The 60,948-nt window shown below is 38.9% G+C and overlaps 5 protein-coding genes across 10 annotated transcripts in view; all 5 read right to left on the bottom strand.

Annotated features, from left to right (window-relative positions):
- Window positions 1-12,469: 12,469 nt before the first annotated feature.
- On the bottom strand, window positions 12,470-15,347 carry LOC104421705 (UDP-glycosyltransferase 76B1). Its single transcript, XM_010033763.3, has 2 exons — window positions 14,552-15,347; window positions 12,470-13,504 (listed from the first exon to the last, which is right to left on the bottom strand). Exons 1-2 carry the CDS (start codon window positions 15,048-15,050, stop codon window positions 12,624-12,626), a joined length of 1,380 nt encoding a protein of 459 aa, XP_010032065.2. The 5' UTR covers window positions 15,051-15,347; the 3' UTR covers window positions 12,470-12,623.
- Window positions 15,348-22,361: 7,014 nt separating this feature from the next.
- LOC104423515 (UDP-glycosyltransferase 76B1-like) lies at window positions 22,362-23,681 on the bottom strand. Its single transcript, XM_039302803.1, has 2 exons — window positions 23,513-23,681; window positions 22,362-22,909 (listed from the first exon to the last, which is right to left on the bottom strand). The coding sequence occupies exons 1-2, from the start codon at window positions 23,679-23,681 to the stop codon at window positions 22,362-22,364; spliced, it is 717 nt and encodes a 238-aa protein (XP_039158737.1).
- A 4,267-nt stretch (window positions 23,682-27,948) lies between these two features.
- Window positions 27,949-30,186, bottom strand: LOC104423514 (UDP-glycosyltransferase 76B1). Its single transcript, XM_010035998.3, has 2 exons — window positions 29,669-30,186; window positions 27,949-28,860 (listed from the first exon to the last, which is right to left on the bottom strand). Exons 1-2 carry the CDS (start codon window positions 30,177-30,179, stop codon window positions 27,983-27,985), a joined length of 1,389 nt encoding a protein of 462 aa, XP_010034300.1. The 5' UTR covers window positions 30,180-30,186; the 3' UTR covers window positions 27,949-27,982.
- A 9,151-nt stretch (window positions 30,187-39,337) lies between these two features.
- LOC104421704 lies at window positions 39,338-41,941 on the bottom strand. The gene is made up of 5 exons (XM_010033761.3): window positions 41,362-41,941; window positions 40,802-41,125; window positions 40,368-40,698; window positions 40,137-40,256; window positions 39,338-40,035 (listed from the first exon to the last, which is right to left on the bottom strand). Exons 1-5 carry the CDS (start codon window positions 41,722-41,724, stop codon window positions 39,947-39,949), a joined length of 1,227 nt encoding a protein of 408 aa, XP_010032063.1. The 5' UTR covers window positions 41,725-41,941; the 3' UTR covers window positions 39,338-39,946.
- Window positions 41,942-55,953: 14,012 nt separating this feature from the next.
- LOC104421703 (guanylyl cyclase 1) overlaps window positions 55,954-60,948 on the bottom strand; it is an 8,185-nt gene continuing 3,190 nt past the window's right edge. The window contains exons 3-12 of one of the 6 annotated variants that reach the window (XM_039303867.1): window positions 60,811-60,886; window positions 60,576-60,698; window positions 60,359-60,483; window positions 60,162-60,273; window positions 59,632-59,706; window positions 59,407-59,495; window positions 59,097-59,158; window positions 58,476-58,548; window positions 57,550-57,625; window positions 55,954-56,272 (exon numbers count right to left, since the gene is read on the bottom strand). In XM_039303867.1, the coding sequence (XP_039159801.1) occupies window positions 56,258-56,272; window positions 57,550-57,625; window positions 58,476-58,548; window positions 59,097-59,158; window positions 59,407-59,495; window positions 59,632-59,706; window positions 60,162-60,273; window positions 60,359-60,429 (573 nt within the window). In that variant the 5' untranslated portion in view covers window positions 60,430-60,483; window positions 60,576-60,698; window positions 60,811-60,886 and the 3' untranslated portion in view covers window positions 55,954-56,257. Of the gene's footprint in view, window positions 56,273-57,549; window positions 57,626-58,475; window positions 58,549-59,096; window positions 59,159-59,406; window positions 59,496-59,631; window positions 59,707-60,161; window positions 60,274-60,358; window positions 60,499-60,575; window positions 60,887-60,948 lie in introns of all 6 variants that reach the window. The other 5 variants (XM_039303868.1, XM_018864467.2, XM_018864464.2 and 2 more) reach the window with 5 other exon arrangements.

The raw sequence follows: 60,948 nt of genomic DNA, 5'->3' as shown, positions 1-60,948 counted from the left end.
GAGCTTGAGAGCAAAAGGAATGAGCTCCACGAAAGCCTCCAGCCGTGAGAACTTCATGATAGAGGAAATCACTAAATGCAAAGGCGAGCTTCAAAGAGAGAGGCAACGCGCCTAAGTAGACATAGAGAGAGGGTTACTCCTCTGAGTGTGAGAGACAAACAGAATAGTTGAGAGTGTGCCTATGCATAAGTATTGCTTTGAGTATTTTGAGTGTGGCATGAAAAATATATTGTAATAACTATGTGAGATGATTTTTTTAATGTTATACTTATATCACAGTTTGGTATAGCAAGTGTGTCTTAAGTTATTTATTACAATTCTCGTGTTGTCACTGCAACCCTTCCACATACCTTACAAATAGCATTAAAATGATGTATCTAAATATCCTATAATTGGTATTAGAGCAAGGTCGTGCACTCTATATTCTCAAAGTCGGCTTGAGAGACGTGTTTGAGGTAACATTATTTTCAGAGATGTATGCTCTATGTGAGTAAAGCATCGAGTTTGATATAACAGGTTGGTTTGAGTCCTCGAAAAAGTTTGATTTTAAAGCCACCAGAAAGTTCATTTGCCATATAAAAAGAAAGACGACTTCAAGAAAAAACATTTGCAATCGTATAGTTACCAGCAATATGATATATATTTAAGGTCTGAAAAATTTCTAAATAAATGATAATAAGGACATTACAATTAGAATAACTTTCATATGGTACTCACTTGATTGTCATAATTTTATAATTAATCACTTGAGTTTTGTTTGCTTGAATATCACAAATTTTCAATCAATCACATGGGTATCATAACTTTCGAAAAAGGTTCAACACAAGTGCTTGCACCTGTGATGCACTTGTGGTGAATTTTCGTATAAGTTATTGCACTCATATTATCAATTTAAAGGTCATGGCACTCAAGTAATTCATTGGAAAAATTATGGCACTTACTAGCACCAATAATATCAATTTGACTTTGAATTTGGTGGCTTTTCTATATAAAATAGGCGAACCTCACTGGTTGGAAACTGTTATATTTGTTTCTTATTTATGAGATGGACACAAAATATTTGTTTCCAATAGATTAAGTATATGCCGCAAAAGATCCTTAATACATGCGGTTGCTTTTGTCAAATAAAATGACGTGTAGATGGTTACAAGTGATTCAAAACAGTCAGATAGAGACGAAAAATTTGTACCTAAATATTATTATGAGAGAGACTACACGAAAGTGGGGTTTTACCCAAACAGTGGACGATCTTTCACCAGAGATTGATTTTTGATTTTTTTTTTTAAATAAAAGTGAGTTTTAAATAGGAATCTACTTGGTTGATAACGAAGATGAACAGTGAACTTAATAATAAAATACTAAAGACGATGATCAAAAATGAAAAGACAACTAATAAACTGAGAAAAGTATATGAGACTGCGTGTTTGGGATCCCCTTCTATGATTGCATACCTCATTTATACAACCCACGAATACAACCGTTCACTAGCAACTATTATTTTAAGTAGGGTTACAACTGTTCTCCCGAGAATCTACATTTCCTCGACCGTTAGGCTAATCAACCATCGCTTGGCACCCTTATATTTTAATCGATATTTCTCTTCTCATTTTCTCCTCTTGGTCCCAACACGGCCAAATTTTAAGATGGCTAACCCCTTGCCTGTGCCGTCAATGAGTCTTGTCAATGTCAAATCCATGTAGCCATAGATAAGTCTTCTTTACAGACGCCATATAGTTGTTGTTCAATGGCTAAAGTCGCTCTCATCAACCAATCTTCCTTGATAAGTCGCTCTCATCTACCAATCTTCCTTGATCAATCGCACTCCATCATTCAGCAGTAATTGTACCGTATACTTATGGATAACCATGCATCATACTCATCCCATGAATTAGCTTTGCAATTGTCTATTCTATAGTTGTTAACCATGCTAATCGCATTAATCAAACTCAATTAATCGACTGAACCCACTGCTTATCAACTAAAAAGAGTTGGTTTTTTTTTTTTCTTGTAAACAAGAACGGATAAAACATAAAGTGGGATATATATATGTATGTATGTATGTCTTTAAAAGCTTGATGTGTTGCCGCCATCCCTCAAATCCAGCGACGAGCTCCATAAGACCATCGTTTGAAGTTTACAGACTTTAATTAGTTTGTCTAGGGTACGAAATGTGTCTACGATCTTAATGTCTCGGTGACATTAAGGCATGCATGCAACTATGTTGGTTTTTTTTTGGGGGGGAGGACGTGGCAGTAAATTAGAATTTTCTTTGATCTCGAATATACCAAGTTCAGGAGCCCTTAATATCGTGTAAGTTTCACGTGAGACCTCTATCGAAATTAGGAACTTTGGTGCACTCGATGTGCTTATAAACCCAACCCACCATATGGGTCTCCAAAACTCAACTCATATCTCTAGCCAAACCCAGCCCAATTAGTTCAACCCAATGCCGAGCATAGCCCATCTTCATTTTCTTTCTCTATATGACTCATGTTGCAACATGAGGGGTGGACAAAATAAAAACAAAGAGGAGAGGAGAGGGGGGGGAGGAGGAGCCCGTGGAAGAGAAAGGCAAAAACAGAAAAGGGAAAAATTTTGGCACGCTCACGATTTAGATGACTCGTCAAGCCGAATCAACACCATTTTGCAATGCTAGTATGTGACTAAAGTCTTTTGTCAAGCCGAATCAACACCATTTTGCAACGCCAGTATGTGACTAAAGTTTTTAATCGTCTATTCAAAGGATTCATCAAAATTAGGGCTTAAAATTTGAATTCAGGTAAATTCTGACTTGCTGCATTTGATTTGAAGTTTTCAAGGGCATATATGTGTGTGCGCGCGCGCTCTCGTGCGCGTGCGTGCGTGTGTGTATGTGTATATGTACATATAAATGATAGTTCAGGACTTTGTCAAGCTATAGCATTTTACGAATCTGAATTTGAGCCTATAGTTTATTCGGTACAAAATTTTCAATTTCGTCACGCATGCTAGTCAAGTTCTGAATACTAAAATTTAAGCTGAATTTCAACTGTTTCTGGCAAGGTTTTCGGGGTGCCTGAGTTCTGGTTCTTGTAGTATATCAAAAGGGCTTTCTATGGACTATACGCTTACTTGAAACGGACTTATGTGGAGAAAGTTATGGCGAAAAGAAATTTAGCACGCAAGCTGCGCATAATGGACATTATTAGGTTTCCGCTATGGTCGAGCTTTTTGTTAGTGCGTAAGCATCATTTTATCAATGAATGGGCATAATGTGGTCAAGTCATTTATTAAAATATTTTTTTACTTGGTTTTTTTTTATATTTCATTATTATTTGTTAGAATTTTGAGTGCATGGGCTTGAGTAAGCATCGCAAATTGGTTTTTGGCTTTCCTGGATGAGTGATACTATTTCTTATAAAAATTTGTAAAGTCATGTCTTCAAAATGATAACGATTTCATATTTTATGAATTATGAATAAGCAAGTTTGTTGCATAAAATTTGAATCAACCTTTACTATGTTTTGATATTTATAAATGGTGTGAGATGTTTGGTGAAAATATATATTCTATTTGATGAACGTAGTTAAGAAATATTATATATATATAATATATACCGATTTGTGAAATGTTGCATAACATGCATTTGATTTGATTCGATAAACTGGTTTATGAGACAAGTCTTGAAATGATTTGAGAATGTTTTATGAAAAGTAGTTCTGGTGATGAGTTGAAGTGCGAAAGCTATTGGTGATTGATTTGTGAAGTGTATTTTGAAATGTGAGATTATTTATAGATTAAATTTCTAGTATTGGTGGATGAGGTTGGGTGCTCAATATTTCTATGAGCCTAATAAGGGGTTTGTGGATAGACGCATACTAGTCTAAGATATTATTGTAAGCCGAGCCACGAGCTAATAATAAGTGAAGACCTAACCAAAGGAGGAATCTTGGTTGCATTGTCACTAGATATTGTGTCATGACTATAGTTTGATATTAAGCAAAAGATTGGTCGATAGATGGACCATCGACCTGTAGTTTTATATGAGATAAATCAATGGGATAGATCATTAATATGTGACGTGAGATTAACCAAATGAATAGATCATTGATGTGTGTTTTTATGAAATTGATCAATGGAATGAACCATTTATGTGTATTTTTATGAGATTGACCAATGAACTAGACCATTGGTATTTGCTTGTTATTATGATATTTGCCTATTATTATCTTGAATATTTCTACTTTGAATGTATTATGTGAAAGAAAGAAATATTGCATTTTGGTCTTGAAGGTTTTTTAAATTTCTAGAAATATGTAAGTGAATTATATTTGTGTTTTAAATGTACATAGTGATTGCTCGATTCACTTAGAAAAACTGTATTATTCACTCGGTCGTGATAAGTCATTCATTTCTTATTATCATGTTTTTCAAATTCCTCGGTTAGCAACTGATAGAGCAAGAGTATTATCATGGGGATTATTAGGAGCTAGATATTTGGGGTATAATTTAAGGTTGTGCTCTTTGAAAAAAAAAAAACGACCGTATTACTCCTTCATCCATATGGGATTTGGGGTATCATATATTCATTGAGAAATATCCAGCGGAAAAGGAGATAAAGGTGTGATTGATGAATGGTCACCTAATCCATTATATTAAATGGAAGGATTTTCTCAATTTTGATAATTAAAATTGAGTTTCTAATAAGGAAAGGCAAAGTGACATCTGTCTTGGAACTCGAAGAAAACAATTTTAGACTTTAGTAAGTTAAAACATTTAACAAGATTGCACTATATTTTCCTTCCAATAAAAGGTTAAAACGGTTAAACTATTCTTTCGGCCAATCCAATCCACGAAGCTCTTGGAGACCCTAGCAATCTAGATCCAAAGCGCACGACAATGCAATCCACGAAGAAATGGAAGGTCAACTTCACAAAGCACTTGAAGAAATGCTAAAGTAAGGGGTCTTATCGCAATGACTCCAGAAAATTATCCAAATTTTTTTAAATTTATTACATTTTTATCAATTTAGTTTGAAACTCTTTACATTTTATCAATTGAGTTCATTCGCCTAATTTTAACTGGAGATCGTTAATGTAAATACCAATCGTCCGATGTGACATAACTGGCACTAATATTGATAATTTTTAATTATATTTTTTATTCTTTATTCTTTATTATTTTCCTTTCTTTTCTTTTCTTTTTGCAACTAGCGATTGGGCTGGGCAAGGCCTAAGGCCCGATTCCAGGCGAGAATGGTGACGAATGAACTCAACTGACATATACCTCTGTTGTTAAAACTTGTGTCGTTAAAACTCCAAGTGGGATCAAGTCATAGTTATACCCAGTGTCTTGACATTCTCGAGTGTTGGACAGGAACTGGCCTTTAGCGTAACGGTTGAAGGGAAGTTGGACAGCTTCATGCTTTCTGCCTTTGTAACATAGGTTGATGTGGGTACATCAAGTAAGAAGCCCCATCGTCACATTCCTAGTCGCATAGTTGCGTTGTCATTTTGAACTTTGTAATCTAATTGTGATTGAGCATTCGATGTTGAGGCAATAATACATGATCAGTGATAGTACGGCTGCGCATGCTATGGATTTTGATGACTTGTTGACAGGTTAATCCTGTGCTTCGGTAAAAATGTGATGGGCAAACTTCTTGTCAAGGCCTCACCCTGCATACTCTGTTAGGAGCGGGGATCGACCACGAGCCGTGGTCAATTAGCATTAGTGGTTTGATGTTCTTGTCTTACTATTAGATCCACCTAATCCCGAGACAGGTTTAGACCGAAAAAACTGAAAAATAATGAAAAACGTGTTATAAACTTGGATGTAAGCAACGGATACTACCTCTCCTCTGGCAACCAATTGCTATTCTTGCTGCTGTCCCGTCCTTCGCAATGCTCTTTCTCGCTAATACAGTGTGAAAATTTGTGCTACCCGATATTGCAGTGAAGTCGAGCTTCATGAATCTTTTCTAGGTGATTTCACCAAGAGATCATTTCCAGTGGCCTTAATTGCTTGCACTGAGCTGGCTTGAAGGACACGCTGAAGAAAACAACATTTTCTGTTGAACAAAGACAGTACTATATATGCAATTGAAAGTTCAGAGCACATAACTATAAGAAGTGGGTTCCAGGAATGGAGAAGTCCGATTCCTATAGCTAACAGAAAGTTATAATTGAACGCATAGATTCACTATATTAAAAGTTAGTGATAATCACTAGGTAAAGGATTGATTTAGCAGCTAAATCTTTTGGTCGTGCGCTTACATAAAATGATGTAACTCTAAAAGTTATATTAATCTTCAAGATTCAAAGTTTCCCAACAATATGAAGGTACTAAAAATCACGAAACGAACAGACGCAGGGCAGGAATTGAAAGACAATTCCTAGTAGGAGTTTAACCTTTAAGCAGAGTCCTACAATGATGATAGGTAACCAGTAAAGCTGTCAAGAGACTTATATGCGGAACCCCCTTCCTTAAAACACTGATGTAACTTGTCCTACAAACGCACTGTGAAGAACAATGGATTAAACAGAATATGAAGATGAAGGAGAAGAACATTGATGAACAAAGAGTAATACATTCATCTGAGAGCTTAACCTCTCGGTTTCTCTTACTTCCAGTATATATACACCATGATCGAAAAACTGAAAGAAGAAGAAGATGAAAAACAGACTTAACAGAATCTGTTAATCTTGCAAAACTGAATAACTATTCCTCAGTAATAAAGCACGTGGACGCGTGGAGTTCTTAGTTGTGCTACTGATGAAGGCTAGAGTCGAGCTCCCGATTTTGTTTTCTCTATTCTTCTTGATGACTTCATATGCACATGTAGCTGTAGTTGTTGACACACTTGCAGCAGCATATTCTTCATCCTTCTTTACTTTCACCAACTCTATTTTCTTATACTTCTTATCCTTAACATCCCCCCGCAAATTGGGAAGGGGTAGATGACCCAAGCCCAATTTGGTGCGAAGAGTAAAATGTGCTAAACGAGTTAAGGATTTTGTAAAGATATCAACAAGTTGATGAGTACTTGGAACATAACAAACAGATAAAGATCCTGAGGAAACCTTTTCGCGAACAAAATGAAAGTCCACTTCAATATGCTTGGTGCAAGCATGTAGAATAGGATTAAGAGTAAGAGAAATAGCGGACTTGTTGTCACAAAATAGAGTTGTTGGTGTAGACAAGCAGATGCCAATGTCACGAAGAACAAAACTAACCCACGTAAGATCAGCATTAGTTGAAGCCAGAGCTCGATATTCAGCTTCTGTTGATGAACGAGATACTGTAGATTTGTCGTTTTGCTGACCAGGAAATAAGATTGGAACCAAGATATGTACAAAAGCCAGTGGTCCATCGCCTGGTGGTAATACATCCAGCCCAATCAGCATCAAAAAAACCATATAGGTTCATGGAGCTATTGGAGTGTATAAAGAGACCAAGATTAACAGTGCCCTTCACATATCGAAGGGTCCTTTTTAGCTTGTGAAAATCTCCTAGTGTTGGCTGCTGCATTTTCTAACATAGGAGATTTGTGGCATAAGCAATATGTGGACGAGTCATAGTGAGATATTGAAGTCCACCAACTAGACTGCGATACTCAAGTGGATTGGTCAAGAGAATGTTGTCAGTTTCAATGATGGCTGCTCTCAACGACAAGGGAGTGGAAATAGGTTTGCAGTCTCTCATATTAGCTCGAGTTAGTAGATCAAGAGCATACTTTGTTTGAGAAAGAAATAGAGCTTGTGAAGTCTATTTGGCCTTAATTCCTAGAAAGTAATGAAGATAGCCAAGATCTTTCATATAAAATTGAAGACTCAGAGACTGGATCAAATTGGAAAGCAACTGTGCTAAGCTACCAGTGAGCACAATATCATCTACATAGAGCAGCAAGAGTATTGTTTATGAGCCATGATGAAACACAAATAATGGGTGATCAATGGTGCTGCAAGAAAACCCATTTTCAAGCGAAAAATTACTAAATTTATCAAACCAAGCTCGTGGTGCTTGGCGAAGGCCATATAAGGATTTCTTTAGAAGACACACATGTTGAAATTTCTACGGATTTGTGAAACCTAGTGGCTGCTCCATATACACTATCTCATTCAATGTTCCATGTAAGAAGGCATTTTTAACATCAAGCTGATGAATCGGCCAATGCTTCATCATTGCCACAGAGAGAACAATGCGAATAGTAGCATATTTAATGACAAGGCTGAATGTTTCTGTGAAGTCAACTCCTTCTTCTTGATGAAACCCCTTAGCTACTAACCAAGCTTTGAGTCTGTCAAGACTCCCATCTGCTGCAAGTTTAGTTTTAAACACCCATTTACACCCTATGACATGCATATGATCAGTTCAAGGTACTAATTCCCAAGTCTGGATCTTATATAAAGTATCCATTTCATCCTGCATTGCTTGATACCAGCCTTTATCTACTAATGCTGACTTAACTGACTTTGGTTCAATAGGAACTGTATATTCAGCCAAACATGCATACTTAGGATTTGGCTTGACAATTCCAGACTTTAGTCTTGTTTGCATAGGATGAATAGATAGTGTACCTTGTGTATTGGATGGAGGATTGATCTATACTTGATCTGTAGTGGTCTATGTTGGTGGGTCAGCTACTTGAGTAGGATATTCTTGTTCTTTAGAGACTGAATGCAATTGTGGTTGTAAGAAGGATAAATTTTGTGATATTGCAGCAGGATTTGATGTATCAATGTGGGTACTTTTGCAACATTCCATTATCTTGCAAATGCCCTATATGTTCATTTGAGTTATGGTTGACTTGTTCTGTATTGGTGGGATCTAGAAAAGTAACTCCATTGATCCACTGTTTGTACAAGTCAATACCTTGATTGTACTGAGTTGTTAATTGACTGGTGAAAGGAAAGACTGTTTCATCAAACACCACATGACGATTGATATAGATATGCCCATTAGTAGGCAAAAGGCAACGATATCCTTTGTGTCTTCACTGTATCCCAAAAATATACATGTGAGAGATCATGGATCAAGTTTATGTTGTGTGTATGGTCTAAGGTAAGGATAATAGGCACATCCAAAGACTCTTAAATGTGCATAGCTTGGCTTCTGTTGGTAGAGTTTACTGTAGGGTGAGGCCATATGTAACTTTGGTGTGGGAAGTAGATTGATAATGTAATTGGCTGTCATGAAAGCATCGACCCAATACTTTAATTGAACTTTAGCATGATAAAGCATTGTTATTCCTAACTCAACCACATGTTGATGTTTTCTTTCAAAGATCCCATTATGGTCTAGTGTATAGGGACAAGAGATATTTTGTTTAATGCCATACTGTTGTAGATAATTCTGAAACTTGTTGCTAGTAAATTCACCTCCTCCATCACACTGAAAGACTTTGATTTTACGATCAAACTTATTCTCTACTTGTTTCATATTCTTATCCTAAACCTTCGAGAACACCAAACATCTTGGTTATCTCATCAACTGGTTTCCCTATTGCATTAAGTTGATCACAAATGGATTTAAACTCCCTAAGGTAAACAGGCAATGTTCTATCTCTTTTCTGGCAAGCTTGTAACTTTCCCCTTAACTCAAACTCCTTGGCTACTGATTTTTGTGTAAAGCGATTAAGAAGTGTTTGCCATACCTCATAATATTCTCAGATACTGCTCCACTAATCCAAGATGATACTAGTTGATCAGTTTTTACCCAATCTATATGATCAAGATTCACTATTTCAATTTCATTACCTCCAACCTCAACCTGCAACATTTGAGCTAGTGGTGGTGATTCTCCATTGATGAATCCAAAGAGATCTTGACTTCGCAAGAATCTATGAAACTGTGCTTGCCAGAGCAAGAATTTATCTTCAGCTAACTTTATTGTAACAAAGTTAGATATATTGACATGAATCGGAAAATGATATTTTGGTGTTCTTGCTGTCATCTTGTATTTTCAGAAGCTTTGAAGATGAGCTTTCACAAACACGATCACCTGCTGATCTTGCACGATTCAAGATTAGAAGAAAAACTGATTCAATCAGAGAGAACTCAGAAGTTGCTTTGAACTCCTTGACGTCGTCTGGATTTCACGAGCTCTATATCGCTATGAGTAGTATAGCAAAGATGACTTGAGCTCTCAGGACTGCTCTGATACCATGTGAAGAACAATGGATTGAACAGAAGATGAAGACAAAGAAGAAGAACATTGATGAATGAAGAGTAATACATGCATCTGAGAGCTTAACCTCTCAATTTCTTTTACTTCCAGTATATATACACCATGATCGAAAAACTGAAAGAAGAAGAAGATGAAAAATAGACTTAACAGAATCTGTTAATCTTGCAAAACTGAATAACTATTCTTCAGTAATAAAGCACGTGACGCGTGGAGTTCTTAGTTGTGCTACTGATGAAGACCAGAGTTGAGCTTCCGATCTTATTTTCTCTATTCTTCTTGATGACTTCATATGCACGTGTAGCTGTAGCTGTTGACACACTTGCAGCAGCATATTCTTCATCCTTCTTTACTTTCACCAACTCTGTTTTCTTATACTTCTGATCCTTAACATCTCATAGCTTCGCCTTCTGGATCCGCCAGTAATTTTCTAATGGCACACTCTATCTCACTGCTCTCCAGCTTATACTCCAAATGCAACCCGACCCTCCAAAAGTCACTCACATATCTTCTGTTCACCTTTTTGATCCCCAAGATGGCATACAAATCATCGGCACACCTTCACAAATGCTTTCCAACATCGAGTTCCAACCACAATGAGTCCAAAATCCGCTGATGGCCTGATGAGCCAGCACTTCTTGTTACAGTGCCCATTTCACAATATGATCCCTTCCAATTAACATATCTAGGAATGAGCTAGGCCAATGCTCGGGCCAGTCCGCTTCACAAACTGATCCAGGCCGGACGACCCACAAATAGGGCTGCTTGCTATTTGCTAGCCCCCAAGCTACTTCTATGAACTTGGCCTCATCCATGGATGCAATGCCTTTCAGGCTCCCATAGATGACTGACTTGGGCCTTTGCTTGTTCGGCCAAGAGATCAAGCTAGCGTCTTGTGCCAGCAAGCTGCTCAAAGAGATTGGAATACTTGTGAAATGGACTGATCACAAAGATAGGAATGTGAATGGTGTGCCAAGCTTTGGCAAGTTTTGTCCCCTCGACTTCTACAGAGGAATTGCAGATGAGTCCAGAGAAGGCCATGGTCGCTCTGCCCATGTCTGGTAATAAATAGTGGAGATCTTTGGGGTTTCTTGTGCTGACAACTGGAAGGTCTTTCATTTTGAGAGGTGGAACTTCGGAAACAGCCTTGTCTAGTTCGGAATCTGACAGAGAAACCAAAAGGAAGCGGTCAATACTCTCTCCAGTTGAAAAACAAGGAAGGCCTATAGTCCTACTTTTCCCTTCGCTATCACAACTTGGATATGTAACTCTAAGACAACATCGGATGGAACAAAGGGATTCTGTTCCACTTGAGTATCCAAGAAAGATGTTTGAAAAGCAGTAAAATTTAAGTCAGAGAAATATGGAAATAAAAGAAGCATACAAGATTGGTCATATTTGTACAAAATACACACACCATTTGTCTCTAGAGTCTGAAGAATTTAGCTGGAAGGCACACCTTTTATTGGGAGGCAACCCTTTTCTCTCTTAGTGGACAAGGCAGAGAAAGCAGAAATTGAAGAGATACCAGTACACCTTAACACCATCCTCGGGATCTTAAGCTCGTCCGCGACTGCTTGAGAAAAATGCCAAACATCATCGATTATCAAGCAAGCTACCCGATCCTGCGAGTCATCACGCAAGTCCTTTTCCAAGCACTCCCAAAATCGTATGAGTTATCATATCAAGTCACTGGGAATGGGACAAGAAATAGTATGAATAGCTCTTTTTAGGGTTCACGTATCTAAAGTGAGCTTTCTCATCATATAATATAAAAAAAATACTAATCCTTGTAATTTCTTTATTACTTCATTGGTTTTTTTGGCTAATTACGATCCAAGTTTCACAGATATAGCACTAAGAGCAGACATGAAAAAGCTCGTTCGAGGTAGTATACATGCTGTGGCTAAATGAGGGAACCCGTTCGAGCTGAGTTATAACCCATCTTTTGTCTAAAAAGTTTGGTGCTGATGCTGAACTCTAGAAGCTCAAGAATCTAATGAATCTTTCCCTAATCAATTCCAGTGAACTGGTTCAAACTAGGTGATCAAAAGACTGGTTACTTTCATAAAGTAGTCAAAGTTATAAACTCTCAAGAGTTTTGCTGAAGTGGCTGTGAACTTTTTCAAGTCATTATTTGGTGCCGTTACTTTATACACAAGGTCCTGATCATGTACGAAGCAATTTGGTTTCCCTAAGACTATCCAATCGTGTGAACAAACACAATGAGTCGATTGCAACAAAATATGTTACCGGCAGGCATATTTATAAAAAGACTAAGATCATGTCAATAAAAATCCATGAGTGGAGTGAAGAAACAAGAATAGTGCATTCAATCAAGAAGTCAATGATCAAGTCTTCACCAACCGAAGTTCAATTGCCCCCTACAATGAATCAACATTCCGAAAATCCCATCAAGATCGTTATTCAAAAATAGCAATAGAGAAGCTAAAAATTTCCTAGAACGAGACCAAGTACTCTGTCAATTTCTGAAGAGACTGGCATGAAGAGCCACCATCCTGGAGACTCTCGTCTGCCTTCCTCTTCAAAGCCTTAATTTTCTCCCTCATCTCCTCTCCCTCATCGCTCGCCATCAATTTCCTAATCGCATCCTCAATCTCTTTCCTCTCCACCTTGTATTCCAAATGCAGCCCGACTCTCCACTCGTTGTTTACATACCTTGCGTTCACCCTCTGGTCCCCGTGGAATGGCATGCACATCATCGGCACACCCTCGCAGATGGCCTCCAGCGTCGAGTTCCACCCGTTGTGCGTCAAGAACCCACCGACAGCGGGGTGGGCCAGGACCCCATGCTGCGGGGCCCACTTCACGATGTAGCCCCTCCCGTCCAGGCCCTCTAGGAACCCACTTGGTAGCACCTCAAGCCATTCCGAGCCACGGACTGACCCGGGCCGGACCACCCAAAGGAAGTGCTGGCCGCTGTTCGCAAGTCCCCAGGCTATTTCCAGGAATTGGGCCTCGCTGACTATTGAGAGGCTCCCGAAGCTCACATAGAGGACCGATTTGGGCCTTTCTTGCTTGTCAAGCCACGAAATGCAGCTCCTATCTTGAGGAAACAAGCTGCCTGATGACGCTGCGGAGAGCTTGTGGATTGGGCCAACCGTGAAGATCGGGACAGGGAAGCCCCGGCGACATTCAGCCAGTTTGGTCGGTTCGAGCTCTTCGAAGGAGTTGAAGATGAGGCCTGAAGAGGCCCGCATGGTTTCGGCCATGGCGATGATGAGCCTGAGGACATCCTCGGGGTCTTTGGAGTTGATGACGTGAAGGTCTTTCACTTTGAGCGGAGGAAGTTCGGGCACTGCTTCCTCTAACCGGGAATCTGTGAGGAATGAAATGCAGAAAACGATAAAACTCGGAGACACATCAGAGCTGTTTCAAGCGTACGCATGTCTGCTTCCTTCAGTCTTTCACAACATTTTTGACATGGCACTCTCCATCTCCCACCACGACGACAAGGTCCACAGGCCGAAAAGCATCTTACCTCTTCACAAAATTGCAGAAAGTAATGCAGAGATAATGACATAAATAAGATAGACCGTTATAGTTTATCATGACAATCAAACAGATATCATATCCCACCCAAATACGGGAGATCTTGATTCACGTGGAAATGAATTTTAACAATACGATGATACTGTAATCTATCAAAGTGTCTCTTCATGATTCCCGTTATCTCATAAAATATTTACGCCCAACGGCGACAGACCAAGGTGCCAAATCCAATTCGAGCAAAAGGGTAAATGAAAATTGTTTTGTCCATGTTCAACAATTTCTTGATTAGCAGTAGATATGTCAAGTGGGATGCGATGCCTGACGGCTGAATGGGTTAGACAACGCAAGGGCTTGCACCGAAATCTGACAAGCAGAGGGGACAATCTGATTGCACGGATTAAAGTGGATTCAAAAGCTGTGGGAGTATTAAGACGATGTTCATTATGTTTGGTTTGGGTCCAAGGAAAATGACCATCCGATTTCTACGACACAAAATAATATGGGTTGTTTCTTTCTCAAAAAGGGAAAATGATTTGTATGTGAAGAGAACCCTCCTATGCTTGCTCAAACACTATAGACTGATGATTTGAAGGCTTAATCAGCAGAAATTCTACAGCCTGAAAGATTCTGTGAGACAAGTCCATGCATCGGAAAGAATCGTGCTCTGGCTTGAGATTTCATTATCTGCAGAAAGCTTAATAGATCTATGGCCTGCCAATTTGCTATATAGTCATTTAAACTCGGTCACATGCGACAGCCATAACTATGTAATCCTACTCTTAATAAATTGACCCCAAAAATCTTGTACGCATCACAAGAGAACTAGGTTCATACATCTAGGGATTCATGTGAGGGAAACGTGGGAGAAGCTTACCTTGAATCGGGAGGTAACCCTTCTCTTGCATGAGCGGCAATGCGCAAAAAGCGAGAAAAGACGAGATGCTGCTAGTCCGCAGCACCATCCTTGGGAAGTTAAGCTCATCGGCAACCGCCTGAGTGAAGTGCCACACCGGATCTGTTATCAAGCAGCACGGAATCCGATCCTTTGAAGCATCAGACAACAGCTTAGACAAGCAGTCTCGGAACGGCCCCACGCAAGTAACGTTCATCAGCATCAAGAGAGCTATGAAGTCCACGGTCGAGGCCTGGCCCTCTAGCAAGCCGTCCGGGATCGGTTGGAAGTTGAAGTGAGGGTAGTTGGAGGATTTAGGAGAGTTGAAGTGGGTGTGGACTATGGTGATGGAGAAGCCTCGAGAGTAGAGGATGTTCGCGAGCTGAAGCATTGGAGTTATGTGGCCTTGCAAGGGAAGTAGGAAGAGGATGATTTCACGGCCCAATCTCGGCTTCACCGGACTAATTCTCGGATCCTCCATGAGCAAACTTGTTTTCTGCTTTCTGCTGTTGTGAGTCGTGTCTTTTGTGTGTGTGTGTGTGTGGATAGGACTTTCTTTTTATATTGGTACAAGGTGGGACACGAGGTGAGCGAATTTTTCAGAGATGAGAGCGTGGTAAGATGATAACTTGGTAACTCTTTTCTTCAGACTCTTGACAGTCTCCCGTCACTGTATCTCTTCGGATTTCTTGATCAGTAAAACTGAACGGGGATCGAAGGAGTTTCCACGATCATGAAGACATCAAGCAACGCCCCAATCGGTCCGAACACTAATTCTCTAGGACTAGACTTGATCTGGAGTCTCTCTCTCTCTCTCTCTCTCTCCCCCCCTATCCGCCAGTTTTACCTTCCTGTGTTCGCAGGGTCCTGAATAAGGAAAATAAACGTGGTCTCCCATTTTTGCATGCCAAGTACATAATCAGTTTGCCAATTAATCTTTAACCGCTTGAGATTCTCTACAAGGTAGTAAAAAAGCTTTGTACATGCTAGTCATTACCACTTCGATTGTCACGATTTGCTTAGCATTTTCTGTAGTTTCAGCTGAGATCTAACTGTTTTTAGCCCGTTCGACTTTAGAGGTTGTAACCGGTCCCGAACCTTCTCTGTACCCGAATTCGATGGCTCGCCTTACTATCTCTGCAATCGCTACTGATTTTGAGGACGACCTGTTTCTAACCACACAATAAAGAGTTAATGCAAAGACGCAACTCCACACCCCATATACATCAGGAAGAAACCGACGACTATTTAAGGAGTGAGTAGTTCGGTCCCCAGTTGCGACCATTGTATGGTCCAAGGCCCTCCAGAGACAACGACTGGTGTCATTGCCAGGGTCCCATCGTTTCACAATATTGCTCATTAACGTGACTAAACAAATAGGCTTCCCCGCTGCATATTTGAGGTTGCGGGTCTTGTTGGATCATCGTAGGAGCTTTGCTTCCGGGGATTCTCTGTTGGAGACTCAACACTCCTCCATTAGAGATGATAAAATAGGTCTTAGATCATATATGACCCATTTAAATCATAAATAGATCATGTATGAGTCACTTATTTTTTTAAAGAAAATAGTTAAATGGGTTTGAAAATTAAAAATTTAAGATAAATGGGTCTTAAATGGATTAGACTTAGAACCCATTTTTAACTAAAGCCTCATAATCTCTCTCTTCCTTCTTTATCTTTATAAAAATATTTTTTTATAAAAATCGAAATTATATTTATTTTTTATACTTCAATTTTCTTTTCTTTTTTTGTTTCTTTTTCTTTCCCTTTTTTTTTTTTTTTTTTTTTTTTTTTTCTTCTTCCTCCTTCCTTAACCGGTGGCCAACACGGTGACGGCCAACGACCCGCCAGGCGAGACTTGAGCTCGCCCATTGTTGGCGAGCTAGAGGGTCACCAAATTCAGCAAGGCGGAGGCCTCACTCATGTCTGGCTCGCCCGAGCCTCGCTAAATCCAACAAGCTCGTGCTAACTAGATCTGACGAGGCTCGAGCCTCGCCAATCTAGCAAGCCTCGAGCTCACTGGCATCGAGCGAGCCCAACAAGCTAGAGGCTAACCTATGTATAAGCAAGTATTGCTTCGAGTGCTTTGAGTTTGTCATGAAAAATATTTTGTAATTGCTATGTGAGATGATTTTTTAATGTTATACCTATATGCAGTTTGGTATAACAAGGGTGTCTTACGTTGTTCATTACAATTCTCTCGTGTTATCACTACAATTCTTCCGCATGCCCTACAAGTGATATTAAAATGGTGTCTCTAAATACCCTACAATTGGTTTCAGAGTAAGGTCGCGCACTCTACATTCTCAAAGCCGACTTGAGAGACGTGTTTGAGGTAACATTATTTTCAGAGATGTATGCTCTATGTGATTAAAGCATCGAGTCTGATACAATGGGTTGGTTCGAGTCCTTGGAGAAGTTTGATTTTAAAGTCACCAGGAAGTTCATTTGCCGTACAAGAAGAAAGACGACTCCAATACAAAACATTCGCAATCGTATTGTTACCAGCAATAGGATATATATTTAAGGCCTAAAAAATTAATGAATGATAAAGGACATTACAAATGGCATGACTTTCATATGGTACTCACTTAATTATCATAATTTTTTAATCAATCACTCGAATTTTGTTCGCTTGAATGTCACAAATTTTCAATCAATCACGTGGGTATCATAACTTTCGAAAAATGATTACCACAAGTACTAAAGATCTGAGTATCATAGCACTTATGATGAATTTTTTTATAAGTCATTACACTCAAGTGATTCATTGGAAAAATTATGGTGCTTACTAGCACCAATAATATCCTTTTTTTCTGTCAACAATACGCTTTTCAATTTGGTGGCTTTTCAATATAAAATACGTGAACTCCACTAGTTGGAAACTGTTATATTTTTTTCCTATTTATGAGATGGACACAAAATATTTGTTTCTAATAGATTAAGCATATGCCGCAAAAGATCCTTAATACATGCGGTTAATTTTGTCAAATAAAATAACGTGGAGATGGTTACAAGTGATTCAAAACAATCAGACAGAGACCAAAAAAAAATTGTATCTAGAGACGACATGAAAGTGGGGTTTTACCCAAACAGTGGACAATCTTTCACCAAAGGTTGTTTTTTGATTTTTTAATGAAAGTGAGTTTTAAATAGGAATCTACTCTGTTGATAACGAAGATGAACAGCGAATTAATAATAAAACACTAGAGACGATGATCAAAAATGAAAAGACAACTAATAAATTGAGAAAAGGATACTGAGAATGCGTGTTTGGGATCCCCTTCTATGATTACACGCGTCGTTTATATAACCCACTAATTACAATCGTTCACTAGGAATTATTACTTCATAATGGTTACAGTTGTTCTCCCAAGGATCTAGATTTCCTAGACCACTAGGCTAATCAACATCGTTTGGTATCCTTACCTTTAATCGATATTTCTCCTCTCGTTTTCTCCTCTTGGTCCCAACGCAGCCAAATTTTAAGATAGCTAACCCCTTGCCTGCTCTGTCGATGAGTTTCACTCAACAACTCTCGGCTACTTGTCAATGTCGATCCATGTAGATATAGATAAGTCTTCTTTACGGACGCCATGCCATATGGTTGTTATTCAATGGCTTAAATCACTCTCATTGACCTATCTTCCTTGATCAATTGCACTCCATCGTTCAGCAATAATTGTACTGTATGATGGGGCAATTAAGGTATGCATGCAATTATTGTTTTTTGGGGGCAGTAAACCAGAATTTTCTATGATATCGAATACACCAAGTTCAAGAGCTCTTAATCATGTGAATTTCACACGTGACTTCCCTTGAAATTAATAATTTCGGAGCCCTCTATTTTATAAACCATACCAACCATATGGGCCTCCGAAACTCAATTCATGTCTCTTATAAAAGCCAAACCCAGCCCAATCAGTTCAACCCAAAGCTAAGTCCAGCCCATCTTCATTTTCTTTTTCTATATGGCTTGTCGCAACATGAGGGGCGGACATAACAAAGACAAGAAGGAGAGTGAGGGGGGCTCGAGGAAGAGAAAGGAAAAAGGGGAAAATGGGACAATTTTGGCGCACTCGCGATTCGGAGCACTCGTCAAGCGAAATCAACACCATTTCTATAATCTTCTATTCAAAGGAATTGTCGAAATTGGGGCTTGAAATTTAGATTTAGGTAAATTGTAACTTGTTGTATTTGAATGGGAAGTTTTCGGGTGGCATGTGTGTGTATAAATGACAGTTTAAGATGTTGTGAAGTTAAGGCATTTTACGGATATGAATTTGAGCTTATGGTTTACCTAGAACAAAATTTTCAAATTTGTCGTGCATGCTGGTCAAGTTCCGCATAGTAATATCTTAGCTAAATTTCAGCCGTTTTCAATGAGGTTTTGGAGCAACTGAGTTGGGGTTATTGTAGTATATCGAAAGAGCTTTTTATGAACTATACGATTGCCTAAAACACACTTATGTGGAGGCCGTTATGTCACGAAGAAGTTAAACACGCGAGCTACACATAGTGGACCTCATTAGGCATAGGCGTCATTTTATCGACGAACAAGCATAATGTGGTCAAGGCGTTCATTAAAATATCGTTTTACTCCTTTTTTGATATCGTCTTTCGATAATTTGTTAGGAATTTGACCAAGCGAGTGACCCTATTTCTTCTAAGAATTTGTGAACTCATGTCTTCAAAATGATGAAGATTTGATATTTTATAAGTTATGAATAAGCACGTTTGTTATTACCAAAATAAAAGTAAAAAAAAAAATAAGCATGTTTGTTGCATGAAATTGGATGGGGCATTTATTACATTTTGATATTTGTGAATGGTATGAGAAACGTTTGGTGAAAATATATACTATGTTTGATGAACATAGTTGAGAAATATGATTTAGTTTATAAAACTGGTTCATGAGACGAGTCTTTAAATGATTTGATAATTTTTGTGAAAAGATTCTAATGGATGAGTTGAGTTGCGAAAGCTATTGGTGATTGATTTATGAAATGTATTTTGATATGTGAGATTGTTTATAAATTAGATTTCTAGTATTGGTGGATGGGATTGGGTGTCCAATATCATTGTGAGCCCAATGAGGGGTTTATGGGTATATGCATACTAGTCTAAGATATGCTTGTAACCTAAGTTACGAGCTAATAATAGGTGAAGACCTAACCAAGAGGGAAATCTCGGTTGCCTTGTCCCTATACGTTATGTTGTGACCATAGTTTGATATTAAACAAAATATTTGCTCGATGGATGAACCATCGATGTATGGAAATATGAGATGGATCAATAAGATAGACCATTAATGCGTGGCATAAGATTAACCAATGGAATGGACCATTGATATGTATTTTTATGAGATTGACTAATGAGCTGGACCATTGATGTTTAGTTATTGTTATCTTGAATGTTTCTACTTTGAACATATTACGTTAAAGTGAGAAATATTGCTTTTTATTCTTAAAGGTTTGTTAAATTTCTAGAAATATGTAAGTGAGTTATATTTGTGTTTTAAATATGCATAGTGATTGCTTGACTCGCTTAGAAGAAATTTAATACTCATTGAGCCACGATAACTTATTCATTTCTTCTTATCATATTTTTCAGATGCCTCGATTAGTGATCGATAGAGCGAGAGTATTATCGTGGGAACTATTGGGAACTGTATATTCGGGGTATAGTTTGAGTTGTGTCCTTTGAAAAAAGGTCAGTTGTGTTACTCCTTCATCCATATAGGATTTAGAATGTGACATATTCATTGAGAAATATCAAGCGGAAAAGGAGATAAAGGGGTGGTTAATGAATGGTCACCTAATCCATTACATTTAACAAGGATTTTCTCAATTTTGATTCTTAAAATTGAGTTTCTGACAAGGAAGTGCAAATATCTTGGAACTCGACTAAAACAATTTTAGACTTGAGTAAGTTAAAACATTTAACAAGATTGCACTATATTTTTCTTCCAATAAAAGGTTAAACTATTCTTTTGGGCTCTCAATAATATAAAATAAAAATAAAATAAAATAAAACCGAAAAGTGTTCCAAATATACTTGAAGCTCTTGGAGACCCTAGAAATCTAAATTCAGAGAGCACGACAATGCAATCCACGAAGAAATGGAAGGTCAACTTCAGGAAGCACCTGAAGAAATGCAAAAGCGAGAGGTTTTATCGCAATGGCTCGGAAAAGTTATTGAAAATGTCTAAAATTTATTGTACTTTTATCAATTCAATCTGAAATCTCTTCACATTTTGTCAATTGAGTCTATCTAGTTAATTTTGACGGAAAATCGCTGATGTAAATGCCGGTCATCCTACGTAACACAACTGACACTAACATTGATAATTTTTAATAATAACTTTAAAAAAAAAATTATTCGTTTCTTTGCTTTCTTTCTTCTTCTTTTTTCAACGTTGTCCGGCAAAAACGCTGATTGGGCTGGGCAAGGACCTGAGGCCCAGATCAAGGCGAGAATGGTGACGGATGAACTCAATTGACAGATGACTCTGTCGTTGAAACTCCAATCGGGATCAAGGTCACAGTTATACCCAGTGTCTTGACATTCTCAAGCGTTGGACAGTAACTGGCTTTCAGCATAACGGTTGAAGGGGAAGTTGGATAGCTTCATGCTTTCTGCCTCTGTAACATGGGCTGATGGAGTACATCAAGTAAGAAGCCCCATTGTCGCATTCCTAGTCGCATAATTGCGTTGTCATTTCGAACCTTGTAACCTAATGGTGATTGAGCATTCGATGTTGAGGCAATAATATATGATCAGTGACAGTACGGCTACGCATGCTATAGATTTTGATGACCTGTTGACAGGTTAATCCTGTGTTTCGGTAAAAATTTGATGGGCAAACTCCTTTTCAAGACCTCACCCTGCATACTCTGTTAGGAGTGGGGATCGATCCCGAGCCGTGGTCAATTAGCATTAGTTGTTTGATGTTCTTGTCTTACTATTAGATCCACGTAATCCTGAGACAGGTTTAGAACGAAAAAAACAAAAAAAAATAACGAAAAACGTGCTACAAACTCAGAAGTAAGCAACGGATACTTCCTCTCCTTTGGCGACCAATTGCTTTTCTTGCCGCTGTCCCGTCATTCGCAATGCTCTATCTCCCCAGTACAGCGTGAAAATTTGTGCTACCCAATACTGCATTCAAGTCGAGCTTCGTGAATCTTTTGTAGGTAATTTCACCGAAAGATCATTTCCAGTAGCCTTAATTGCTTGCATTGAGCTTGCTTGAAGGACACGCTGAAGAAAACAACATTTTCTGTTCAACAAAGACAGTACAACATATGCAATTGAAAGTTCAGAGCACAAACTATAACAAGTGGGTTCTAGGAATGGAGAAGTTCGATTCCGAAAGCTAACAAAGTTATGATTAAACGCATAGATTCTCTATATTAAATGTTAGTTATAATCATCAGGTAAAGGATAGATTTAGCAGCTGAATCTATGGTCATGCGCTTGCATGGACAGAAAACTTGGAAAGGATCAAGTCGGAAAGGAAACTATAAACTCTTATAAGTACTAGGGATCTATCAAAGGACAAGCTAACAATATGAAGGTTATATTAATCTTCAAGATTCAAAGTTTCCCAACAATATGAAGGTACTAAAAATCAGGAAACGAGCAGACTCAAGACAGGAATTGAAAGACAATTCCTAGTAGGAGTTTAACCTTCAAGCGGAGTCCTAGAATGATGATAGGTAACCAGTAAAGCTGCCGAGACCTATATGCGGTACCTCCTCCCAACCCTAAAACACTGAGGTACCTTGTCCTACAAACGCACTGCTCTGTCTCTAATATCTTCGCCTTCTGGATCCGCCAGTAATTTTATAATGGCACGCTCTGTCTCACCACTTTCCAGCTTATACTCCAATTGCAACCCGACCCTCCAAAAGTTCCTCACATATCTTCTGTTCACTTTTTGATCCCCAAAGGATGGCATATAAATTATCGGCACACCTTCACAAATGCTTTCCAACGTCGAGTTCCAACCAAAATGAGTCCAAAATCCGCCGATGGCCCAATGAGCCAGCACTTCTTGCTGTGGTGCCCGTTTCACAATATGATCCCTTCCATTTATCATCTCTAGGAACGTGCTTGGCAAATGTTCGAACCAGTCTGATCCACAAATTGATCCAGGCCTGACGACCCACAAAAAGGGCTGCTCACTATTTGCTAGCCCCCATGCTATTTCTAGGAACTTGGCCTCATCAATGGATGCAATGCTTCCCAGGCTCACATAGATGACTGACTTGGGCCTTTGCTTGTTCAGCCGAGAGATCGAGCTAGCATATTGTGCCAGCAGGCTGCTCAAAGAGGCTGGAATACTTGTGAAATGGACCGATCACAAGGATAGGAATGGGAATGGTGTGCCGAGCTTCGGCAAGTTTTATCCCCTCGGCTTCTTCAGAGGAATTGCAGATGAGTCCAGAGGAGGCCATGGTCGCTCTGCCCATGTTTGGTATTAAATAGTGAAGATCCTTGGGGTTTCTTGTGCTGTAATTGGGAGGTCTTTCATTTTGAGAGGTGGAACTTCGGGAACAGCCTTGTCTAGTTCGGAATCTGACAGAGAAACCAAGAGGAAGCAGTCAATACTCTCTCGAGTTGAAAAACAAGGAAGGCCTCCTACTTTCCCTTCGCTATTACAACTTGGATATGTAACGCTAAGACAACATCGGATGGAACAAAGGCAATCTGTTCCACTTGAGTATCCAAGAAAAACGTTTGCAAAGCAGTAAGATTTAAGTGGAGAAATACGTAGGTAAAAGAAGCATACAAGGTTGGCCATATTTGTACAAAATACATGTACACCGTCTGTCTCTAGAATTTGAAGAATTTAGCTGGAAGGCACACCTTTTATCGGGAGGCAGCCCTATACTCTCAGAGTGGACAAGGCAGAGAAAGCAGAAATTGAAGAGATACCAGTACACCTCAACATGATCCTCGGGATCTTAAGCTCGTCCCCGACTGCTTGAGAAAAATGCCAAACATCATCAGTTATCAAGCAAGCTACGCGATCCTGTGAGTCATCGCGCAAGTCCTTTTGAAAGCACTTCCGAAATGGGACGACACGACTAACGTTGAGGCGCATTATGAAAGCTAGGACATCGGGTTCCAAAACATCCTCGGTTTCTAGCAGGCCATCAGGAATGAGTTGAAGGTGAAGTGAGGGAAGTTGTGAGGATTGGGGGGTTGCGCTGGGTGTGCACTATGCAAATGTTGAATCCTCGGGAATGAAGAATGCTTGCAAGTTGAAGCACTGGGTTGATGTGGCCTCGCAGGGGGAACGGAAACAGCACGATCTTCTGATGACCAATCTCTTTCTAGCGATGAGAATGAGACTGACTTCCTGAGTACCCCCTGGACAGATCAATTCTTACGCTGATGCTTAGTTCTTATGGCTCTCGGTTCTTCTTGCATTTATAGGATTGGATTGGCATGGTGGATTTGAAGGTTGGACACGCAAATATGAAATTGAGCTTCATGGGTTCATGTTACTAATGTGGGTCCATGCTATTGAATCAGATGGGACTAAAGATTTTGAAAGTGATTTAATTAGTTTCAGAGCATGATAGATTGCAGAGGCACATCGATAATTCAATAACCTCCCACTTACATACAGCTAAAAAAAAAATTGGAAAATTATTATTTCAGTCCTAAAGTTATTGTACGAATACAAATATGATTTTAAACTTTTCGATTAATTAATTTTTTTACCAAAGCAATTAATTGATTGTAATTCTAAACCTTTGAGTGAAGTTTCAATGAAATCCTTCCAGCAAAAACTTTTTTAAATTGTTTGTATAGCAAATCAACCATCATCGACTATCCTATGTGCACAAATTTACTCAAAACAATACCCTTTTTCTTAGTTTTCTAAATTTCCTGATTATTTTTCTCTCTTATTTTCTTTTCTTTATTGCACAACGTATCCCCAGAGCAGCCTCTGAATCTTCGCATGTGGTCTCGACAACGACATCGAGCTTCACAGCCATTTAAGGGCGTGCATGATAAAATTTCTACTTCTCTATTTCTCTATTTCTCTGTTCTCCGGAACAGGTTTGGAATAGAAATCCGTTTGGTAACGCAATTTGATTTTTCTATTTCTAGAACAGATTTCTATTCCATAAATAGATTTGAAGAAGAAATCAAAAGTTAAAAATTTTAATTTCTCAATTTCTGAAATAGAAATTGATTTCTCAATTTCTGGCTAGAAATCAATTCAGAAATTTTGTCATGCACAAGTGTTGCCACCTCCATACGGAGGTGCCAAATCTAGTCAAGCTCAAAGCCGTGCAGGACCTCGATCCAGTTAGCCTCGAAGCCACTAAAGTGCAGGCGTTTCGAGTTCGGCGGCCATGGAAGGAACCGGATGTCTATGTCAAAACAGTTTGGTCCATTTTTATGCCTTGCACCGCGTCTCAGAATGTGCAAATAAGGTGTTCTAGAAAATGCCCGAGAGGATTGCAGTTTCGTGAAATGCCATGATCGACACCATGTTTCGGTGTGGTGAGTTCAATGCCGTAGTGGAATTGTTTCGGGAGATGCAAAAGTGCTTGTGCCAAATGGGTACAAGATTCTGGCCATGTTGATTGTACCCACCATGAAGAAGAAGACAGACAATCTTCCTCAAATAGAAAAGTTGAGTAAAATAGCGTGTTTTGCGTAAATTTTTCCACATTAAATTTTTAAATTTATCCATGTCAAATCACTGATGTGTCACATAATATGACTAATAATAACTGGACTGCCATATTAACAATATCAAGCCTGTCTTCATAGAGAGGATTTAATTGGAATTCAATTCAAAAGTACAGGATTATATCCTTAAAAGTTTTAAGCATATGCGTCCATACATGTACGTACAGTATAAATTCGTTGTTTAGACACTAAAAAGAAAATGTCAGGAGATTAGTGTTGAAGGCAAACAGACCGTACCAAAAGCATGTAAATTAGGAGAGCAACCATAATTACACAGAGCAGATCTATTGCTCAAGTACTAGAGATGATCAATGGGCAGGCGGCCCACTCGAGCCTGCCTAGACCTAAGAGACTTGAGAGGTAAATAGTTAGCATGGACAATGATGCTCTTGCACAAGAAAGCCTAGCCAACCCATCTTTAGCTCGAACCCAGTCCGACCAAGCATATTTGAAGAACTCGAGTAAAAACATGAATTCTCGTACAAAGTCATAGGAACAGTCCTAGTAAATTAGTAATGTTGCAGTACCATGAAACAAGGTAGACCAAACGTGGGAAAGAGGAAGGTGGTCCAAAGTACCAAGAGAGATTTATTAAGGTTAGACGAGATGTAAGTAGACGATATCGTGTCCAAGTGCAGGGGCATTTGGAAATTTGTAATTACTCCCCAAAACAGCATGCCCAACAGCCTCATTGATCCGGAAGTACAGAACGAATATTTAGTGGAAAATTGGGTCAGTGACATGAATTTGGTAACTTGATAATTTATCTCCTGTGATTGTTGTATTTGCTGAGCTACTCTACTGACTTGAGCTTCTTTCGTCAAATGCATCATCGTGTAAACTTGAACTGTCTCAGAAATAATTGAGAAAATCATATGAAGTATCATGTCAGGTCACTGGGAATGAGACAAGAAACAGTATGAGCAGCTCTTTTTAGGGTTTACTTATCTAAAGTGAGCTTTCTTGTTATTAAAAAAAAATTACTAATCCTTATAATTTCTTTATTCCTTCATTGGTTTTTTTGGCTAATTATGATCCAAGCTTCACAGAAATAGCACTAAGAACAGACATGAAAAAGCTCGTTCGAGGTAGTATACATGCTGTGGCTAAATGAGGGAAGCCGTTCGAGGTGAGTTATTACCCATCTTTTGTGTAGAAAGTTTGATGCTGATGCTGAACTCTAGAAGCTCAAGAACGTAATGAATCTTCCCCTAATCAATTCCGGTGAACTGGTTGAAACTAGGTGATCAAAAGACTGGTTACTTTCATAAAGTAGTCAAAGTTATAAACTCTCGAGTTTTGCTAAAGTGGCTGTGAACTTTTTCATGTCATTATTTGGTGCTCCTGACAATCTGAATGTTGATTTGTCTGAAATTACAGAATCTATTAGATTTCAAGCAAGTGTTGTGGTCCATGAATGGGGACAGGTCTCCTCGATCAAATGATTTTATACCGCATATTTACTCGTCAGCAAGGATTGCTGTTGGAGAAGATTTTTCTGCTGCCATCATGGAGTTCTTTATCGCTTCAGAACTTCTCAGGAAGGCGTATACAACTGCTATGACTTTGGTTCCTGAGTGTCGAATGTCACAAAAATGCGCCATTACCGTCCTATATCTTGCTGCAACGTCACTTATAAGTGCATCACAAAGATTTTAGCCAATGGACTTAAGCAAATTTTGCCACGCTTTATCAGTCATGATCAGGCAGCTTTTTGTTAAGGGGAGGAATAGCTCTTACTATTGAGAGTATGGCTACACATCTTTCTATTGATTTTAATTACTTTTGGACAGGGTAACCCTGTCTTGCAGTAAAAGTTTTTTTTTTTTTTTGAACTAAGTCTTGCAGTAAAAGTTTGATTAGCGAACTTCTTTTCAAAATCTCACTCCGTACACTCTGTTAGAATTGAGGATCGAACCCCACCCGTACTCGACAAGAACATTTGTCGTTTGATGTTCTTGTCTTACTATTAGGTCTGTGTTATTCCAAGAAAGGTCACATGCCACAAAAATCAGAAAACGTGCTACAAACTCGGATGTAAGTGAGATACATCCTCTCATTCTCAGTCCAAAGTCGTCCATAGAGACAAATTGCTTTTATTGTCGCTGTTTCGTCCTTTGCAACGCTCTTTCTCACTAATACACCATATAAATTCGTGCTACAGGATACTAAATCGTGGTTTAGTTCCACAAATAGTTATAGGTACTTTCACCAAATGATCATTTTACAGTGGCCTTGATTGCTTGGAGGGCACGCTCAAGAAAACAATATTTTTCTCTTTTAACAAAGCACGTTAAATGCAATAAAAAGTGCAAAGCACAAACTATAACAATTAGTTTCAAAAAGTGAAGAAATTTGATTCTTAAAGGTACCAGAGTTATAACAAAACGCATAGATTCACTGAATTATATGTTAGTCATAATCACCAGGTAAAGGATTGATTTAGCTGTTGAATGTTTGGGCCATGCACTTACATTGACAGAAAACTGCGCAAGCATAAAGCAGGAAAGGAAACGATGAACTATTGTAAATACTAGAGATCTATCAAAGGAAAAGCTAACAAATTTCAATTCAGTACATGAACTGATGAAAAACTGAAGGTTACAATAATCTTCAAGAAAACAAAAAGGAAATGGAAACGAGAATTGGAAGAAAATTCCTAGTAGGAGTTTAACCTCTAAAATCGGAGTCCTACAATGATGATAAGTAGCCAGTAAAGCTGTCAAGAGACCTATATGAGGAACCCCCTTCCTTAAAACACTGATCCACCTTGTCCTTCAAACTCACTGCTCTGTCCCTAATTGCTTCGCCTTCTGGATCCGCCATTAATCTTCTGATGGCACGCTCTATCTCGCTTCTCTCCAGCTTATCCTCCAAATGCAACCCAACCCTCCAAAAGTCACTCACATATCTTGCATTCACCTTTTGATCCCCAAAAGAGGGCATACAAATCATGGGCACACCTTCACAAATGCTTTCCAACGTCGAGTTCCAACCACAATGAGTCCAAAATCCGCCGATGGCCTGATGAGCTAGCACTTCTTGCTGCGGTGCCCATTTCACGATATTACCCCTTCCATTTGACATCTCTAGGAATGTGCTTGGCAAAGGTTCGAGCCAGTCCGATCCACAAATTGATCCAGGCCTGATGACCCACAAAAAGGATTGCTCACTATTTGCTAGCCCCCATGCTATTTCTAGGAACTTGGCCTCATCGATGGATGCAATGCTTCCCAGGCTCACATAGATGACTGACTTGGGCCTTTGCTTGTTCAGCCAGGAGATCGAGCTCATGTCTTGCGCCAGCAAGCTGCTCCCAGAGGCTGGAAAGTACTTGTGAAATGGACCGATCACGAAGATAGGAATGGGAATGGCTTGCCGAGCTTGGGCAAGTTTTGTCCCCTCAAGTTCTTCAGAGGAATTGCAGATAAGTCCAGAGGCGGCCCCAGTCTCTCTGCCCATGTCTGCTAATATCTGTTGGAGATCCTCGGGGTTCTTTGAGAGGATAACTGGAAGGTCTTTCATTTTGAGAGGTGGAACTTCCGGAACAGCCTTGTCTAATTCGGAATCTAACAGAGAAACGAAAAGGAAGCAGTCATTGTTCTTTCTTGAGTTGAAAAACATGGCAGGCCTATAGTCCTACTTTTCCCTTTGCTATTGAAACTCGGATATTTCACGCAGAACCACATGGGGTCGAACGTTTTCTGGTACTAGAAATGAGATGCAAGTAGCACAAATATTTGTCTCAGAGGGACACCATACGCATGGCACAAAGAGCACTGTCATCAGTTAGACTTCCACGCAAATAAGCTGATGACAAATCAAACTACATCTATCATCAATGCTTTTGATATGTTTTGCAAAATCAGAAAAGAATGAATCATATGTACATTCTACATAACATGAAATACGGCAGCCAATTTGTAAAGAGGACTATTTATCATTTTCTATCGAAAACTCAGCTCTTGAGGATACCTCAGTGTTGGCCGTTGATTATTGAACCATTTTGGGACTCTGTTAATTCTTTTGACTAAAGCCACGGTCATCAGTCAGCTGAAGTCCAAAATAAACTTCATGTCTACGTCTAATCTAAGGTGTAGAGTACAAATTTTTTGCTTAGAGCTGGACAAAGAAAGCAGCCCACAATGCAGTTTATATGAAAGTTTTAAAGGCATATTGTTCCAATGAATATCCGAGAAAAATGTTTGCAGTAAATTTTGAGCAGAGAATGATGGAAGTAAAACAAGCACATAAATATTTATTTTACAGAAAGCATACAAGGTTGGTCATATTGGTACAAACACAAATACCACTTGCCTCTAGAATCCGTATTGCTGAGATATGCAAAGATATTAATAATTTAGCTAGAAGGCACACCTTTTATTGGGAGGCAACCCTTTTCTCTCAGAGAAGACAAGGCAGCGAAAGCAGAAATTGAAGAGATACTAGTGCACCTCAACACAATCCTCGGGATCTTAAGCTTGTCCGCAACTGCTTGAGTAAAATACCAAGCGTTATCGGTTATCAAGCAAGCGATGTGATCCTCGGAGTCATCACACAAGACCTTTTGCAAGCACTCCCGAAATGGGACAACGCAACTAATGTTAAGCCGCACTATGAAAGCTAGGAGATCGGATTCGGAGGGGTACTCAGTTTCTAGCAAACCATCAGGGAATGAGTCGAAGGTGAAGAGAGGGAAGTTGCGAGGATTGGGAGAGTTGTATTGGTTGTGCACAATGGAAATCTTAAATCCCTGGGAATGAAGAATGCTTGCAAGCTGAAGCATTGAGTTGATGTGGCCTTGAAGGGGGAATGGAAACAGCACAATTTTGCGATGACTAGTCCCTTTCTTGAGCTGGGAATGAGACTGACTTCCTAAGTACCCCATGGACAGATCAATTTTTATTTTGATGCTTCGTTCTTATGGCTCTCTTCTTCTTGCATTTATAGGATTGGAACTTGAAGGGTGGATATGCAAATATGAAATTCAGCTTCATGGTTGATGTGTTCACGTGGGTCCAACGTGGGTCCATGCGATTGAATAGATGGGACTAAAGATTTGATTATCTGTAACATGTGAAACTGATTTAGTACTGGAGCATGAGAGAGACCGATGTGCTCGACAGATCATCAGTTCACAATATATATGCAGATTAAAAAAAAAAAAAAGAAGAAGAAGAAGAAGACGAAGAAGAAGGTTCAGTCTGCTGCATTAATATGCATACATATGCGTCCATAGCATAAATTAGTTGTTCAGACACTTAAAGAAATTGCCATAAGACTCGGGTGTTGAGATAAAAAATGGTTGAAGGTAGCCAGACCATTCAAAAATTGGATAATTATGGAGATTAAAATTGGATAATTAAGGAGATTAAGCATGATTACACAGACTTGAGAAGCGGACAACAACGAAAACAAGAAGCGCCGGCGTAGCTAAAAGGACATCAATTCAAATATATGTATATTAAGGCACCAAAGTCTTAATAACTGAATGGCCAATGGTTAAAAAAAGGAACGTGGATACTATTGCTCGTACATTAGAGGGAGGCCAGCCCGGGCTCAAGTTAAGCTGCTTTGGGCAATGCTCTTGTTAAAAATTTGAATGTGTGCATGCAGAAGCATGGTTTTGGTATTGATTGTAGTTTTTTATTAGTGATGTTGTGCAAATGTATGATATAGTTTGTAGCAGATGGACAAAGGACCGGCTCGGATAATTGAAGGACATAAATCATGAAATATGGGAAAATAGTTTCATTAGTTGAACAAAATTATTTGATGAAGGTATTGATGCTCGCACCCCACATGAGCCACGGTGGAGGAGGTGGAGAATTCACCTCACACACTCTCAAATAATGAACTACAAGCCTATTTATAGGCAATTTTCACCAACTACAAGCATGACAATTTTGATTTTTCACCGCCTAGCTGGAGGACACTCATTTTCTTCTTCTCCGGGTACTCTTGCTACCCACGTCCTTGATGCTTCTTTCTTCATGGTTAAGCAGCCACTGTTGACTTATTTTCAAGATTTCCCATGCACGTAGATTTCTCCAGCTTGTTCTAGGATTTTCTTTGATACTTCTTCAGAGTCTTCAAGTTCAACTTGGACTCTTCATCTTTTCCTCTAGAGACTTTTTCTGCCCATGTAGTTGGCATCAGCTTTGATGAGTAATTGACTTAGCTTACTCCCACGTGAGTCTTTTGGGTTCAGCTAGCAACCGTCATTCTCAATAATTCTAAACAATCCTCAACATGGATGCTACTGTCAACGTTCTCGCCTTCATGATTAAGTTAATAGTTTCTAAATAATTTTAGAGAAAATTAATCATAATTTTCAACAGCTCTTACAAGAGAAAGCCTGAACTGCCTATCTTTAGCCTAGGCGTGGCTATGCTCAAAAGGTACTATACAAATAATATGTGATTGGTGCGTTAGGACAATACATTAGGCCTAAACCCATCCAATGATCACCTCACTCCTATGCATATGTTTCTACTAGTATTTTAGCCTTCAGGCCAACTACCACACATCAAACTCTATTCACTTTTCAGACCTCTAACACCTTGGACTGCAATCGATTGTGTCCACAACATGACCCACAAACTAAGTTTTATATGATATTTTCTCAACTCAGGCAAGTATGTGTACATTAGGTGTACCAGATGAAGCTAATCACATTTCAAGGATTTGAAAAACAACACTTATTTTCGTGCTTGATTGAAACCATCCGCGCTCCATCACATCATCCATAATTATTCTTTCGACCGCAGAAAGTGGTAGTAGCATTCCGAGAAAATATTGGGTAGGTTTTACCCTCTCGTAGCATTCCTGGTAATGTCGCAGTCCGACGTACACCAAACGTGGAAAGAGAAAGGTGGTACAAAGTGTCAGGAGAGAGTTATTGAGGTGAGAAAATGTAAGTAGAAGACCCTCGTGTCCAGGTGCATGGCTACGCATTTAGATTTGCAATATTCCTCGGGCAATGTGCCGAACTACTCTCATAAATCCAGTAGTACGGGACTGACATTCGGTGGAAAATTAGGACAGACACATTAATTTGGTTGCTATTTTTGGGATTTACCTATCTGTACACGTACTTTGGCTAAACGGAGGAACCCGTTTGAGGTTATTTATAACCCGTCTGTTGTCCAAAGAGTTTGATGGTAGGGCTAAAACTCTGGAAGCTCGAGAAGCTGAAACATCTTTCCTTACGCAAAAATCTCGAGTGAGTCAAAGCTAGAAATTCCAAGAATTCTGTTGGATTTATCTACACTGTGGATCGGTCAAGGTTGACAGGACATTTGCTGAAATGGTTGTGAATTTTTTCATGTCATTACTTGGTGCTCCTGACAATCTGGATGATGATTTGGCTGAATTACGGGATCTATTAGATTTAAAGCTCTTTGATGGTCGAAGGGATGTTCTTACGAAAACTGTTACTCCGGAGGAGATTAAGCAAGCGTTATGGTTCATGAATGGGGACAAGTCTCTTGGACCAAATGGTTTTGTAGCGCCTTTCAGTTAGTCAGCTTAGGGTTTTGTGTTGGGGAGGATTTTTCCGCTGCGATCATGGAGGTCTTTAAAACTAAGGTTAATACAATTGTTACCACTTTTGGTTCCTAAACATCCATTTATTTGAAGGAAAATTGTCCCCAGGAAACTATTTTCCAACCTTTTTTTTTTTTTTTTTGTGATCAAGGAACCACCGGAACCCCATTTCGCTTATGCTAATCGGGTTCATACGACCCTCTAGAGCTTGATAGCATCATCGAGCCTCGCCGCAAAACCACTATTTAGAAGTAAAACCTTAGAGGAAACTAGCCCAGCATCCCATTGCCAAGGCCCCCCACTTAAATTGCGACAGTAACGTGGGGATTTGAACTCTTGACCGCAGTGTTACAGGAGAACAAACACCAACGCAGCTGCTCACAAGTGGGTTATTTTCTGACTTTTTGATGTATGAATAACGGAAAATTAACCGCTTACGTGTCCCCCTAAGTTTATTCGCCGAATGCCAGGCTGTACGGGGTTTCTGGATCACCAAAAAAAAACGAAAAATTAATCGATCTACAAAAAATGTTTTTCTTGAATTGATAAACATAAACTTAGATTGGGAGAAAACGACTTAAGATAATTACTTTTCCCAAACCACCAAACAAAAGAAAAATTAATTCTTTTCCGTGAAAATAGTTTGCATAGAACATACTTTCTTTTATTATGAAGTTTTCGGTGAAACAAATGCATTTTGAATTATCAAATATCTCAAAGACATATCAATTCCAACACCAACATTTAGTTTAAAATGGATACTTCAAAAAGAGGTCCTACTTCGTGCAGCGATATCACTTGTAAGTTCATCACATAGATTTTAGCCAACAGGCTTAAGCAAATTTGCCACACTTTCTCAGTCACAATCAGGCAACTTTTGTTGAGGGGAGAAATACCTCTGATAATGTTCTTTTGGCCCATAGATTGGTCAAAAATTACCATAAGGCAGACATTTCACCTGAAAGGATAATTAAAGCTGATGTTGTGAAGGCATTTGACTTCGTACGATTGGATTTTTGTTATTGGAGTTTTAGAACTGCAAAGTTCCTGAGCAGCTTATTGCTTGGATAGAATTCTGTACCTCTACACCATATTTCTCCATCCCCCTTCAATGGTGGATAAGAGGGGTTTTTTGAAAGGAGGGAAAGGGACTAAAGTTTCATTCGTGGTGCTAAAAAATTCAACTAGCCCATTTGAACTATGCAGATGATCTTATGATCTTCTTTTTAAGGGGGATAAGGAGTCACTTCAAGAGATTTTGCTTCTATTTTAAAGGCTCCTAGCCCTCACTGGACTCAAATTGAATCCTCAAAATACCGAACTCCTCCACAGGATGCACTGATGGTTATGCAGCTGATTCGGTAGCTTTTGAGTGGATTCAAAAGGGTAGAGCTCCCTAGAGCTCCCTACCATCTCCCTTAAAGGTGGATTAGATGGCTTCTTCAAAGGAGCAAAAGGATTGATGCAAGGTGATCCTCTGTCGCACTGCCTCTATCTCACTGCCATGGGAGATTTCTCAAAGATGCTAAACCAGTCCGCAGCTGAAAAGAGACTGAAGCTTCCCTCTTGTGTGCTAAGAAATTCAGCTAATTTGTGTGACTTTTGCAGATGATCCTATGATCATTTTTGAGGGGGATGGGGAGTCACTACAAGAGATCTTGCTTCTATTTCAGACATCTGATGGAGAAGATGCTTGCCCTATTCAGGGAGGTTGTGGTTGATCAAACCTGTTGTTTAGGTCATAAAAGTTTTACTCTTCGTCTCTATACTTTCTACTCGAGTCTCTTTATGTTTTATTTATCCAATCAAATTCTTGTACTTTCTCAAATTTTCTCAAATTTTCTAAACAAATGCCTCCAACACTAAATCATATTAAATTCAATTGACCTCACCGTCAAATAACATTATAGTGTGACGTGAATAACACTATTTCAATAAGGATGTTCAAGTGGGTATTTATATAGGCTAGATTTTATCCGCATCATACTCTAACATTGTCTGCGTAACAACCTGGTTCGACGAGGCCGGGTTTGGTCATCAGAGCCAAAGGACCTAGACAATGAGCGGTTGCAAATCTCGGACAAGCCACCTCCCCCTCTCTTTTTTCTTGTCGCGGCCAGGTACTCTCTTTTTTCTTGTCGCAGCCATGGACAGCAGTCTCACCAGCCATGAATGAGCAAGACTCGCAAGCAACGCCGATCCTCGTCCATGACTGCCGCTGCCGCCGTCGGCGTTTGGCTAGATCTGGTCATGGTGCCGTTTTTCTTTACGTTTGACTTAACGAGCGTACCCTGAACTAGAAGGCCATGTGAACCAATTCTGTTCATCCTTGTGCCCATTTGAAACCTGGCCGGCGGGCCTCGTCGAAGAGCTAATGAGCTTAAAATGAACAGTATTTTCCTATCTTGGGCCGACACAGAAAGAGCCCAACTTAACCCTTCATTGCGAGAGGCAAATTCTATATAGCTGCCAAAAAGGACACAAGAAAATTTCGAAGGCTAAAAGTCATCTCCCAACGGTTTGTTAGAGGGATAATTACCATAAAAATCTTAAACATATTAATTTTGTGCCAATTCAGTCTTAAACATTTCAATTTAATTAAATTAATCTAAAATTTTACAAATTTCAGTCAATTTTAGTAGGAAATTACCAGCATGGACGCCGGTTATTTTCTATGACACAACTAGGACTGACATTTATCATTTTTAAATTTTTTTCCGAATTTTTTTTCTTTTTTCTTTTCTTCTCTCTTCCTTCTTTTCATTTTTTTTCACTATGGCCAGTGAGGTCACTAAAGGTTGCCGACTGTGACCTTCACCATGGCCCTTGCCCGGCCTTACTTAGATCCAGGAGAGGCCATCCTGGCACAAGCAAGGCTAGCCTCGCCGGCCACAGGCAATGGTGGCCTCTCCCATGCTGTGGCCACATCGGGATCAAGGTTGGGCTGTGGTATCTAGTAGTGGCTCGATGCAATGGGGCGGCTCTCCATCCTTATTGTGTTGTGCTGCTGTGTGAGGAGAGAGAAACGACAGAGATTGGGAGAGGAGTTCTGGTTGTAGATTTAGGGCGTCTATAAGGACGAACAGATTCTTTTTAGGTTGGGAAGATGCATAATAATACAATATTAGGTTTCAAAACATGACGACGGTGTTCAATCCACACAAGCGAAGTCGACAGTATTCTTTGCGATTATCCCCTTGTATTATTCTATCCATTTTAAATGGAGTTTGCTCAGGCAGACAACGAACGAGGACATCATTAGCAACATCCACGGTCCAGCTGAGGCCGCCTTCACCCATGGTCATGGTAACATTAGGATTGAGGTCAGGCTGTGGCATCTAGTAGTGGCTCTCCATCCTTACTATGAGGAGAGAGAAACAACAGAGGAAGAGAGTGGGAGAGGGGTTTGGTCGTAAATTACAGGAGTGTATCCGGGCAGATTAGATCTTTTAAAGTTGGGAACATGCATAATAATAAAATATAGGTTTTGAAACATGACGACGGTACTCGATCCTATCCATTTGGAATGGAGTTTTCTCAGGCAGACAACGAACGAGGACATCATTACCAACATCCACAGTCCCAAAATCACATGGCTGGCCAACTTGGCATGGACCAATGATCAAGGCCTTTTGCTCAAACGCTATAGAATAAGGTGGGATCTAAATCCGGCGATTAAGACAAAGATTTAGCGACGGGAGAACTTAGAATAATCGAGTTTCCAATCTTCCATGGTTCTCGCATGTGCCTCTGCCGGATGATGCCTCTTAGAACTGGGTATTTGAAAATGCGTTACAAAACAAAAGAAAGCGCCGCTTCTGATATAGGATGCATCGTGGTTCCAAATCCAAATCGCCCGTCCCTGACAAAACCAACTTTTGCTTTGGATCTGTTGAAGCCAACCACCGGGTGGTGCTGTCAGATCATAGCCCATGTTATCTGAAGCTGCTGGCTATGATTCCTGGAAATTTTATCAAATAAGGTGTCAACGGATAGCTTTAAAAATTAGGTTAATATAACGAAAAAGCTTAATATCTCAAATTAAAATATAAATTGATATATTTATGACAAATTTAGCATTCATTTATTTCCATTAAATTTTACTATCACATTACTAAATTAGATGATATGTAGCGGTTACTAGATAAATCACTTTTGAGTTTCGATTTGTAATTCTTCCCGATATTAATCAAATTTAATGTAAATTAGTAAATGATGATTTTATCACAAATGTAACAGTATGAAATTTTTTGTAGTCAAAAAATTAATTTGGTATAAATTTATCACCAATATACTAATTTAAAATTTCCATAATGTTAATTCTTTTGAAATTTTTAATTTTTAATTTTAGTAATATTGATCGCATTTATTGCGACCAAGCTCGATGTATGAAGATTTTTGTTTCTTTCTTTTTCTTTTTTTTCTGCTATGATTACTGAGCAAGAACTTTCAAAGTACTTTTTCACGCTTCCCTTATGAGGAAGGGGGACTAGCAAATTGAATGTGCTCAACAACTGTGGTACTACGTATCAGAGAATTTTGCCGTCCTGCGATGATCTCCAAAATGGCAGATTTTCTCTCAATTCGACCATCACTCTACATGGATCCAGATCGAGCCTGAGCCCTCGCCCTCGCAACCTCCTTAACAAGCACAAAAGCGAGATCCGATGCATTATCATATCGAGATTATACTGATCAACGAAAATATCAAGTAACAATTTAAGACCGATAATAGTCATGGAAATTAAAATGAAATTATTAATGACGTGAAACGTACATGAATCCCCTCTCTCCAATAAGCCAACAGGGGATATTGAGGTAGATAAATGACAAAGTGATTGATAATGAAATGATAACAAGAGAACATGCAGGTTTGAATATTTATATTGGAAGAATGCCAAGCTCTCAAAAGTTTTGAGAAAAGATAAAAATGAATATCGAGTTTTGCAAAACTACAAAAGCCTTAATCCGTACAAGACGTTAAATTATTCGTCGCTAAGTTAATCTCACGGACCCGGTGCTTGGTATTTTTTCCTTACCGTTTAAGAAAGATCTCGAAATAGACAAATCAAAACACGAATGGTTGCCTAATTATTTATGTTTCCGCTAGACAAATTTTTGAAATTGAACTGGAACCAACAACCGAGGAAGGAGGATTCTCAAAGTTGGTTGGGTCCGCCCGAGGAATCACCCTCCACCAGAACAATAGTCCGACCGTTGCATGTCTTGGAACAGCAGGCATCAAGAGAATCAGTGGGCCAAAAGAGTCCGGCGGAGGCTTACTCGCCGGTTCTCCGGCGGCACACCTTCTATTTTAATGCCTCGAGGATTCCCAAGTCTCGGGTTGCTATGAAAGATCTGCACTAGTTAACATAGTCATGAAAGAGCGAAACATAAAATAAAGACTTTCATGTTTCTCACTATATTGTGGAGATGAGTTCGGTTAGACAACATCGATATAATGGTACAAGTACGAAAACGATATTTGGCAAATTGAGTTCGGACCGAACCAATAATGAATTGGGGTTTCGAATTCAAATCGAAATTTTGCTATTGGCCCTGAAGACATGATTTTTGTCAATTTCGTTTAAATGGGAGGTCGTTTTTTTAGTCCCTAAAGTCTGGCATCCGATTTGAAATCTTTGCCCGGATCGGAAACCAATAGGTTCGCGGGACATCAATTTGAATTTTGAAAGGGGGGTCGAATTTGAAATCTGTTCGTACATAAGCCGAAGATGCGCAAAAACGTTCAAACCCAAAGCGAACGGTTCGAACCGAAAACTTGAGAGAGGTGGTTTTGACCGAGTCAAACCCCACCAACTCGCACCTACCGAAGCGGCAGCAGCGACTCCGCCACTTGAAAAAGAGGGAAGAACCGGGGGGGCAAGGAAGGAAAATCCGCAAATTTTTCTTCTCCTTTTTTTTTTTGGCACCAAAACCGACACACCAGAAAACGACAAAAAAAAAACGGAGACGGGAAAAGGGAGCGGGGAGGACGGGCGAGCAAGTCGCCACCACTTTGTGTGCAGGGCAGCCTTTGGGCGGGGGCCCACCGGGGACTGAAATCACGCAAGAGGGAAGGAAACGTACGGCGAAAGATTCACGCCCCGTCCACGTCACGCCCCCTGTTCAATGCTTCCCGCTGAAGCAAAAACCTGCTCTCCCTCTCTCCTTTTTCCCCCCATTCTCTTTTTTGCCTTTTTCATCTCCCTAATGAGTATTGATAAAGGCGCCGATTAAGCATACAGGGCCCCTTAACAAAGGAGGCATGCCAACAGTAATGCCCTCGATTAATTAATTAGCCTTTTTTTTCTTCTCTTTTTTCCAAGTTTCGTCCTTTGTCGTCGGGTTCCCCCATCTTCTCATGCCAATAATTTATTTCCGAATCTTGGATAAAAACCCATTAACAAAAAATAAACAATTTCTTGTCGTCCGACCCACGTCGATTCTTGGAAGCCAGAGGGATTGAATCTCCCCAAAAGAACAGTTTCACCCATGTTCCAGCACAAAACTTAGATCCTCGTTATTATATAATATAATATAATATACTCTATGCTTTCTTATGATCATCATCACCTAGGCAAAGATATTACACAGACGGGGGGAGGAGGATGGACCGTGGTGGTTGTGGACACCCTCATCTACAACCATCACGCTACAACCAAAAAAAGGTGGGGGGAAGTAAAGCGTCTTCCCCACCCCGAAAAAAAAATCACATCTTGAGCTAAAAACCCTCCAAAGAAATCCCAAGAGGACATCAAAAACCTTTTCTTGATGTTGCCCCCGCTCTTATTACAAGAAACCTCCCCCCTCCCCGCAGCTATTTTCCCCCTAATTCAATTCCTAAAGACTGTAGCAATCTCCTTAAAAGCTGGAAATTATATATATACTTAAAAAAAACTTATTTCTAACTCCTATCTTCCTACCACTAACTTCCACTTGATTCCCTAATATCATTTCTTTTTTTTTTTGCCCCCTTAAGGAAAAAAACCGAGAAAATCAAGTACCATTTTTTCCCTAGTCGAGACCTTTCATGGGCCCTATTTGTTTCACAAAAACTAACAAATTCTTGATCTTCTTGTTCTTCTTGGTCTTCTTCTTCATTCTTCAGTATGTCCACTCCTGGGGGAGGCGTACTTCGTGGTTTAAACTCCTCTGCTTCGACAGGAGCGCATTCCGTCTCGCCATTAACGCGGCTGCAATTAATAATGCCCTCTTAACATCAGCAGCACGGACAGCAATCAACGTCCGCGTGAAAGAATTCATAATCCGGAATCCATAAATGACAACAGCGTACCGTGGTCAGGGGCAAAAGCGTCACTCAAGTACGGCTGAGCTGGACCGCTCACGTCATCCACGTTCAGCTGCAGAGCCTGCACGACCTTCGGAGGGACGACCACCGTCGTCGTCGAGCCGCCTGAGAACCAGAGACCCGCCGCGGAAAAGCCCCAGAATCAGCCGAAATGAACAAAGAAAGAAAAGTACCCGCAAACCGCAAAGAACCTCAAGAGTCGGTTTGACCCCATACCTGATTTCTTGCGAGATTCCGGAAAATCCCCGTATCTCCGAGGGAGGAAGACGCCGGTGCCGGCGCACTCGCGCTTCAACCCGGATCCGGCGACGAACGGAGGAGCTCTCACGCCCGCACCGTTGTGCGAAGTCCATGCGGATTGGGGGAATCCCTGGCTTCGCCCGCATCTTCCATTCACAAGCCCTGCATTTTTCACTCTGCTCTGAATCTGTAATTGTAGCTGTTGTTGCTGTTGCTGGTTCTCGGACCAGCCCTCCATTGTTCTAGCCCAGACCGGAAGAGAGGCTTGTCGTTTTAGCACTCGGTCCTCTCTTGCATGTCGAGGATGCTACGAAACCAAAACCATGAAAAAAGGGCATATCGGCATCAGTAAAGGGTCGAAAAACTCATTCTGTGTTAAAGTATAGATGACCAGAGTATAGTCACCATACCTGAGTTGGCTGAGTCAGAACGTGAGCGACTCGGTGGTGACTCGAGTGGAGCCCTGAGTTAGCGATTCTTCCGGAGCCGAGTCCTCTGTTTTGCTGGTGAGCGCCGTACTTCGCTTCCTGACATGACATGTTCAACCTCGCCACCTCCATAGCTGCAGCGTATACGAGATCCCAAGTCTCGCTCTCGGCCCCGAACGGCGTGGTTGGAGATGGAATCTGCGAGACGTTCTTCGGGCTTTCGTTCGCTGAGAACAGGCTGCGACTCGACCAGCTGCCGATTCCACTCAGTGTGGACTTGGGTGAACCGTTCATGGCCCATAATTTCTGAGTCAAAAAAAAAAAAAGAGGAAAAGAAAAAACCCATGCTACAGCTCAGTTTTCCTGTAAAGTCAAAAAGGAAAAGCAAACCAGAACAGGATGAACCCATCCTTTAGACGATTTCAATGCGTTTATTGTAGATTTTGCTTTCAAAAATCTCCTCAAAAGCAGTGAGCGACGAAACAGAGCACTCCCATCCTTGTCTCTTTCCTCTTTTTTACTTTCGTTCGTTTTTTTCTCACCTCGGGCTTGTGGTGAGCGAAGCCGGGAACGGGCAGCTTCTGAGCGGGGGGCTCGTAAAAGGGGGACTGAGACAGCGCTCGAGCCAGCCCGGCCCAAGGGTCCTCCTCGTCGCTGCTCTCCGTCTCGGTCGAGCTCAGGGCGGACTCCACCGGCGAGTCGATCTCGTAGGGGAACTCGCTGGGGAAGTTGCTCAGGCTCCGGGCGAGCTCGCCGTCGAGCCCGCCGGCCTCGAAGCCGCGCCGGTTAACGGCGAGGACGCCGCTCGCCCCCAGCCCGAGCTTGTCTCTGCCCATGCAAGGGTCGCGGTGGGGGAGATACTTCATGGGGACCCAGAAGTCGGCGTCGTCGAAGGACTGCGCCATGCAGAGCCCAGAGCGAGCGATCGAGCTAGAGAGAGAGAGAGAGAGAGAGAGAGATGGAGGAGAGAGAGTGGAGTGGTGAGTGGATGGGAGGAGGAGATATTATAAGGAGAGTGTCTCTGCAGTGGGGGGGTAGAGCAGGGGAGATGATGAGGGACCCAGCAAAAGAGAAGGAAAAGGATGAACGGGAGAGAGAGTGGGGGACCGAGGGAGGGAGGGAGGGAGGGAGGGCGAGAGAAAGGTGGAGGAGGTAGCGAATGTGGAAGACAAGCTGCTCTTATTGAGGTTTCCCCGGTGTCTCTCTTTTAAGGTTATTTCAAAAAAAAATTGTTTTTTTTTTTTAAATTGAAGGAATCTTTCTTTTTTTTAAAGGAAAATAGTGCGATAAATTTCGTTCCGAATTTCCTTTTTTCTTTGAGTGTTGATGATTCTAGATTAAAATAACCATCCTTAGCAATTTTCAACAATCTTAAACATGAGTAATTAACAGGCAAAAGCCACGCAAAAAAAAAAAAAAAAAAAAAAACTCCAATTTATATGCCCATGATGATATATTTATCATAAAAAATTAATAAAAAATCACAAAAAAAACCCAAACTTTGACCACTATAACACATATACCCCAAACTTTTTTTCCATAACATTAAAAACCTATGACACAAAAAAATCCCAAATTTGCATCAATCATCAAATGAATCTTGATAAATAATAAATATGTCACATAAGCTTTTATATTAAATATGTCACATAAGCTTTTATATCATAAGAAAAAATTCATGATAGATTTGTCACAATGAGTATAGTTTGAGATTTTGTATACAAAAAAGATCAAAATAAATGTGTCGCGGTATGCATAATATAGGGTTTTCAATAACGTTTTTCCCTAATTTTTAAAAGCAATTAACTCTCTGTGATGAACAAAGCGTGAGTTTTTTGTATAAATTGTAAAGAAATGAGGAAAAAGAGAGAAAAAAGGGAGCTTGTTTCCTCATTATATGCAACTTCTTTCAATTGCAATTGGTTCCTAAAAAGGATCAAGCGAGGATTTAAAATATTTGAAGTCCAGTGTTAATTATACCCTGGAAAAATTAGGGAGAACGAAATAAAGAATAAGTACACTAAAAATCCTATAATTAGTCACAAAAATACAATCAAATTTAAAAATTTACAAAAAGTGTAGTCTCATAAAACTCATCAAATTGATGCAATCGGGTCAATTTATTAGTTTTGTCTAACTTGGCTAACAAAATATGTCGACATGGCTCTTTTTATTATTTTCATCTCTCCTATGTGGCGATAACATGGCTAAAACATTAAGTATAAAGTCAAAACAATGTCATTTCAACCCAAATATGAATTTTTAATCTAAATTTTATATAAATTAAACTAAAAAATAGCCTTAAGAAAATAGTTAAGGATTTGCAGCCCCGTCGGTTACCGGCTGGCCATCCCCCACCATTGTTGGCCCTTCCTAGCGATGGTGGGGCGTCGGCAACTACAAACCTAGCCTAGTTTTTCCCATTTCTTTTCTTTGCATGTGTGTGTTTTTTTTAGTTAGCTTATTTTTAATCTAATCTAAAAAAATTATAAAAAAATAAAACCAAAACAACGTCATTTTGGTCACATCATCGTCAAGTGTGATTAAAAATATTAAAAGAACCATGTCAACATTTTTCAAGAGTTAAGATGAACAAAGCCAATGAAATGACTTAATTGCAATTTTTATAAATTTTATGGCTCAATCACACTTTTGTGATATATTTTAAGATTTTCAATGCACTTATTCAAATAAATAAAGATACACGCGTTATCATATTAAAGAGAGGAGGACGCCTTTGAATTGGGTGTCCAGTTCATTCATTTTATGAAATATGAGAGGATGAGACTGCTATTCTTTTCCGTACCAATAATATAATGTAAGACAGCTAAAAAGAAGAGAAAGGGAGGTCAAAATCTCATCTTTATCGCTAATATTGACCAATACGGTAGTTGCGCCCGCTTTCATAGGCGATAATCGTCGACCACAAATAATCGAAGGATGGATTGATGAATTGATGAAATGGCGATGCCCATTGGCTTTTTGACTTTCATAACCATTATCCTGACGCATCCTATACACTAGCTCCATCCCTCCGATGCATGAACCATGGGTTGGCTCACAGGCAAAAGGGTGTATTCTAATGGAGCTGTGGAATGTATCTCTCGTCTTATATTCCCCTTCAGACTCCACGGTTTATATCTTCACAAACAATAGCAGGCATTCTGGTGCTATTTCAACACAATCAGCATTGCAATAGCCTATTTCGGATCTAAAATTCCAAGCAATCATTTCGATGCTCTGGCGACATACATAATTTATAGCTGAATTTTGTAAAAATTAACCACGTATCCTACGACTCGAGCTTTCAGTTACGTGTCTAGATAAAAATCACTAAAAATTACAAATTTTGCCACTATAATACATTTATTCCAAACTTTTTTTGTAACACCAAAAACCTTAAACTCGTACTCATGTGACATGTTTACTCTAAACTTATTTTTTGTAGCACCCAAAACCTCAAACTATTTTTTAATGACACTGAAAAAACCCCCCAAATTTGTATATATATGAGACATTTATCTTAAAAATTTGATGTCATAAAATAAAATCTGGGGGTTTTGGTATTACAAAAAAATAGTTTGGAGTATTCTTACCTTTTACAAAAAAAAAAAAATTAGTTTGAAGTAAATATATTACACAGATAAAAGTTAGGAATTTTTAGTGTCATAAAAAAAGTCCGAGGTAAATGCATCATTGTGAATAAAGTTTATGATTTTTTGTATCACGAAAAATAGTTTAGAGCAAACGTATCACTCCGAGCAAAATTTTGGTTTTTTTGTGCCTTTTTCTATTCTTCTTTTTCAATTATTTAAACAGCCAACATAGTGATGTATTCTAAACTTCAAAATTATATTTCGACGTTATGGCAATATAAGAATATGCATTTTTGACTATCCAAATGAGCAGCATAATAATGTATTTTCAAATCTATGATTCTGAATGGGTTTTGTAACATCCTAACATGCTTTTCCTGAAATTTGATGCGAGGGTGTTGAGAACTTACTCCATTAAGTGAGAAGCCTGTAATTTCTCCGTCTAACATCCACTTCACTTGGTCGTTGCAGCGTTGGGAAGCTCAGTTCGAGAGCTTCCCAACAAGCTCGATGTTTTCAAGTGAAATTACGCAGACAAGGACCCGAGCTTTTGACCATACTGGGGCCTGAGGCCTAGATAGACGAATTGGATGTATTTTCAAGAGAGTGACACTTCCAAAAATTGTCATAAACTATAACTTAAAGGTATGAAAAGTTTCGTTCAATTTTGAGACCTCTAAGGATGAATCTAAAATTCTAAAGACCTATTTGGTTATATGCCAAATAGTGCATGATTCTATTTTTTCTCCCCGGGACAAAAATAAATAAATAAACAAAAAATGTGTTTAATAATATTTTTCATTTTCAGTAATAGATTTAAAATAGAAAATGACCAAATAGTGGTTGTCGGCTAGACAAGGACTACCAACCTCCCCGGCTAGAGGAAGCAGAAGATGAGGAAAAAGATAAAAGAAATAAAAATGTAATAAAATTATTCAAAAATTAAAAGAAATGTCTAAAGAATATAATTTTAAAAATACTATTTCTCAGTATTAATTGTTTTTCGAAGCATAATAATTATCAAACGCACTAAAAAAAATTTCTTTTCTTTTTGGGAATCCAAAAGTTTGACCGAAATTTGACTTGTCATTACTTCTTCGTCCAATCAGCTTGGCTCTTGCTGTACAGAGATGCCCGTCGTCTCTGGTTTCATGACATGGTATTGAAATCTAGAAATTGCAAACTTCCCGACACCATGAAAAACGGGCAACGGATCCCGAAGGATCAATAATTTACTGTCAAATTCGAATGGTGGTGTCAAAAGATTGTCTTGACGAACAGAAATCGGTTTCGAGGCACAAAATGCGTTTCACGCTTGCATCTCATCGGTCAAGCTCTGGTCAGTCCAACTTTCCTTCGAAATCGGGCCAAAATTTGAGACGTGGCGAGGCACATGTGCATGACTAATCTCTTTTTGTCAATTGGTCAATATTGAAAATTAAACTGTGTTTCTAGAAATGCCTTTTCTCTTGCCAAAAGTTAAGTATCATAGCAAATTCAGCTCTAGCTTTGGTTAGTCGCCAAATGGTCCCGACTCAAAACGTGGCTTCGCACGAATTTTTATTTCTTTTTCTTAATTGCATCATTATATAGTTTTTGAATGATTTCTCTGTCGTGAGTTGTTACATCTGGGAAAGAAAACGAGAGTGTGAGGATGTTTGATCATTAAGATAGGGCCTTTTTGGATAATCAATTCTCAACTTCTTTTTGTAATTTCTGTTAAAACTAGTCGCCCCAGAGGTTCAACCTAATTTTTCACGCTAAATTAGTTGGCTCCCTGTAATGATATATGATTTTAAAAAATACCCATTATACTTTATTTTTGGCCGAATAAATAAACTCCATGACTGAATGCTGGTGGAAAAAGCCATCGGTCATGATCCATGTGCACCTTACGTGTATGTTGGACTAGTCATACTCTTTTGTCCAAGGAAAAATAGAAGGCAAATAATAGAAAATGATATTGGAGAGAAAGATGCAATTCGCAACCGCTAGGGCTATGGCCCCTGCAATGTGCAGGGCGGCCGGGGTCATGGCCCTCGATGCGGTCCCTTGCCAAGCAGCACATGCACACGGATAAGGGAGCTTGGTGATCGTAGGTAGTGGCTTGACACGAGATGGCAGCGAGCGACGATCGGTTATCGTGGACAAGCAGTGAGGGGATAAGAGACGGAGGAAGGGCTTGTTGGGCTCGAGGATTGTTTGTGCCATGGGAGGGACTTTATTAGGTGATCGAAATCATACATTCTCAATGCCAATGATCGATGACCGAGCATCTTCTAACTAGCAACAACTATTGACCGTTGTGCGAATGAAATGATGATACGAATGATCTTTGAACTATGGTTTAACGCGCATTATGGTTCATTGACTTTTAATTTGTTTTAATGTGGTCCATAAACTTTTAACCTAATGTGCAACGTGATCTTTAAAGTTTTTAATTTAATTAATGTAATCATTGGACTTTTGGTACGTGTTTAATTTAATCATTGAATTATATGAAAAATGTCAATGTTATCATTCTATTAATTGAACATGTACCAAAAAATTAAGAACCACATTAAACAAATCGAAAGTTTAGATATCACGTTACGCATTGGTTTACACTTCAAAATCATATTGAGCTAATTAAAAGTTCAAGGACCGCGATTTAGAACCACGCTAAACAAATTAAAAGTTTATAGATCACATTGCATATCGAGCCCAGAGTTCATAGATTACTTATATCATTTTTCCTTGTTTGGCATGCAACAAATTAACTCTAATTCAGAAAAGATAAAATTAGGGCAAGAACATTTGTTGGCACGGAGATCACATTGAGCTTTTGAAGTCTCCCCCACATTAAGCAAAGAGAAAAATAAGAATTTATCTCCAAAACAACTCGTTTTATGAGAGATCGAACCCTGCATACATTAAAAAAAAAAAAAAAGAGAGAGAAAGAAAGAAAACCCTGCACATAGCTTCACTCATTATTCTAGAACCATAGGTTGGTTAAATAAATCGAGAATTTCCAAATGAACATTCGCATTAATGATTCGTACTCAAATACCCAATAAAATTATTAGCAGATTTCTATAAGAAAAACTCAAATCGATCCTCTGAAATTCCTTCATATCAAACGCTAGCGCATCCATCGTCCTGATTGATTACTGCTTTAGTCATCGCGCTTTATGTCATTAATTAAAGCTAGGAGACATAATCATTGGGACATCTTTGACCATGACATCTCATTATCCATTGTGGACCTGCTTAAATGGTCCCATTAAACGTCCGAAATTTCCCCCTCCCTCCTTTTTTCCTGTTATATATAGTTCATAAAAGCTAATAATGATTGAGATAATTTTAAGTTAAGATTTCCCATTACTTGAATGTCCGGACATGAGATGATCCAGTAAAAATATATTTGAATTTCGGAAATTATCATACTGCGATTTCACGCCAGCCACCAACCTAACTTTACATGATTGCATCTTTGACTTTAAAATTATTTTATTAGACTATTCGATTCCAATGATACCATGCTATAGAAATTTTTTTTTAATTATAAAATTACTTCCCTAGACTAATAATTTCAGTAATCCTCTGTCCAGCGATCAGAGGATTACTAGATAATTTTTTTTCTTTTTCTTTGATCGTAGTAAACTTTTACACTTCTAAAATTACTTAGCTCGTCCGTACAATTTAATTAAGAAACTACGATGGCCCCTAACAAAGTTGGCGTTTCTCATCGTAGTCATTAAAGTGGTTCGATCTCTTTTTTTCTTTTTTTAGCACTTTGAGCTTATCTTTTTTCTTTGGCATATAAGCATATATTTTTAGTTGGTCTAAAACTTGCCAAAACATCATTATATATTTAATAAGCACATTCCAATAAAAAAGAAACCCCATGCATTGGATGCGTCGGGCATATCTATGAGCAAATCGGAGAAATCTAATAGAAGGACGAATGGTATGGACGATCAATAAGATAGACTCTTTTTCTTTTTTTGGCTTTTTCAGCCATGATGGATAAGGTCAAGTCGAACACACAACTTTTGGATGTGGAAGGAACTATAGAACAAATAAGAGGCGATCGCATTTCAACGGTAATTTTAAAACGGTTGAGATAAAATTAAAAAAATTAATTATGAAGTTAACCGCATCATTATTTTTTATATAATTATTATTCCTAACTTTTTTTAATGATTGTTACATTTATTTTGATATTTCTGTAATTATCATGCGAGTTTTAGTTTGTTTTGGACTATCCCAGGCGAAAGAGTGATTTAACGAAAAAGAAAAAGCAAATCATAAAGAGTTTCAATTTTGCCCTTGAAAAATCACATATTAGGCGAATGTAAAAGGAAGAATAGACAAAAGGTCGACAGCTGTCACAAAATGAAAAGTTCATAAGGGTTTTGTGTAAAATTTTAAAGTTCAAGGACAAACGTGGACCCTCCTGAAAGTTTAAAGGATTTTTCTGTAATTTTTGTAATTTTTCCTAACTTTTAAAGTCATCTTATAATTTTTTCATAACATAAAATTCAAATAGCTTTATCAAACAATCAACCCTACATTTTCTTTTTCTGAGTAATCTCCTACATTGTTTTGACACCGCAAATCCTTAAAGTTCAAGTAGGATGATTCAAGATTAATATTGAAGTAAATGGTATGATCATGAGTGAACACTACATGATTTCTTTGTAAATGCTCTAAACTGTCGATTAAATCCTTACTATAATGGATTGTTCATCTTATTTAAGAAAAATATAGAAAATGCAGCCAAGGAGATTCGATCATGGGTGGACCACGGAGCTTTTTATTGCTTTTTAGCATTGGTTATTTGCAAACGGCTACATATCTTTTTTCCCAAGATATCATGAATCCATTTGCAAATTGCAATAACTTTGCCTTTTATGAACATAGTCTATAGCAAAGAACTCCTAGTACAAGTGAAATCATTATTTCAACAGTTCGATCAGTACATACTACTTTGGAATCATTCAATCCAATATAAAAGTTTACAAGGCACGACGATTAGTGGCAAGCAAAGTGAAATAAATCGTCATGGTGGTGCTTTATTCTTATATCGAGCTCGAGCTACTTTTAAGTATTTTAACTTGGTTTCGTTCTTAATTGCACCAAATAAAAATGAATAGGCGAACCGTATAAATATTTTTTTAAGTGAAAAATTGGAGAGGTTTGATACGAATTTGAACTTGAATTTTCCATTTATGTTGGAAACTGAAAAGAAAAGGATGGATACTTGTACTCCCAAACAATTATCTGCATTAGAGCCATTAAAATAAAATAAATTTGGACAAGGACCGGTAGGCGAAATAGGAAAATAAAGGAGGAGCATCTAAAGAATGGTAAAAAGCCACAAAAAAAAATCCAAATTATTGTCAACTGTAACACATTTTTATTTCGATTTTTTTATAACATTAAAAGCCTCAAATTTATATGGTGTGACACTTGTACGGTGCTGCAAAAAAAGATTTCGGATAAATGTGTGAGAGAGTTGGCAAATTTTAGATTTTTTGTGGCTTTTTCTCTCTTAAGAAATAGGAGCTCGAAGAGAGAAATTATCCAGTCCGCGGGTATCATCAAAACCCCGTGAACCCAGGCAGCGATCGAATCACCGCCGTCCGTGCGCGCGTGCAAGCCTCCTTATCCGGGCCCGCGCGGGGATCCGTGAACCTCCGATGACGTGGCGGCCGCATTCCGCGCCACGTCCGGAATCGTAACGGCCGTCGCCCGCGCCGTCAAGGGGCGAAAGAGCCAGGACCGGGCCGGGGCCGTCAACTCTCGCGGATCGGGACTGGCCAATCGGGGGCGCCGGACCCGAGGCCCTGCAATTAACCGGAATGGATAGGGAATTCCCGCCAAAAAGAGGGGGCGGGGATTGAATGGGGAGGGGGGAGTGGGAAAAGGGGTGAGCGGGTGGGGCCCGCCGGAGGAAGGAGGCATGACCTGCGGAAAAGGACAGTACCGTTAGTCAAAAGGGCGGGAAGTTTCTTCGTCTTTAGCTTTTTCGAATTTTCCGCTGTTGTTGTTGTCTTTTGGGGAGATTAATGTTTCGATTTGATGGGTACCGTGGTGGGGTCTCTCTCTCTTTTGATAAAACGAAGGGTGTAGCCCTTCCCAGTCCCTCTCCCCCAACCCAACCCTCTTGGGCAAGCTAGTTTTTTTGTCATTTACTTACTAATCCTCTTTCTCTTCCCTTCTCATTTTACGGCGCGTGCCACTGGTAACGATATCCTTGCGTTCCATCGCTCCACATATTAATTGAGATAGGATATGATCGGTCAGATGAAAAGCGACACAAATTGTTCTTGAATTTACCTAATATGTGATGTCGTTTTAAACTTTTAATTTGTTCAATATAATTTTTAAAATTTAGCATATTATGCAGTGTCGTCCCTTAATTTTTTATTTGTTTGATGAATCTTTAGACTTTTAGTATGTGATCAATTTTATTCCTATATTTTAGAAAATATTTAATTTTGTCATTCTATTAATTGGAGTGATTGGAATTTATCGATTTTGCTTCCAATCCGATAATTTGAACGGTGAGACAAAAATAACGTTATGCACAGATTATCCACATAAGATATCCAACTTAAATTCAAATATAATGATCAATTTAATTTAGTGTATGTACTAAATTAAATGTTACCAAAAAGTTCACATATCGCATTAAACAAATTGAAAGTTTGGGAATGACGTTGCACATTCAGTCAAAATTTAATGTATATTTATGTCATGTCCCCTAAATTTTTTAAATTTGAAGTTATCCCATCATTCTTTTGATAAAATATTGGGATCGTAGTAGATATTACTAAATTTAATTCTATAAAGTGTTTGATAAATTGCTGTGATTTCCCATGGCAACCACAACATTGTTGTGGTGGCCAATGGTTCACCCTCGACAAAAATCCTCTTAGTGTGGGGGCAAGGACAGTTAAGGGAAATTCCCCCATCGACCCTGCCAAGGCAATGTGACCATAGCTCAATGGTCATCGGTGTTAGGTGGTTGGAAATTGAGACCCCATCGGAGAGAGAGAGAATGTATGTATCTCCGGTGACCACTGCTCAGCAACTACGAGCAACGTTGTTGGCAAAATTGCTTAAGCACGAAGAACTTTCTTTGTCCCTAGAACAATGAACGGATTTTTTTATTTTCTTAGATTTTTTTTTATATCAATATTTTTGTCATCTTGGTTGGTGTTATTCGAGGCTTTATTCAACCTAATTCAAATATCTTGTCCAAGGCAGTCATTAACCTAAGATGGGATAATTAATATCTTATATGAGCTACCAAACACCACCTTATCTCTTTAGTTACTTCATAATCCTTATTACATATAACTCTGATTTAGATGTCAACTTATTCCATCGAGATAGATTCTTTTCGAGACCCAAAAGGAAACTCACGACAAAAATTACAAACCATCATAGTCAAATAAAATTACAAACTAATACGAAACACATAACCTAATTCGACCGTACTCGTAATAAAATATGCAAAGCAACCCTTAACAAAAGAAAACAATAATATAATCCATGGAAGGTGGATATTCTAATGGCATGCTAGATCATAACCAAGATAGAAAAAACATTATATTTGCTGTCACGGACCGAACGAGGCTTTGAATTTTCCCGCCGAAAGCAAAAGCGAAGGGATTCCAAAAACTCGACAGTCGCTTTCAAAACATCCCGAGACAGATGCGTTCGTTGCCGCATCTTGCTTTGTCTTGTCGTGGTGGTGGGCGGTGACGGTGGTGGGGACTTTCCTATCGTCTGCCCTCGTCCCCGAACTGTTCCAAGTCATTCGAAAAAATTCAAAACCCAGAAACGGTCGGGGGCTTCTTGTTTCGGTATGCGATCGCAAGACGACGAGGCGCACGAAGATCTCTCTTCCCCCGAATGGTCCATGCGACGACTCATCGATCCCTCGTCGTGATGCTGTGCGCGTCTCCGTGTTCACATCTGCTCCTGGAAAGGGTGGTGGGGGCCCCTTTTGCTTGGCTAAGGTCGTTCTTTACCATTTCTTCCCTGCAAGATTTTCTCGAGGTGACGAGCAAAAGCGGGTTGCTCTCGTCCGGAGAAATCTGACCCTGCCAGCAAGACCCTGCCCAGACTTTGCCGGCAGGGTCATTCTTTAAGCTTTGTGAGGCACCTGAGAATCCAAAGAGAGAGCTGAATTAGACAGGCTTCTGTGGCGGTTGATCTGACTCGGCTGTGGCCACCTCCGCCATGGCTGCTTTGAGGGCAATGGCGGACCCATCACCGTGGTCACGGTTGCGTGTGGAGAAGGGCAACTAGGTCAAATTAGTAGGCACATGAGATTTCGCAAGATTATTGCTCGCTATTAAAAAAGCGAAAATTTATTAGATAAATGTGTGATTTGATATTTATGTATTCTAATAGAGTAGACTTGATTGAATAATTAAGATTAGAACTCAATGTTTAGGTTCATTTATTATTTAAAAAGTACTAAATTTTCTTCGTGAAATGGTCGGATGTTGGTGGGCTCACCCACTAAATGCGCTGAGCAAGGAGGGCATTGACAAAGAGCAAGGAGTAGCTAGATCCACGATCAAGTCTAGCTGCAAATGTGTGACTATTATTTGCCCTTATCCTCACATGGATTAATTGATTACTTTAGAGAGAGGAAGAGAGTCCCAACAAAAGTGGACTTAAGAGGGGTCAATTTGATGGGAAAATGACGCTGATTGCATGAAATTTGAATCCAATTGACAAAAATAAATTTCAATGAAGATATAGGACAAAGTTTAAAAAAAGAAAACCTAGCGGAATCAGTAGCTCATCAATTTTTACTCATTGAATCTAAGTAAATAATTGCAAGTCATTGTGATGTGAAAGAGTTCCTAACCATCCTTTCCTTGATCCCTCAAAAGGAAATGTTTCTTAATCTTAATGCGCCTGATGATGATTCATTTTTAGCTGGTTGCTTCATATACAAGGTGTCGAAAACATTGCAACGTTTGAAATGTCTTCGGCAGATAAAAGAGATATATTTTTCTTTGTTATTAATTAATTATTAACTCGTTGAGGAACTGTCTTTTGAGGATGTTGGAACCACCCGTCGCTATGGGACAAGAATTGTAGGATCCACCTAATCTAAGGATACATGTGAAGTGGTATGGCATACATTGAAGATATAGTCCATAGGATCTAGATGCTAATATCTTCTTTTCCGCAAGAAGACAGCTTCATTTCTTCAAGAACAATAGATATACACATACTCCATTATTCCAAGGTCGGGGAGGTGTTTACTGTTTGGTTCGGCAAAGCTGCAATCTAAAACCTCTTTTGGCTTTTTTTTTTCATAATCAAAGTTAACTCTATAGCTTTTTGTAAAACATGAAAAATATTTAGACGATGCACATACTACAAGCTTGAATTGCAAGGAAACAAAGTTAATAAGTTAATTTTCATTATTGTCAAAAGATTCAATCTAAAAATTTAAATCATTAGGTAGATATAGATAATATGCATATAAAAATATTGCCACCGCATATTATAGTCAACACTCCATCGTGTGTAACTCAACTCTTTATGCATGTCTGACTGGGCTTAGGTTTTTTCTAAAATGGGCACGATTCATATCTTGTGTAAGTCAATTGTTGCAAATCAAAAGACGAGCACCGAGTTAAGAGGGGAGTGTAAGATTCAAGGTATTGACACATGCTTTGATACAAGATTAGAATATTCAATCTAAAATCTAAACATCTTGTTGTAAATTCCATCCATCCAAATACATCTCTCTATTTTCTTCTTAGTTACAACCATTTACCATGAAATTACACTCTCGGAACTGAAACACCCACGTCGATAAAACACACAACATTCCCATCAAATTATAAAACCGAATATTATAATCGCGACCGGCATGGTCTTGGGAAAAATACACGACTCGACACCTGTCGAAGATTAAAAGAGCATCGGATACCTATGAGCTACTGCTGCACTCGCATGGTTCAAAAGGCTACACAAAAGAGACGAAAAAAGAAATTATTTCTTCCGCTTTGGCAACGCACGGCCCCCTTCACATGCACAGCCGCCAGCGCAGCCAATCAGAAGAAAGGTGATGGCGCGGTCAACCGGTCAACGGTCAAACGGTCGGGCTACTTTCGAGGAGGTGCTACCACTCCAAGGCAAGCAAGCATCCTCAAACTCTCGGTTGATCCGTCACTACAAGGGACCAAAAACAGGAGGCGGTAATTTTCTATGAAATATATTGATTGTACTTTTTCAAAATAAAAGAACAAAGAAAAAAGGGTTTAAGACCATACATTAATTGAAATACCTGACATATTGAATAATGATGCTTATAGAGGCAAATGTCAGTTTTGCCTGTATGAGTCATGGGATCAGGTATAAATAAATGGTTTTTTTTTTTATTCATTCCTTTTCTTGTCTCTAGATATATAGCAAATGGTGGCAATTGCTGTGGTGGCAGAAGCGGATGTCGCATGTCTCTGCAGAAGATGTTTATTGTTTACAGGCAAAAGATTATGCCACTACTCTTTCCAGCCAGGAGCCCGTCGATTTAAAAAATATATATTTTTAAAAATGATTGCTTGAATTAATTAATTAATAAAAATATATTTTTTATCGATAGTAATTTATGTTTAAATATTTTGGTGGACAATAAAAATATTTTCCGTTCATTCATTTTTATAAGTAAATAAAGGGTTGCGTTGAAGTGGAACTAAGAGAAAAAAGGAAATAAAAAATTAGGGGGAAAAGGGAAAAGAATCAGAAAAAATTATATGCCAACTGAGTCGTCAGATTTCCTTATTGATGTTGTGTCTAAATCTTGAGAGAACGACTTTACCTAACTATGGAAAAGGGAATTTAGAGGATCCTGATCCACTTCGCGAATTTGACTCATCGGCCTCCATAGAACACACAAGAAATAAAGATTAAGATGAGGATCACTGTAAAATACTATCATTTATGTGTCACGGTTTCAAGATTTCCGCAATCTAAGGGACCATGCATGATCCGGGAAGACATCACCAAGATTCCCACAAAAGCTTCCTGAATGTTCCCAGAGATAGGCAGGACGGTAATTGTGCGGATAAATCTCTCAACATAAATGCCGATAGGTAATAGGTTAGAAAATACAATCTCGTTCATTGGATTGAAGGATAATTAATGGTTGTGATCCGAGGGCCACTAGTGTAAGAAGCGGTACCCTCCCCCTCATTAGAAAATACAATCTCGTTCATCTGATTATTTCAAAGTTCCATTTTCTCGTCCAGAGCTTCTCTCTTTAAAAACTCTTTTTGAGATTTAGTGAGGAATTGATACCAAAAAAGACTTGATTTAGGCGCTCCAACGAGGCTTAGGTGCACCAACAATCCCAACAATCCAAGAGAGCCTAAATCACCGCACAGTCTTGATCCGATCACATGCCTACACATGCCTACTCTTCCCTTCGCTAGACCACATTTTGAACCATGGAACCAGCTTATGTATTTAGCAGGTCCGCTAGATCAACATAACATGCACTGGTCGGAAAGGTGAAAAATAATCCTAAGTTTTCTTTACTCAATTTTGTCCATTACAAGTACAGGATCACTGAGTAAAGGTGAAGAAGTTGATATAAACAACGATGTACAAGCAACAATTGAATACACATATACAAATGAATGTATGTAATGTACACGTGAACTCCAAAGTTATTGCTGTACATGTAATTCCACTGTAATACTCATTATCAACAGTCGGGTTTAGCATAGCGGGTGCACCTGATCACACCCCTTATACTCCAGCTACAAGGACCGCCAGAATGAAGTTTTCCAGGAGAGCTATTGCACTTCTTGCTCTATTTCAAGGATATCTGCATGTAAAATCTAAATTAAGGGGCCATTCTGTTGGTTAAACATTTCTGTAGCTTCAACCATTCTGTTGGTTCAGGCGATACATGAAGCCATGAAAAATACTTTCGGAATTGGACAAAAGGTGCGACACCCAGCAAATTTTTTTTTTAAGCAAACTAATGTAGGAGTTACTTATTAAAAATGACTGAAGATCCAGAAGTGCTCCCTAGAAGCAAGAAGAAAAATTATCTGGGACAATGGTTTGACAATTTGTAATTTAATGCAGCCATTAGCCAAAAGCTCATGGCACGCAACTCAATTGCCAAAATGTTTCATTGAATATATGGCACACAAGACAAAGTGAAAGTCAAACCAGTTTTCAACGGTTTCCATGGACCACATGCCAGACACAAATCATTAGCACTTCAGTGCCGAGTATCGTGGGAGAAACTGCTCTCAACACCAGAAAAAGGAGAAAGTAAAAGCGAAGAGGATAAAGAAAGAACATTCCATTCCGGTCCAATCAAAACATTAGCACTCCCTAAGCTTGTTAGGAATTTGCATATGAATATTCTTTTTTTTTTTTGGCTTAAGAGGTACAAAGTTCTCTGACATAATAATTTTAAGACATTGCTGAATAAATCATTTAATTTGTAGTACTAGCCAAAGTCTGGAAGAAACTCCAAGTACGTTTAGAGCATTCAAAAATGTTGAATTATATTTAAGAAAGATGTGTTAGTTTAAGTATTTAACCTGACTAGGTCTGTGATCAAATTACCCTTCCTGAATCATCATGGAATTCAGTCACCTATGATAACGACCTACTGCAAAATATCCATAGCCTAGACTGCCAAAAGTCATTTCCTTTCACTTTCCAATTTCCACTACTCGTTCATTGTTCCAATGCTTTTGTAAATCATAATAGAAATGCTATCTTTTTTGTGTCCAGCCAAATGTACAGTCACCACAAGTATCCTCTCACTCTACTCATCAATTCTACTTATTTCCTCTCTTTGCAAGAGGCAAAGCCACTTAAGCAAGCCAATTTGACTTATGTATTTAGACAACTTAACTTGAGGATAGTGACCGGGCATAGCTGGTGATGTTGCCAGAATGCAAGCCAAGTTCCTAAAATAAATTTTCTATAACTATGAATATTTAACAACTAAGAGCGCAGCTATTAATCATGAAGAAAGTATGAATGTACTGAGAAGTTAAATCTCCGAGCTCGATCGATAATCTACTTCATAGCCAACATACTGAAAATGTAAAATCCGCAGCAAAAATGATTGATTACCAAAAGAATATCCTCATCTGTGCCAAATGATTTGCGGGCTTCACCTAAGCATCTTGATGTAACTTTATCTTGCTTTCTGCACAATTAACCGAATTTATTCTCCCTTTAAGGAAAGAAAATAAAAGTTTATTCTCCCAATGTACACTAGACACCCGTGTAACAACCAATTCCAAAGTGTTTAAGAAAGAAGATCTTGAAAACAAGAACACCCAAATCTCAATAAAGATATTCTCAAGATCAATCCATGCAAATAGTACAGGCAGACATGCTAAACTGTTATCTTCCAAGGCAAATAATCCCATCAACAAGGTCGCTATAGATTTCAGCCTTTTTTTACTAACAGGAGCAGCCTTTAAGTCATGCACAACAAAGATGGACTTTTAAGTGAAATAATCAACAAAGTCATTTACACAAGAAAGCAAAAGATTGCAATGGAAATGGATCAAAGCATATTTCACAGGTATATGCATGCACAGATACACACACAAGACACATCAGCGCATATGTCACGGGCACATGAGTTTGTAGACGCACACAAGATACATCAATGCATTTGTCCCAGGCACACGCCTGCACAGATGTGCTCAAGGATTTCATAGATGCCCCTAGCAAATAATTATTTCTGTTAGGAGATCATATGTGAACTTCTGTTGACATTTGTTACCATATAATAACCACCTAGCGTGCCATAGAAGTTAATCTAGATTTTATATGCTACAATTTCCTTTTTCCCCAAGGGATTGCTTATTTGTGGCTGATGCTGAAGGCTAAACTAATGAATTATCACTGATTTCCACGATATGTTTTCCGATCACTCAATGAACTAATCACATAGAAGGAGAAAAATAGTAACTAATCTCCAAGATATTGCATGATTCTTTTTACATCAGGAAGAAACTGAAGAGCTGAAGAATTAAGAGAGATACCTAGAACTGGCAGGATCTCTTATCTCGAACTCATCTTCGTCTGCATCATAGCCGCATATCACAATGTAGTGACCTAAAGTGAGACATGAGATCCATGAATTGACACAAGCCATATTTGGAATTCATAATTGGTTTGTCATGAGAAACATGTTTAAGTGAGGAGGGAACTGATCAATTAAAGACAGAAATAAGATTATGGAAGTGAAAAGTTTTTCCACCTTGACAGCTAGTCCTGCAATGGCTTCTTTTATGTGAAATCAACATTACAAATTCTAAAAGCAGCTCAACAATTGACTTCAACAGTTTCTTTTTCCCATTACTAAATTCAAACTGACATATGATGTCTCTGATCTAGTCAAAACATAGAGATGCACGAACTGACTGACCCAAAACAAGAGCTCCATTCTTTCAGCAAGTAGCTCTCATATATCCTCTCAAACAAGGAAATACACAAATCTAATCAGCAACAAGGCTGCATAGAAGTACTTGACAATCTTAAAGGTACAAATAATCTCAAATTGAACAAAGTGCTCCTAACAATGGTCATCTTTTGCAGAAATTCTGTAATACTAAAATATAACTCTAAGTATCACACCTGCGCAAGAAAAGTGATAAAGTTACCTGTATAGCTAGGCCCACTATCCCCCAAGCCAGAGGCACAAACATCCTCTACCCACGATCTACTGCAGTAAATAATTCGGAACAAGCACATTAATCTCCAGATCTCAGAGAAAAAGTTGGTCTATAGAAATAAGTTAATGAGGAGACAAATAAGCATAAGTGGAAAGTGTGCTAGTTACTAGGCAAGAAGGACAAATTTAAAAAAAGTAACGGCAGATTTTGGATGAGCTATTCATGATGAGAAGACAGTTGGAAGGAAAGCTAGCAAATGGCGATAAATTCAAAAGGAATAAATTTTACAGCGATTTACCTTAATTTATGTTGATCAACCAATGCAATTGCAACATATTTTCCAGACAAAATTAACAAAGAGATTTGTTCTTCACTGATTGATCTGCACTGTTAAAAGAGAGGGTTCATCAACTTATCTCAGGAATGGTAAGATCCTAGTGATGTTCGAGCAAGTTAATAAAAATGATACAAACATAGAATGTTGCAATAAGTTGACAATCAATCTTGCAATCACTGAGTTTACCCGTATAGAAATTCCTGCTTCTATAGCCTCACAAAAGAGTTTATTCACTCGAACTACATCCGTGGGCAACTGGTCCTGTAAATAAATAGAGTAAAAACTAAAGCAGTTAAAAACTTCCATTGGGAAATCATAGCTAGATGATCATGTTGATAAGACAATAACTAAAGAACCTGTATTGATACCATACGAGGAAGGATCCTCAAGAACAGATAATTCCTCTTTAAACGTAGCTTTTGGCTTAATATTTTTCAGAACACAGTATGATACTCAACACGTAATTTAATATTAAGGAGGATATAGCAAAGGACAGAACACAATGGCGCAAAAGCACGCATGTGGTCAAACCAATCCTGTGACAAAAAGCTTCATTTTTGTTGTTGTACAATTGACAGTGAAACATGCTTAATAGAAATATATCAACAGTACAAAATTTACAAAGTACAATATCTGACTAAAAACAAAAACATCACTTTCACAACTCGCAAGTTACACTAACGTGTGGAAATGTTAATATCCAAAAAAATGATTACCTTGTAAAATGTTTCATCTGAGTAACCTGGATTTGCACCTAATGTCACGGTGTAGTAGAAAAACTTAACAGAGAACTTTTGTAATAGGTATGCCAGATCAACTGTCCATATGCTGTAAAAGTGAGATCAATCCAATTTATTATAACTATATCATAACACATACGGAATGATGTGAAAATTGGAGCAATAGGGGATACCTGTTTGTACAGCACAGGTCAGCCAATGCGTCAACACTGCAAGTTTCAATGCCAATAGTTCTCAAAACCATTGATATACAAGCAAGCCCACAATCCCATGAAAAAAGCTGATTTACATGTGGCACCTGTCATATATTTTACTATGAAGGAATAAATTTATGGATCTGGCTTCAGAAAACCAAACAGTACATATTGTTTATCAGAACCAGACACTAACTTCAATAAATTGTGCTCGAGGCAATGCTTCCTTATGGCATTTCCCATCCTCCACCAAACTCAGGTGTCCCTCACCCGATCTTTGAACTTCTACACTATCGTCGTCTTCTTCTGGCTTGAGAATCTTGTTTAGTAGAAAATATAAAGGCCACATAAGTGACCAGATTGGATTATGGAATTTCACTGAAAGCACTAAAACTCATCCATGAGTGCAACCCGAGAAATGATTTACTGACTTAGCTTGTGAAAGCAACAGCTGTCTCCAACTAATGGCTGTCATGATGCCTTCATGGCTCATGTACACCAAAACTTCTGTCATAAGTAGGAGGAAGAAATCAAATTAAAAGAAAAGAAAATAAAATGGAAGTTCCAAT

Source organism: Eucalyptus grandis, chromosome 10 (genome assembly GCF_016545825.1).
Source record: "Eucalyptus grandis isolate ANBG69807.140 chromosome 10, ASM1654582v1, whole genome shotgun sequence".
NCBI lineage: Eukaryota > Viridiplantae > Streptophyta > Magnoliopsida > Myrtales > Myrtaceae > Eucalyptus > Eucalyptus grandis.
Note: the sequence above shows the minus strand (reverse complement) of the source record. Positions and strands in the feature narration are given on the sequence as shown.

Coding starts and splice junctions, on each gene's coding strand:
- LOC104423514 (XM_010035998.3), bottom strand. CDS start 30,179: ATGGGGTACTTAGGAAGTCAGTCTCATTCCCAGCTCAAGAAAGGGACT. Junction 28,861..29,668: donor GGGTTGCCTCCCAATAAAAG/GTGTGCCTTCTA, acceptor TTTCTCTGTTAG/ATTCCGAATTAGACAAGGCT.
- LOC104423515 (XM_039302803.1), bottom strand. CDS start 23,681: ATGCGCCTCAACGTTAGTCGTGTCGTCCCATTTCGGAAGTGCTTTCAA. Junction 22,910..23,512: donor GATCATGTTGAGGTGTACTG/GTATCTCTTCAA, acceptor CAAGTATTCCAG/CCTCTTTGAGCAGCCTGCTG.
- LOC104421705 (XM_010033763.3), bottom strand. CDS start 15,050: ATGGAGGATCCGAGAATTAGTCCGGTGAAGCCGAGATTGGGCCGTGAA. Junction 13,505..14,551: donor GGGTTACCTCCCGATTCAAG/GTAAGCTTCTCC, acceptor CATTCCTCACAG/ATTCCCGGTTAGAGGAAGCA.
- LOC104421704 (XM_010033761.3), bottom strand. CDS start 41,724: ATGGCGCAGTCCTTCGACGACGCCGACTTCTGGGTCCCCATGAAGTAT. Junction 41,126..41,361: donor TCGCTCACCACAAGCCCGAG/GTGAGAAAAAAA, acceptor TTTTTGACTCAG/AAATTATGGGCCATGAACGG. Junction 40,036..40,136: donor CGCTTTTGCCCCTGACCACG/GTACGCTGTTGT, acceptor TATTAATTGCAG/CCGCGTTAATGGCGAGACGG.